Source organism: Lontra canadensis, unplaced genomic scaffold (genome assembly GCF_010015895.1).
Source record: "Lontra canadensis isolate GAN:19392208 unplaced genomic scaffold, GSC_riverotter_1.0 scaffold53, whole genome shotgun sequence".
Taxonomy (NCBI): Eukaryota; Metazoa; Chordata; class Mammalia; order Carnivora; family Mustelidae; genus Lontra; species Lontra canadensis.
The window spans coordinates 11,775,697-11,847,148 of NW_022631047.1; the positions used below are offsets into that span (position 1 = coordinate 11,775,697).

Consider the following 71,452-nt stretch of genomic DNA (forward strand, 5'->3'; position numbering starts at 1 on the left):
CTGCCTCTGTCTCCTCAGAAAGTGTCCCTTCCCACCCTTGGGTATCAGTTTACTCCACAGGCATTGCATTTGCTGTAAGAGCTACATGCATTCTTGTAGGCTATGTGTTTTGTTTCCACACTGAAAGCTCCTTAACCACAGGGCGCAGGTTTTGCCTTCTCGGCTTTTCCTTGAAGGCTCAGCATAGACCCTGCACACACAGGTGTTGGCTGTAGATGCCCAGCTTTTCCTGATAGGCTGAACCTTCCCGGCCACAGACACCAGCCCTTCTGCTGTCATTATTACTAGGAAAGCAGGGGAGAAAAAAATTGGGTGCAATATTCAGTTTTGAATACTCGTTTCATGGCAGTATGTTGAGAATATTATGAAGCCAATTGGAACGTTTTATTTTGGTGTTACCTCTGTGTACGGCATAACAGTTCCAGATCTTGGGAAAGCCTTAAGAGGTATGAGAGTAGTCACTAGAGCAAAGAAGACCTGAGATCTCTAGTTCTTCCCTCCACCACTAACTTCCACTTTCAGAAAGGGCACTTTTGTCTCAGGTTTGAGATTTTCCTAGTGTAGGAAGAGATGGCTCTGACTGAGCATGTGAAGGGGCCCTTAAATTTATCACTAGCCAGCTCTGTGGAATGAAGCACCTGTTTTGTCTCCTCCCTTCCCACCCTTATCCATCCGCAGTTCTGAATGGAAGAAGCCCGTGGTGTTTTGGATGGTATTTGGAGGAAAGAATGGTGTTGTGGTGTTAAGTAACACACAGGCACCGATACTGTATACAGGGCAAACAGTTGGGGGAATGGGGTGGGGGGAGGGACCCAGCTGTACAACAGGTTGTGCAGAAGAAAATTCCAAGGATGGTTAAGAGTGGCAACCTGGGCCCTTGAGGGGGCCTCGCAGGAGGCCTTGCAGACTCTACTAGGCAGAAACCCAAGGGAAAAAAGCTCTCCCTGCTTGTCTTCAAGCATGGTGACTGTCAGTGGGGGATGGAGACAAAGGGAAATTTCTAGGCTCCTTGGAAGATTAGAAATTCTGTTAAGTGGAGTTAGTTCAGAATAACAGGCGACATCTTAATCCGGATTTTCCCAGTGACCAGTATTAATCTTACCGTTGCAATTTAGGTCAGAATTAAACTGGGACACAGCCTCCAGTGGCTTTGAGAGAGGCAGGGAACTATAGAGGGCACGAGCAAGTGTTTATAGCAACATCAAAATGGCTATGAAGTCATCGCCCTTTGCATTACCCATCGCTTTTGTGAAAGAGGCTGGTCTGAGGAGCTGAGGTCCAGGGGCAGCTAGGACCAGGGCTTGGCAATGTATTTGTTTTTTATTTGTCTATTTATAAGCATATAAATATGTATATGTATAAATATGTATATTTAGATGTGCACTCTTCCACCCCCAACCCCCTCCTAGGCTCTGCCTCACCACCCCTCCCCCAAAGGTAGTTATGACCTCACAGGAGAGTTATAGACCAGGTTGGAATCAGGTGAGAGCCTCGAGGTGCTGCAGAATGAGTCAAGACACCTTCAGAAGTGGAGTTCTTCAGAGATCCCCTCAGAGTCTGGAGATGGCGCCCAAGACCTCTGGCACCTCCCAAGGGAGGAGATACTCACAGCAAGAGTGAAGAGCCGGCAATCATCAGAAACCAAGCCCAGTCGCCATAGCAGGGACTTGCCCACCTCAGGAAGGTGGGCTGAAGCTTCTAGTTTATGAGATGCCTCCCCAGGGGGGTACCCAAAAGGGAGAAGAAAAGCCATTAACTACGTGTATTGTAGTAACATGGATACACACGTGGGGTACCTTTCGGGTTAGGATTTGTGTTTTATGCCACTACCACTTGTTGCCAAAAGATTTCCGACAGGAGAAAGACACATTCTGGTCTGAGGGCTGCCGGTCTATAAATAAGTCAAAGCGGCCAGAGAATTTTTAGGTCAAGGTGAGTTTATTGTCCAAATAGCATAACCTAATTGCATCCAAAACCATTTGCAAATCCATCTTTAAGCTGGTCAGAATAACAGGCCATTATTTTTTAAAATCACTTAACACTGAACAGGCAGGACCTCTTCAAAGGCAGCTGACTATACCATGTCACCATCATAACCAATAAAACATTTTTTTCCATACTTCCTAAAAACCTTTTGCTTATACTGATCATGCTACTTTAGCACTTGCTAGCATCCCGACCAAATAAACACCCACACCTCTTATAGAGTATATTGTGAGAGAATAACATTGATTCGATATGGCATCACACTCATTTTAAAGCAAAAAAAAAAAAAAATTATAATAATAATAAAAGAAGTCCAAGACGAGAAACTGTAACTGAGAGAGAAAGAGATCTGAGGTACACGGTACAAGGGTAATGAACATAATGGAAAAAATCCAATGGCCCAATGATTTGCTGGGGACTTAAGAGTTGGCCAACAGTAAGAAACAAAAACCAATTTAAAAAAAACCAAAATGAAACAAAACAAAACAAACAAATTGTTTTTTTGTTTTTTTTTTAAAAAGGACAGGCACCTGTCAAAATACATTGGATACTGTAATGGCTACAGTCAGTAAGGCACTTTTTCCCCCAAAGTAGGCTGCAGGCAAAGGAAGAAATGTTGCAGCGACAGCGTGCATGTGTACATTTGCTGATGGCTTCTTGAAACCTGAGCCAAGAATCGGGTCTGATAGTCCAGCTAAGTCTAAAAGCAGAGACACACAAATGTAGGAGAATAGCTCTGGCCGAAAGGACTGTTCTGGGTTGTTTAGAATCCAGAGTCATGAAAAGCCACGTGATACGAGAAAAGTCATAAACGTCCTCCTGAATCTTCCTGCCCTATTTTGTACAAACGGACGACAGCATGAGTGGCTCTTCGAAACTGCTCCGAGCCCCCACCGATAGAAGCCTGCGCTCACTCTATGTAGCTACAATTTGTCGGCTTAAGGGGACTTTACTGTCTCAGCACTAATTTCCCTTTTAAAGCTATTCTCAGGGTTGGACTGTCTCAAAGATAAACAAAGAGGAATCCTTTTGGCTTAGAAGCCAACTGGCTTACTCAGACTTCCTCCCTGTTCCTACCTCCCATTCCCACACTACCAATATTATCTTCTTGAACTAGAAAATCATTATTTACATGATATAAGGTGCAAGTCTCTTTCTTCTCCCAGCCCTGCCCCCTGTGGCCCATGGAGAGAAAACTTCCCCCGCGCTCTCGTGAGCAAGTCATTCAATCCCGCCTCACGCTGCTCTTCACCTCTGTCCTCGAGGTCCCCGGGGCAGTGTGGAAAGGCCAGACCACGGGAAAGCCACACCTCCCTCTGAAGAGAAGCCCATCCTGCTGGCAGAGGGCTGCTTCCAGCCTCCGGCTGCCTGGGAAAAGCAGCAGACCAAGAGTCTCCTGTACAGAGCGCGTAGACCAAAAGGGTCTGGCTGTTGAGACATGGTAAGCTCTTCAGTGGGGTCCTGGGGCAGTTCCAGAATAAAGCCTTCTCTGAGACAAGCCCCTTCCTCTGAGGTGCCCTCCTCTCAACGTGGGGAGACATTCTAAGGAGGGACCTGTCCCCTGCTCCCACCTGCAGGCTTCTTGGCTGGTAGGAACCTGCATGGAATTGAATAATGCTTAGCATACATTTTTGGCATACTAGGACTTTCCCCCTGGGATTTGGCCAAAATAGGGGAAGGAATAAAATTTGGCAGGCTTAGGGGAACAATTTAGCTCCCACTGATGGAGAAAAACAGTTAACAACAATGACCCAAAAAACCAAAAACCAAAAACAGAGAGGAGGAAGAACAGAGAGAAAGACAACAAAGTAAGAAAGACCAGAATATATCTGGAACCCCATTTGTGGGAGGTGAGAAAGAGAAAAAAAATCCGTGGGAGAGAGCTGAACTCCCTCTCACACAAAAATTCCTACCAAGGAAACCAAGATCTAAGGAGGGGGCATCAGCTACCTAAGAAATCCAAGCTTCCTTCTTTTGTTTGAGGGAGTAGGCAGAAAAGCCAAACAACCTAGCACCTTCCCCACCAGTAACACCACACCTCCCATCACACCAGGCCCCAAGGACAAGAAGGAGAAAAAGATCAGAAGGCCCCAGTGGCACCCAGAGCTCCAGGAAAACTGGGAAGTTACAGACTGCAGGGAGAGCCTGTAAGCCTCTTCCCTTCCTTATTCATCAGGTTCTGTTTGAGCTTAGTTAGAGAAGTCACTGTTGAGTGACTTTGTACCTTGCTTTCTTTAGGCTCCAAGACTCCTAAGGACTTAGGGACCATACCTCCTTCCATTCTGTGTTACTCCTCAAGGGTCTGAAAGAGCGTCCTAGGCAAAGTGAGCTCTTGACAAAACACTGGCTGCTCAGCTTTCCTCTCCAAAACTTCAGAATTCACCACCCACTGTCCTACCCGAAACTCCCTAGAATTTTAGGGTTGTGCTAACTCATCAAATCCTGAACCCTTCCAAACATACTTCGAGAGAGACTGACTCACCCAGAATGGCATCTCTGTAGAGACGCAGCCTCTCCACCTCCCTCCAGCTCCCACTCCCATACTCATCTGACCTATTTTCCCCATCACGCCAGTTCAATACAATGCCCAACCTGAAGACCACTGAGTGCCACTTAGCAGAGGGGCTGGCCGGCTGCGGTCTGAGACAGGTGGGAGGAGGCACCCTTGTGATCCCGCGCACGGCAGATTCATATGCCCACAGATTCAGACCTAGAAAAGCCTCTGAGACGATCCTAAACTGGGGATGGCCATTTCGGGAAAGGGGAAAGAGAGATAAGCGGAAGAAAGCTCTGCTTTAAGAAAGGGCCACAAGATGAGGATCTCCAAGTAGCCTGCTGGAGTTCTTCTGTTTGTCTCCTGATACCTCGTACCTAGTGCAAATTATGACTTCCTAGTTCACTGCACAAATGTTTGTGCTGAACATCTGGCCTGGGGGGGGGGGGGAGGAGGGGAAATCCCTTGGTTCAATTGTATTTTTTCCATCATGATAAGGATACCGGAGTCAAAATGGAAGCCTAATGACCTTCATGACTGAAAAGGTCCCCAGGTGTCAGACCCAAGGGCCAAATCCATCCCACCCTCCACCTGAGAGGGGCTTGTGGCCTCCTCGCTGACCTCTCCTTTCCCCACACTAACGGCTCCCAAGCAGAAACTATGCGGTTGTGAGGTATTATGAAAATAAAAATGTGAATCATTTTCTTTTGTAGCTATTGAGTTTGTCCAGTAAACCTGAGGTAAAGAATGCTCCGTCTTTGAAGAATGTGATGAGAGAGAGAGAGAAAAAACAAAACAAAAAAAAAACCCAAAAACAAAAACAAAAGGAAAAAACAAAACAAAACGGAAAAAAAAAAAAAAACATAATACGCTACCAGAAGAAAAAACTATGGAAGGGCTTTTCCAGTACGAAGAACTCCTATCTCAACCATCTACTTCAGGACTTGGAATTTAAGCAGTAAAATAATATATTATAAAAATGTTTATAAAATAGCAGCACACTCTGTGAAACATTACAGCTAGGTACTGTTAATGTGAATAAGGATGAATGATCTTAGCTTCTTAGCAGCGCAAAAAAAAAAAATAATCATAAAAAACTGAACACAATAAAATGAAAAATAAGAGACCTTAGATTTTTCTCCATCTTCAACCCTCATACTACGAAACAAGGCAGAATCTGTGTATAAAATAATTCTTCAAAGCAGCCCTGTTCTGATTAAAAAGGCAAATATTTTAATAGCTTCATTACCTGTCAATTATAATTGTGCAAAAAAAAAAAAAAAGTTGTTGCTCCAACCTCTTTGCTAACTGAATGCCTCTAAGAAGTGGAGAGGAAAAAAAATTCAAGTACGCTGAATACAACTTTGCAATGAAATTAACGAAAAACGGAAAAGGGAACAAAATGCCACACTCTGCTATTCAGCTGTCTGTCTGCACCAGCGGTAACTTTTCTTTCCATGTCCAAAGGAGAAGTATATAGGTGGGAATTAAGATCCTTCTTTGCCATCGAAATGGTAACAGATCTTTGTAGGCTTTTTGGAGGAATGTTGTGATGGGAATGTCGGTGGAAAGGGGTGTCTCTTGAGTCCCGGTAGGGATACCAGAACTGTGTACCAGAGAATGTCAGATACCAGAAGTGAATAGTCACCCGACTTGGGCAGGAGGGGAGGAGCACAGGAGAAGAAGGGAGGAGTCTATTCAGCATGACTTGCATAAACCATCCCATCTATCCCTCGGGAACAATGTTTCAAAGTGCTTTTCGAATGGAATGGTTTATAACAATGCTAAACTGTGGACCAGACATGCCAATCAGCACCAAAAAAATCAGTTTTTTAATAAAGGATGCCAAGGTCACATTGCCCTCTTGAATACATTAAGAGAAAAGATTCCATTCCAGATCCCACCCTTGGTCTCCATCTGCCTCCAACTCATAGGAGTTTTGGTTCTGGCCCAAAGCTAGATTGCCCCTTTTGATAAAAATATGGTGGTGTCTGCAATGAACCATGTTTGGAAGAAGAAGCAAGATGTCAAAAACGCATGAAACCCAGCATCCAATCACCTGTGTCCAACCGGCAAAATAAAACATCTCTTTTAGGTAGCAGCTACTGTAGACAGCAAGAGTTCGTAACTAGAGTCAGCTATGCTCCAGACTTAGTAACAAACAGGTGGTCGAGAGCAAAGGGGCTTCTACATCCAAAATGGTTCAATCAGGTTGAGAGATTGTTTTGTACTCCCTCCCCATCGTGTCCCTTATTTCTAATTCTTTGAGTTCATTGCTTTGCAATCTAATCATGCCATAAATGGCATACGCAAGTTCCTTGAAATTATCCTACAAGGGGTGTGTACATGCTAGTTCATAACATGAAAAAAAAAAAAAGCCTCGTCTAATTTGTTCCCATATTTGCAGGCGTACATTTTCTCTAGCTACTCTGCAGGTTTTCCTGTAAGCATTTTACTATTACCTTTAACATAATCAAACAATAACTGTTCGCATATACAAAGGGATTCCCTTCTGTTGTACTTCAAATAGGCACCAAATGCTTTTAGTTATTCCGTTTTTATAGGACCTTTTTCTCTCACTTCTAAAAAGATCTTTCAATGCGATCTAGGTGGGGGCAGAATTTTTTTTTTGTTTTTGTTTTTAAAGTTTTATCCTAAAACATAAAGAACAAAACACAACCAGAGAGAAGGAGAGAGCAGATGTGAACGCGTCTCTCCCATTCGGCCCGACCGCGTCCTCACAGGTCAATATCCCGCACGTCCGTAGGGGTGCTGGCCTGGTCCAGCTCATCCTCCGACTTGGACCCCTCCCCCTGGTCCTGACGGAACTGCTGCAGGCTGTTGAGCAGCACCACCTCAATCTGCTCCTGGCAGGCTTTGAGGCAGTCCTAGAAGGAGAAGAGGTCAGATCAGAGCTGTGAGCAAGACCAACGGTGGGCGGCGCACTTAAGAAGAAAACACACACAGCCGAAGCCTTGCGCGCTACGTGCCGGTTTCCCGATAGAAAGATGTGTCTCGGCAGAGCCGTGGGACCACACTGCTCCGAGTGGGGTGCACCGCCGGCAACATCGGCACCCCCTTATCCCGGCCCATTCCAGATCCATCGAAACAGAATCGGGATTTTGGCAGAAGCCCAGTTGAGACCATTGCGCGTGAGAGTCTGGCCAAGATTCTGAGCATTTTACGGACACCCTGCACCCCGTCATCACAGCGCCAACTGGGGGCTTTCTGCTTTGGACCCTGGGAGGTGACGGGGACGAGGCGAAGGCCAGCGCCACAGACAGAGCCGCAGAGCTAGGCTGGTGGTGCACCTGAGGATGGGTAAGAAGGAAATGGACTGAACTGGGCTCAAGAAACCGCCTAAGCTCTTAAAAAGAAAACCTCCTTTTCCCTGCTTCCTTACCGCCCTCAGTTCTCACAGAACTGCAACACGGAATGTTGACAGAACTCTGGACATTGGAGCTGTCCAACTGGGGAATAAGTAAGAATCTGCAGCATTGTTTGATATTAGTCTATATTTGGTAGGGAAAATTCAGAATAAATTTGCCGCAGGCAGAAGCTTCCATTAGTGGGGTGCCATGGAATGTGCCACACTCGGGTGTCACTGGGAGGGGGGCTGACACTTAGCAGCTCAAGGTAGAGAAAATCACTCTTAGCAGATACGTGCCCCCCTCCCCTGGCTCCCTTTCTGAACTCACGGGGCATCTACATGGAAAATAAGTTAAATAGACTCTGTTGGGGTCTTCCCACAGCTTAATCTAGGCTTCCCCTTTTTTCGTTTCACTGTGCAATTTTCACTGTAGCCTAGAGGCTACTGTTTGCCAAGCACAAAAGCATTATCTTTATTTTCCGAAGATCTAAAATAAAGGGACACAGTTTTCATGCCTCCAAATATTCCATTCCTATCTCGTCCATGCCATATTTCAAACTGCAGCTTTCTACGAAACTTAAGATTAGGAACAACAGGGCGCCTGGGTGGCTCACTTGGTTAAAGCCTCTGCCTTTGGCTCAGGTCATGATCCCAGGGTCCTGGGATTAGGCTGCATCGGGCTCTCTGCTCAGTGGGGAGCCTGCTTCCCCCTCTCTCTGCCTGCCTCTCTGCCTACTTGTGATCTCTGTCTGTCAAATAAATAAATAAAATCTTAAAAAAAAAAAAATTAGGAACAACAGCTGCCCGATTGTGAAGGGCGGAGACAGGGTATCACCCAAAATGTGAGACAAATGAAGAAAGGGAGAGTCGTATTTGCGACCCACCCACAGCAGCGGGGTCATTTCACTTCTCGGATCTGTTCCCCAACTTGTAGAATAAGGACAAAACACACTCATAGGGTAAAGGTGACCTCTTGTGCTATAGATAAGGTGCTCAATTCAATAAGTGAATCCCATTTCTTGTGATAACAAACAACAAACCCATCCTGGAGGCTGAAAGAATTATTTCAATTTCTTAGAGATGAGGTATGGATAAGCATTTGCTCCAGATTGCTGAAGGAAGCACGGTGGGTATGGCATTGGGGGTGGCTCATGGGATGAGAGAGACAAAACCCAGGCACAGAGATCTCTGGGCCACTCCAAATAAGTGAGCTGTCAGGGGCTGGCAACATCTCTCAGACTTCTGTGGCGTGTACCGGTCTCATCCTCTACCCTGTCCGACCCCCTAAGTACTGACTGGAAACCTTGCCTGTGGGCCTCCTCCAAAGCCCACACACCCAGGGGCTGGGCTCCCAGGTCACTCCCCACTCGCCCCATGAGCTCATCGTGAAGACAAAAGCCATCACGTTTCTAAGGGCGCATCTATTTCAGTAGATAGTGGAAAACCTAAAAGCCTTACAATCTAAAGAAAATGGATCTTAAATAAAGATAAAGCTGGTGTGGGCCAACAAGGCAAACAACAGCTTGAGGCAAAGGACTCTCCACTTTCCCTGGGAAGGTCCTGCATCACAGGTGGACGGTAGGGCCCACAGTCGGTTTTCCTTCCAAAACTGGAATAGGTGGCTTGCTCTCCATTTGAGCACCGTCTGAAGAAGCCGACGTGTTCTCAGAGGCCATGCTAGGGAGTCTAACACTGTCCTCAAACGCCCCGTCTCAGATCTCAGGTGCTCGCTGCCTTCCCCCATTCCCCTGAACTCCTCACTGAGAAATGAGGGGCTACAGAATTTAAATGAATGTTAATTTCCTCTTTCTTTTTTCTCACAGAGAATAATGAGTTGAATCCGGCCAGTTGTGACAGGATGTCCGTCCGCTCCAGAGGTCTTTCAGGAGCTGGTGAAGGTTAAGTTTATAAGATTTTTTTTCTAGGAGGACAGGGGGTTGGGTCAGAACCCCTCCGTACCATAGGGACGGTAACTGCATGCTTGCCTCCAGGGATGACAAATTCTATCCCAAGCATATGGCAAAAAGAATTTATTTTTCTCCCCCAATGTATAATTAATACATGTGTTCTATTAGTTTCAGGTGTGCCATAAAGGGTTTTACAGAGGGTGGCAGGATTCCCACCTGATTGAGGGATGGTGTGTGTGTAAGTGAGGGACAGACAATAGCTCTGAACAATGAAATTCTGAAAGAAATGCCAGTCAAGTGTCAGCCTCAAGGCCTCTTTAACGAGAGGGTTTCCCATGGCACAGCCATTTGGAGAAGAGTCCCTAAAGTGAAGGAGAAGGTCATGTAGAAGACCCTCCCCCGCGAGAACCCTGGTGCCTCCCACGGATCCTGTCCAGCTTTCCTTCCTCAGAGGCTGTATTTCGGTGCCATGGGAAGGTTATCGGGGACAGCCCACCTTCCACCCCAGAAATACAACCAACTCAGGACTCCATGATTATCACTGCGTTAGCCACATCAGCATCCCTGAGAAAGACGGTCCTTCACATGAGCCAGAGCTCAAGAAAGTGAAAGAACCTGATCTGGGAAATGTGTTAAGAGTCTTCATTCTGGGGTCGCCAACGATTCTGTTTCTGGCATTCAGCCTTCCCTTCCAGCAGCCTGAAACCTCTAAGAATAGTTCTGGAAAAAATCCTACAGGGAAGGCTGGGACACTGGACAGTCACCTCTACGGGACTTTCAGAGCCATGGGACTGAAGATCAAAGGCCTCAAGGGTCACGTTTATGTAAGTTCCAGCCAAGAACATGTGGTACTGGCTTTCCTGAATAAAATGAAGGAAGCTTTCACATAAAACACTCTTCCTCAGCTCTGTTTTCATTCCAATCTAAACCGTGACTGATCATGGCCAGCTCTTGATATGATACCTCCCACTTGAAAAGATAAAGGACTACAGTAGTTACCCCAGAAATGAGGGACCCTGAACCCCAGCCCCTGCTCTCTTCTAGATTCATCTGGGACAGAGCAGGAAGCTAAGCCTCTCTGGGGCCAGTCATGTCCCTCACTCCTGGAAGGTTCTCTGGGGCCTCTGCCTAACCCTCCTTCATGGTCCCCTTCTTCACAGCTTGGCTATCATCAGCTTGAGTTTCAAGTGCAGATCGCACATTCCTAACTGGATAAAAAAACTTTAACGGGTTTTGTCTTGTAAGAACAATGTCAGTCTACTCTGTGATGGTGGTGACAGAGAAATCAGCACCCCACCTTCCTTGAGACAGAACTCACTCCTGGTATTTTAACACCCTCCATTATGAACCATTCTTGGACTTGCAAAGAGCACGAGAATTTTCTATGAGCTGATGGAAAGCGAAGGGAAAGAGAAATGTGTTGGTGGTGTTACTACCTGCTGCCAGATGTGCCCACCCCTCACAGGCCCCCATTCCCGCCCCAGGAGCTCCCACTCTCCCGAGCAGCAGGGCAGGACCATGCACGGGACTGGGGTGGGGGGTAGTGGTGACCTGAAGAGAGGAGGAACCCTGCCTCAACCAGCGGGGCTGCTCGTGCTGGAAGGTCAAGCTGAGAGAAGGAAATAAAAGAGGGGGGACAAGTTCAAAGGCCCGAAAAGAAAAGGAGGCAAAGCTGGAGTAGAGCAGAATCATAGTTATTTCCGAAGGGCAGAATCACAAGACGCCACACGGAGGCAATTACAGGGTCAGGGGACCTGGGGGTCCGAAGGGCTTTGGGAGCTCACACAGCCACACGCCCACATTGTGCAGCTAGAGAACGGAACTGAAGCCCGGTTACGGAACTCGTTCCCGGGTTACGCTGAGATACAGGCTAAGCCTGGCTGTAAACGGGCAAGCCTCCAGCTTCAGAACGCTTTCCCCGGAGACCCTCTGCTTCTTCCCAGCTCTGAGGAAAGACCTACAGGCCAGACAATCTCCAAGAAAGGGAGACGTAGCCCAAGGGGCTGGGGGGCGGGGGGTGGGGGGGGGGGGGGGGGGGGGGGGGGACCACAGCTCCTCCTGTGAAAAGATGCTACGTGCATGCAAAGTGCAGTGGCTCTGGGACCTCTGCTTTCCGGCAGCCTCCGAAAGCACCCGTCATTGTGTTAAGATGCCCCAAATTAAGCTGATTAAAAGGAAAGCCATAATGCTCGTCTGTCAGCCTGGACAGGTGGCACTCCACAGCGCTGGAGGTCGGGCAGACCTCCAACTCCGAGGATGATAGGCTCCCTCCCTGGCCCCTGCCCCCCAGCCCCAGAGCCCTGACAGCCCTGTTTGTGATCTCCAGCTCGTTACACGGGCCTCCGACTTCCTCTGCGCGCTGGCTCGGGCTCCGCGCCCTGCACCCTCCTCGGCCTCCATGAATGGGCTGACGGAACTCCGACCATTAGCCCTCAGTGTAACTGCACCACGCCATTGTCACCACACACGCAGTGCACTCAACGGGGGGACAAAGGGCTGAATGAGCCCCAGACCCGCGGCCAGCTCAGGCAGAGACAACTTAGGAAACTATCTCATTCTTCCTTTCTTCACAGGCTGTTTGGCTTATTTCCTTGCATACCAAATGAAGCCCGCAGAAGAAATAAGGCAGGAAAGGGGAGCCTGAGCCTCCAGTTCTATTCCATCCCCCTCCCCCCGCCCCCAGCCTCCCCTCTGGCCACTCTTCCCAAGGTTCTTGACCACAGGCCCCGTCGGCCCCAGCCATACAGGGGCCCATAGTAAGGGAAGGTGTGTCAGGAGGGGGTCGGTGCTTCTCTCCAAAGAGGACAAAGACGGGGCTGGGGGCCCCAGCCCAGAGCATGCAGTCAAAATCGAGACTTCTTCCCCTGCACAGCGAACAGGTTTTTAACAGCTCACTGACAACCAAGATCCTAACGTGCCAGGATGAGCCCAAGGGAGGGGCATCCTGGAATCTTCCGTGGGTGATATTTAAGAACGGGACAGAAAAGGATGAATATGGTGACCAGGGGACTAGCGTCTGCTTCCGTTGAATTATCTCCCAACAGCTTCACAGCATCGCCATGGCCCAGGAGCGTGACTTCTGCGTTTTTATTAGACGGTTTGTAAAACCGTGGCACGTGAAGGTGATGGGTTTTGCTCAGGACCCTGGCATGTAATGAAGGCTGAGAAATATAGGGCTTTCCAAAGGTCTGGAGAGACCAAAGACTTAGAAACACACTCTAAGCCCATCTGCCTGGCCTTTGTGTCCTCCGTTCCTTCCTTCCTGCTTCCCTCCCTCTCTTCAGCATCATTCCCGAGACTCTGCCAGGGGCTCTGGATAAAGAGCGCAGTAAAAGTTGGGTCCTGTTCCAGAGGCTCTATAGACAAGCGAACAGTGAGATAAACGCTGGCACAAAGCACGAGCCGAGTGCCGAGGGACGGAAGAGGAACCCCGACTCTGCCCGGCAAAGCCGGGAAAGTTTCACCGGGGAACCAGGACGCTCGATCCCTCCTCTCAAACTCACCCTTGGCAACGGAAGCCCCGGTAGAAGTTTCCCCAAAGCCAGCACCGCCTCGCTGGCTGGCGTCTGTTTTTAGCAACACTTATGACTGGAAGGAAAAAGTACTTAAAATATACCACCCTCTGAGACTTTTATTCCCCGTAAAACTGTCAGGCTTCTCACTCAGCTTTCTCTTTGGAATGAAGCGTTCCGGTTTATTTTGGCAACCAGAGGGAGCAACAAAGACCGACTTTCTCAGAGCCGCATGGGTCCCTCCTATCAAAGCTATCTGCCACTGGCCAGCGAGCTAGAGACACTTGTCTGCCCATCTCAAAGGAAATCAAGGGGACCCGCTTTCCCCAGTCCGCCCCTGACAACACGTGGGCAGAGAACACCGTCCGCTTGAGGAGGTCACAAATTACAAGGTGCCCGGGACAGGCACAGAACCATCAGGACTCCAGGTCCTGGTTCGCATCTGTCCTATTCTGCCGCAGCCAGTGTGGCAGAATGTGGCCCTGTGCACCTGACTTCTCCACGGGAGAGCTCGACACCAACCTGTGGGCATTTCAGACTGTGGGTCTGACAGCAGTGTGCGTGTGCGTGTCCATGTTCCAACTGTGGCAAAATAAACCAAACGTGACATTTACCCTCGTCACCATTCTCAGGTGTACGGTGGCCTTCAGTATATTCCTTTTGTCATATAACCATCTCCACCATCCATTTCCAGAACTTTCTCATCCTCCTGAAGCAAAACTCCATACCCATTAAAGAACTCCCTTTTCCTCCCACTCCCGGACCCTAGGAACCCCGATTTAACTTTCTGTCTCCATGAATTCCACTATGTGAGGTATCTCCAGTAAGTGGCCCCATCTGTGTCTTTTGGGATCTGGCTTCTTTCACTGAACGTGTTTCCAAGGCTCATCCATGTTGCAGCGTGTGTCCGGATTTCCCTTCCTCTTTAAGGCGGACTCATAACCCACTGCACATACATACCACGTTCTTGGTTTCTCCATTTCAAGGACATTCCTATTTGCCAAGTGCCCTCTGCCAGGAAGCCTGCATTTCACATTAGGCCTAGTGAGCTCCTTCCTCTGGGTCTGCTTTCCTCCTCCATTTATACTTCTTAACACCTCTGCATTCATTTGCTGATGAGCTTAATTTGCTAGGGTTTTGCATGCTTTACTTGTAATTTGCCTTACAGTCACCCAGTTCCCTGCCCATTTTCCATACATGACCCACCGGTCCGAATTTCTGCCTCCGTGCCTTGCTCATCGTGCAAGTCTTCAACAAGTGAGCCTTTAATAAATCCCTCCAGAAATGAATGGAGAGGAAGTGGTTGCAACACAGTGCTTCTTGACTCATGAAATGGTAAATGGGCTCAGGAAGCAACACTTGCCTCCCCCCAAGATACCGATGCTTTCTGAATTCCAATCCTTTTCTTTTCCTTCACTCTTGAGCCTCAGCACTTCAGAGAACACGGCCTGATGGATGCGAGGAGACCTACAGCTCCTGGAAGTCAGGCACAGGTGGCCAGCCTCACCCGAGATGACTCAAGCCTTTTTACTAAAAACATTGCTGGGGGAGAGTGAGCAAGCCTCTGGGGCCCACAGGTGAGCTTAGAACTCACAGAGGTCTGAGACTGTTGTCTGAAAAAGTTCTCCTTTGCTCATGCTTGGTTGTTAATACTAAAATGCTGACCCGGAGGCCCATGGGTAAGAATGAGGGCCCCATGCATCTCCAGTTCCGCAGCTGGAATGCAGGGGACCTCTAGCGGCTTCTGTACTCATTTAACCCGGTCTGACGGCTGACTGACACCGATACACCAGCTACACAGTATCTCAAAGGGGCAAGTGGTTTCTCCAGTATAAGATGAGAAATTGGTTTGAAGTCTTGAAAAGTGGCCGGAGAGACTCAGTGGCACCTCCAGAGTGACCTCTGTCCATCTGAAGCCAATGAGGGGTGAGAAAGGAATATGTGGGAGAAAGCCAGAGCCTGTGGGGCCACCAGCCAACCAGGGCAAAGTCCATAAAAATCGGAAAGAGGTTACAGTGCTTGGGGGGTCAAACTGCTGTCACTGACGTTTTTGTCTCTGGGGATCGGGGAAGAGCCTGTCTTAAACTGGTTGCTGTTGGGAGTCCTTTTTGTTAGGCAACCTTAATAGGAGATAGTCAGGAAAAGAAAGAAGCTCATCATTTCTATAAACGTTACGTTCTGTCCCAGATTTGCCTCTGGAGGGTTAGGAAAGCACTCTTCACGCAAAGCACACTGGAAGGGGTCTTCTCGAGCTGTGTTTTGGGAACCATGTAGTAGACGGTAGCACAGGCCTCTGTGGAAAGCCTCTGTTTGGGACCTAGAATTTTAAAGGCGTATCTAAGATCTGCTTCAGAATAGGAACCTGGGTTTCCATGAGGCCCTTCACCACCTCCCTGCACCACCTCCTTGAGGTGGTAATAAAGCCCAAAGCAGAATACAGATAGAGAGGAGAGAAAACCAGCAAGCTGCAGCCCTAGGCCCTCGGGGTTGTCAGCCTTCCCATCAGCATCCCCATGTGGCATCAGCCACAGGCCTGTACGCCCCGTTATCTCTTAACTCAATCTAGTCGCACAGCAAGGCATTCCGAATCTCCCTGGAGCATCCAGAGGGGGGACTGTGAAGCTTGTCTGCATCTTGAGCTTCTCCATGGTGACACCCCAGGGTCTCCTGGCTGATAGGATTCTCCAGTTGCCTTCAAAGCAGAGGCTTTTCTCAAACAAAAAGATTCAGGAGCTACGGTTGGTGTGCAACTGTGCAACGTTCCCAGGTTGGTGGGGGGAGTGGGAGCTTCCAGGTTCTAGCCCGGGCTCTACAGCTGACCTCCCCCCTCCCCCAGCCAGTTACCCAGCCCTCTCCAAACCTCCCATGGAAAGCCTCGGCTGGAGGACACAGGAGCGGTCTCTCTGACCTCTCAGAGCCACCCTGGCTTGGACCTGCTAAGGACTGCTGTTTTCTACCAGCTGAATCAGAGCCTCGCTTGACCTTGGTCTCTCAAGACCTTTCTTCTAAGGAGCTGCAAATTCTGGCAAGCAGAGTTAGAGTCTCTGGGCAGTCCACCGGCACAAGAATGGAAAAATCTATAGCTAATAATAGTTCCTTGAATTACTATGGCCCTTTATTCTCTTAGAAGTACTTCTTAATCCATTACCACATTAAACAAAAGGGAAGTGAGAGGCGGGTGGGGTTGAGAGGTGTGTCAAGGCCAGACACCCTGCTGGAGGTGGGGCACCTCTTGGATCCCTATACCACCCACCCCCCAGTGAAGCAGAGCGGGGCTCCAGCCCTCTCTCCACTGGGTCTCCGCCTGAGTGGGTGTAAGCAGAGCCTGAGCCTGACAATGTGGGGGAGAGGCAGTCTGAGGACATGTACATAAATGGAAATGAAGCAACACTTCAGACCCACGGGGAAGCCCACGGAGGAAAATTAGTAAACAGCCCTCCTCCTACCTCGTATCTGTTTGCTAGGTTCTTTTCTCTATTTTATGGCACACTGGCTTTCAAAACCTTAGGAGGAAGTCTCGTCCATGGAATTTTGTACTGGGAGGATGGATCTTGGAAAACAGAAACCACCATCAAAAATAAAAAAATTTAAAAAGTACCTCCAACACACCGTCATCAAGCCAAGTGTCTCTTTCCCTGAGCTGAGAAAAGAGCTATCTGGTTTTAACCAAGAAGATGGCGTCCACCTACCACATCCGTGTTGGTGATCTTGGCCAGCAGATCGACCAGGGCATCGCCAGTGAGCGAGCTCACGTCCTCATCCTGCTGGAGCCCACAGATGGCGGCTCCCACACTTCCAGTTGCGATCATCGATGGCGGGTACATGGCGAACTTAAAGTCTGTGAGAACAAGAGGCAGAGGTTCAAGGCCCAGGAATAATTTGGATCCGGGGGTCCTCAACCTGAAGATACTCAGAAAGAGGATGGTGAGAGGTCAGCTGCACAGGTGATCCCTCACAAACGGACACGTCCTCTCCTGAGTCTTCCTTCCCAAGATACCCTTTATTTATTTGCCATCACTCTGGAAGGTCCCAAACCAAATGGGGAAATGGAGGGAGAGAAGCTGGAGAGCTTATCTGAGTACACACAGGGAATTATCAGAGAGAAGACTCAGGTCCCCACAACCCTGTCTGGGACAAGGGGCAGGAAGGTGAGTGAGATGCATTCCCCTCTGAGGGTCATGGCAGGAGCAGAGCAGGGAGGTCAGAGATGAATCTCTCAGGTGCCATATAAGTGAGACAGACCAAAGGATCTAGATGGTGGAAGGCAGGAAAAGTATACAAGTGAGTACAATTTTATGAAGACCAATAATCCTGATGTTACCTTGCCCTATTATTTTGTGGACAGTCAGCAAGGACTAATACGGCCCAAAACAAAAGATGACTTTATTTAAACAAACAAATGAAAAAAAAAAGGAAGTGAGAGAGGCAGTATTGGAGGGGATGAAGGCCAAGTTTCACACAATTCCCAACTTCTAGCCCCAATGCCAAGGGCCCTTAGAACACGAGGAGAGAAAGCAGGTACCCAGTATGCACCACTGCACCCTAATCAGATGGGTGACTTGGTTTAGATTTTATGGCTCTTGGGCCCAAAGTTCCCATTTTCTGGCTGGAAAAAAAAAAAAAAAGAGTAGTTCGCTAAAGAGAAGTACAAAATGAGGATAAATTTAAGGAGCTCAAACCCTCATCCATTTTCATTTCTCCAAAAGCAAACAGAGGGGATTTTCCTATGCTTGGCTCAGCTTGGGAGACCAAACACCTCCCGTTCCTCTGAGCGCTCCTGCAAAGAAGCCAGGTGACCAAGATCACCTACTTCCCAGTTACCAGGAGGAGAGGACGACACCCCACCTGAGTGCTGTGACTGCTTCTAAGAGCTGCTAATGACCCACGGGCACAGTCCCGTCCGTAAGTCCGTAACCCACGAATGCACCACATAAGCTGCGCACAATTACCCTCACGTGGGGGAGGAGAAGGGGCGGACTTCTGAGGGCTGGAAGGGCCCTTACCTGGGCCTTGTGCTCATATGGGAAGGACGCTACCCTGTCACTGTCTCTGGTCAGTCCTGGAGTGGAGCAAATCCTCCAGTGTGTTACCTCTGCTTCTAGCATTACCCCAGAGTTCACGGCCTCTAGCTGTGCAAGGGGGCAGGCAGGAGGGAGACACAGAAGGGGGACATGGGTCACACTTCCAATTACAGCATCACCACTAGGCTGAACTATTAAAGGAGTGTACCCTAGTATTTCCCCTTCTTCCTGTGCCATGCCTTGTTAAACGACATATTCCATTAAAGCGCTTTAATGGTGACCCCATTGTCCAGCATCAAGTTGGTGGTGTTCTCAGTGACTCTGCCGATCCACTGAACCGTGCCCACACCTCCCATCTTGGCCGGATCCCACGAACAGAGCAAGCCCAGCCGTCTGTCCGTCTGTCTTTCTCCTTGGCTTTCTTTCCTTAGCCCACTCCCCATCTCTGCCTCTTGAGGGATGCGAATCACAGCGTTCTGCCCCACGCCTGCTGTCCACTAACTCCTCCCCTGCCTTCTCTACCCCCATGGTCGGTGCCAAAGGCGGCCTCCCTGCCTCCTGCTCTGCTGTAGGTCTCCTCCACATGGGCTCACAGGAGTGTTTCTCTGCCCAATAACCTCGTTAGCTTCCGCCTGTGACATTCACAGTGCAGATGAGGCAGCCAGCCCATGGCCGTGGGCCCACAAAGGCCCTGGGTGGGAGCATCTGGCAGGGAACGACAGGAGGATATCCCTGGCCCTCCCTTTCCTCTGTCCCAGGCACCGACCAGGAAGCACACCTCACACATGCCTATCTTTTGTTGTCCAACTGCACGCAAAACTGACTCCTAATTTTAGCAAACTAATTAACTTCTGGAAGCCAGGGGGTATATCCGGGTGGTCCTTGGGTGCGGCAGGTGCTAAAGTTGCCAGGACTGGATCTCCCCCCGCCCTTCTCTCCCCACTTTGTGTTTTGCTTAGGAAAACGCTGAGGGGCCTCCTCCTGGGATTACTGTCCTCTGCCTTCCAGAAATGGGGAGCACTGCGTACGAGAAGCTAGCTGCCTCTGGGCAGCTCAGGCTGGGTAGTGCTCCCCCTGCCAGAGAAGAGCTACAGGAGCCGCGCAGCCACTGCGCTGCCCCTCTGCCCCACACCGTGGGAGCAAACCAGGGACTTTCTCAAGCTTCGTGAGCAGCTGCTAGGCTCTCCTCTGGGTAGGTCCAAAGGAGGACACATTAGCACTACAAGCCGAGTCCAGACTGTGGGACCTTGGGTGAGTCATTGCCTCCTCCAGCGCCTGGCATTCCATTTGTCTAATAGAGGGTGGGGTTGGATCTGTGTTTTTCTAACTTCCAGCTGCAACTCACAGTTGGGTCATGAAACCCATTTGTGGGCTGTTTTTGTTGCTGTTTAACCGAACAGAACAGGATAGAAAGTATCAGGAAGTAATCATGTAGTAAGAGTAAATACTGTCTTGAGAAACTTTTGTAGCAGTTTGATGTCCATTTATGTATATCCTGAGTTGTGTTATAAAATGCCTTTCTTTCTTCATGGTTTAGGCCAATAAGTCGGAAGGCTGTGAGCTGGCTAACCCCCCAGGTGCTTTCCAGCTCTATGTTGCTCGTCCTTAAGGATCTAGAATGAGAACCACCCCCAAGAAACGCAACAAGCATCAATAGAAGAGAGCATGGCTTCCACTGGCTGGGGAAGTCACAAGGCATTTCTCTGCAGAGAGCACTGCTAGTTCCACATGGCCTCAGGGGCTGCCCCAGGACCCTACTCAGGGACACCCCCCTGTCGGTAGGGGAAACAGCACAGAGGAAAACACCCAAATAAAATATCTGAAGGGTCGTGTCCTTGTACTAGCTCTAGTTACCTCACTTCTGTACTCACCCGTGGAAAGTTTCACCCAACCCACTCAGCCAGTCCTGGAAACTTTAAACTTTGGCTACGTAACTGGACTGAAGAGGGTTCAAACTTATCCACTTGGCCAGGGGGAGTGGGCAGAAAGTTCAAACATCATGCACGCAAGCTATGACCAAGATGACAACCTTCCAGAAATATATGAATAAAAATACACATGTGCACGTGCAGGTGACAGAAGTAGGAGTCATAGAAAATGTATGTAAACATATGGAAGAAACAGAAGTAATTGTGTAAAACTTCCTCCTAATACTATTTTATTTCAGCAAAAATAAAATACCAACTAATAATCTCTCAGAAATCTCTTACCTCTCTTGGTCAAAAATACCAACAAGCTATATCTTGTTGCAAAAAGCATATCCAGGGGTGAGGGTCTACATCTACCCTCCGTTGCCCACGCGGAATGGTAAGAGGTGACTTCTGAGACCTTCCTTCCTCCGCAGCTGAGTAAAAGGCAATTAACTGACCAGTGATCCATTCCTACAGAGTCATCACAAGTGCTCCTCCCCGTTCCCAGAAGCAAGGATTAATCTCCACCCCGCCCACCCCAGATATAAAAACGTAGTAACAGAACACAGCATACGGGGCATTCTAGATGGCGAGGTGCATACCGCATGGGTAGCTAGTAAAGAAACTTCTCAAAAGAAAGGGGGTGCTTAGGGGAACAGAAGCATGAAGATACTTATAAAGACTATCTGAGGACATGGGAAGAATTTGGGCCAAGCAGCTCGGAGAGCTGGAAGGTGAAGTATGGGAAGGCCGATGTCCTACCACCAGCCCACTGTGTGAAGATGGGCAAGATACTTGACCTCTCTGAGCCTCCATCTTCTCACCAGCATATCAGGAGAATAACTGGACCCACCTCGTAGGGTTGTTCTGAGGATGGGACTAAAATAATCCATGCAAAAACACAGTGCCTGGCCCCTGGTAAGCAAGCAGTGTCCTACCACCGCTATTCTGACCACGGGAACCTTCTATGGGACTGTGAGGGGTAATCCCGACCCCTGGGAGATGTGGTTCAGCATCAGCAGGCCTGAGGAGGAAGGGCCCTGTATCCCGGGGCTCCAGGCGGATGCTGACAGCAGCCCCACCGTGCCGAGACCGCCGGGAAGAATGAGGGCTCTGTGCTGCCTAGAGCATCTTTCACTATCACTTGTGTTCCATCCCAGAAGTGACCTCATCGAGTCCCCGAAGCCTCGCGCTGGTTTGTCAGAAGTGGGAGAAACCGACGGCCCCTATACAATAAATGGAAGACAGAAGTCGGCCACTCCCTTCCCAGTGTCCCCATATTCCCTCAGGTGTGGTTTGCCCAGAGCAAAGGAACAATGCCCACATACTAGAAGCCTCTGACACGACCTCCTCCCTCCTGGGGAGGTGGGGGAGGCAAGGGGCACACCTTAGGGGAATCCCAGCTCTGTTGATTGCTTACTCATCCAAGTAGTAGTGGTGAAGTATTAATAAAAACCAACGTAAAACTCATCAGTTTCGAAACACTTCATTTTACAGGTGAAATCAATGAATTCTTTTTCTTTTTTGGGGGGAAGAGAGAGAGTGTGTGTGTGAGTACAAGTGCCTGGGGGGCTGGTGACTGGAGGGGGCCGAGACAGAGGGAGAGAGAGAATATTAAGCAGACACCATGCCCAGCACGGAGCCTGACACAGGGCTCCGATCTCACAACCTTGCGATCATGACCAGAGCCACGATCAGAAGTCAGGTGCTTTACCAAACGAGCCACCCAGGCTCCCTGAATCTATGAATTCTTGACCCGTCTAATGCCTGACCCTGGGCCTGGGGTTAAGGTGAAGCTTTTGAGCTATGAACCCAGTGCTCTTTAGACCTTAACAGAATGTGAATAGCTCCTTAAGGCCACCTCCCACATCCCACGAAGGAAAACTGGGATATTTTCCTATCAGCAGTGCCAGAAAAGCTCCCCAAAGCAAGCCCTGGTCAGAGATAGGTCCTAGCCGTGGCACCAGCAAGCTGTGTGACCTGCATAGCCCACTTAACTTCCCAAGACCGCCATAGACACTACCAGGGCCCCATTGGGCTCTGTAATCTGGAACAGAGCAGCGAGGGCTTCATAGTCAGACTTGGTATCTGCACGCCCTGGTAAGATTTCACTGAAGAGCTCTGAGCTAAACTGGGTTGAAACCACAGATTAGATGGCCCTGTCTGTAAGTTCAGCACGGATTGTTTTGGCTATAGGAATGGAGACCTTGAAGTCCAAGAGTGACCTCTGTGCTTTGAATCACCACTAGGGGGCGAGAGAGATCTGCTCTGAGGCTGACGAGAACCAGAAGACCTAGTCTCCCATCTCCCCCACCTCTCCCCCACCTCCAACCTGCACCAAGGTGGAATTTAAAAAAGGCCAGGATCCCGGGTGCTCCTTGGCCCAGCGATGATGTGGGTGGCACACACCTCACCCACCACCCCCGGGATGCCTCGCCAAAGGGATGCCAATGTGGCACCTTGGTGGGAGGAGGGAGGGAGGGAAACGGCTGGAGAACAGCAAGCAGCCTGCTCCTCATTCATTTTACGGCCAGATGGGAACTGAGAGAACCCTGTCCCACTGCCTGACCCATGAGGTGCACTTGCCGAAGAACAGCCACTTCCTCTAGTTTCCATGCCCTGTCAGCAGCAGAAAGGGTGCGGGGGCTCTGAGATGGGAAGGTGGTCTAATGTCTCCCCACTTGGCCACCACTAGGGCACACCTCCCTTTTTGGATAAGGGGCTGCATCACCTACCCTCTCCAGGTCCTGGCTATGATTATACCTCAGGATGGAAGGTCATGAATCTTCTTTAGGGAAAGCCAGGAAGACTGGAAACCCAAGGGGTATCATCATCACTAGGGCTCGGGTCTTGGCGTCAGGAATCTTGGGCGGGACTACTCAAGTGCATGGAGCAAAGAGCTTAGCCCAGCACCTTGAGGTGCGGCCCGAGGCACAAAGAGAGACATGTGGGGTGCCCCGGGTCGGGAGGTTAAGCACCTCCACCCCACCTCCACACCAAGTTCAAACTCAAGGTCATCGCCTTTCTAGACTAACTGGAATCATCTGTTGAGCATGATATCATGCATCAAGAATCTTCCAGTGCGAGAGTGCAATCCTGAGTCATCTTCTCTGGTCCTTCTTTCCTCATCTGCAGACCTGGGGGACTCTACCATCAGAGCTACAACCAGGTGGACACTAAGGCTCAGTTCTGCCTCCCCAGGATCAAAAGCTTCAGGAAAGGGGGTGGATGCCAGGGGCTGGCAGTTAGGAAGGTCTGTTTCTCACCTCAGTGCCCCTGTGGACCATGACTGGCTCTGACAGGGACACTGGGCAGTTGGAGGCACTCTGTCCTACCAGAAGCCATTTTGAGCTGAGGAGGGAGGGGGCAGGAGGGCGCCTCTCGGCCTGGCCACCATCTTACCGTCCAGCCTGTGAGGAAAACTGCAGCTTCACTCCCCTTCTCACAGCCCCTCTCTGCTCTCCTGCCCTCTCTCTATTCCCCTTTCACATACACACATGCACTCCCCACACAGACTAGGGAACTGACAGCTCTTTCACAACCAGCTTTCCCATCAACTAGCCACACAGCCTCAGGGCTGGCCATCATCTCCAATGTAGGCCTTGTAGGCCTGCAAACCCAGGCTCCAGGTGCCTCTTCGGCTTTGGGCTGTGAGGCACCTGGCGCAGACAGGACGGTCTCGGTGTCACACCTACCTTTGGTTCTCTGTTACTTGCGCCCACTACTTGCCAGACGGTCTTAGGCAGTCAACCATTTGTCACCCCCGGCCCCCAAATGCAGTATCTCCTCTAAGTGGGAGATGTTTCCTCCAAGAAAAGCAGCCCTTGGCTTTTATACTGTCGAGCCAACTGCTATAAAACTCCACACTGTGAGGTTGCCATGTAACCCGGTCCTTCATACAGACACACGCACAGGTCAAGGAAGAAAAGCCTTGTGAGGCAGACCCATCCTTCCCAGACTCAGGAAACTTCTGAGAACGCCCCTCTGTCTGACCAGTCCACACCTAAAACTTAGTACCTTAGTACCTAAGGCTTGTGGTTTTCATTCGGTTGGAGTTATTCCTTCTATCCTTCCTCACTTCCTGTCCAAGGTTAGCTCAAGTCTCCCAAAAGGCAGTCATTGTGTCTTCCCCTGCCTCTGACAGACCTCTGTCCTCAGGACCTGAGTTCCAGGCTCCTTACTCTGGCAAAAAAGTTGGCAGCCACCCCAAGGATCTAGGCAAGAGCCCAGAAGTGGGGCCCCAATTTTGGAGAACGAGCCTTTACAGAATCTGGAGATCTACCCATGCCTGGATAATTCCACCCATCATCTTTACCCCGAACAGAGATGAGAATGGAGGGATGGGTGGACAGACCCCAAAAGATCTGTCAGTCAAGAGACAAGGTCAAAGCAGAACTCTGGCTAACAGCTGGGCAATGGGGGAGCTTAGGGTCAAGGGGTCAGCTGTCCTAGGGCCAGAGAAAAAAGGACGGGTTGACTCCTCCCCCACAGTGAATCATGACAATGGAGAGGAAGGGCCTGGGAGACAAAATGACAAGTCAATGAGGGACTGACCTCTAGGGCCCCGGGCCAGACAGAAGGAGAAGAGAGGAAGCAGAAGAATGGCTACTGTCCAGGGGGGCTCCAAAGAATGGCCCCTCAGGGCTGCGGGAAGGGCAGCTCACTCTCCCACAAAGGGGCATAGGGCGCACACACACACACACACACACACACACACACACACACACGCCATGGAACCGATGAACGGGTCTGGATCAGGAAGGGCAAGACTGTGGAAAAAACCCATGCTCGGGCTTCCAGTGTGGGTACCTGGGGACACTCCAGCCCACGAAGGCAGAGCAAGGGATCCTGCTGGACTTGGATGAAGTTCTGAGTACGAGATGGGGGTGCTTTCACAAAGAGTGCCACCACACATTGTCTACACATTCCTGGGCTCACAAAGCACCTCCTTGCACCGGCGTCTCCTTCTGATTTTCCTTCTCCTAAATACCCTGAAAAGCCTGTACAGATCACGTACCCACAGACGTGTTTTGCAGATGGAAGCTGAGGTTCAGAGAGGTGAAGCAGCCTGTCCAAGGTCATCCAGGGAGAAGTAGCAAAGCCTGACCTTTTGACTGAGAACACAGCATGCACACTTTGGCCTACTGTGTGATCTGTCTGTACTAACTCATGAATACCATGTAACAAGGTATTGAAAGAAGTTAACCCCCTAACTCCCCCACGAGTCCCAGCTATAAAATTCAACAGCTCTTGGCAAACTGGGGCTGATCTCTCTGCACCCCAGCCCTCCCCACTCACCCACCAACCTCCCACCCCGAAACCAAAGATCTGCCCAGATGGTCAGTTCTTCACCTATAGTGTCTCTCCCCTGGAAGATTAAGTTCCACGATCTCTCTCATGGTCACTACCAGGAAAACAATGGTAGAAACTGGCCAAGGTTCAGTTTCATGAGACAGTGTCAAACCACTGCCTTTAGTTTATTAGGGGAAGTGCAAAGCAAATGGGCCAGTAAGAACTATGTATCAACTGTGGGATCAACAGGGTGGGTGGAAAGCTTTTAATATGAAAAAGCCAGTCGTGATTGCTACGTTAGAGCTTGCAACCAAAATCAAAACACCAGCACTTGAAGCGAAGGCATCAGACCCTAATGCTGAGAACCTGAGTCCCTGCTGAGAGCCAGCAGGGTTTACTCCCCCCGCCAGCAGAGGGAACAGCTACACATATGTGTCCTACAGTAAAAAGAACTCCTTTGGCCTCCCTTATCAGGGCAAGCTTCGTATTTATCTTGACAGTGTTCCTTTAACCTGTATTTGCCCCCAGCCCCCAAATTTCCTCTTGGGCTTATCTCCAAGCCATCCTTTTCCTCAAAAGATTAAAGATTTAAACACAACCAGAGAGCAGTATATATAATCTTCAAAGAGCACTTTAGACATCATAAAGAATTATTTTTACAGGCCGTATTTTTTTTTCCCCTTACCACACCTGTCGTCGTAAACCATTTATGAGTTTAGCAGAGAAAAAAAGAATATACCAGCTCAGATAGTCGGGAAAACACAGCCCGTCTCCTAAGCCCCTCAGGCCCATACCAGGGAGTACCCCCATCCTCCCTACCTCCCTACCTCCTTGACCCCCCCCACAAGGGCATCTTCAGCATGCGTCTGCCCCTCCCAAGGCCCCCTCCAGCTCCAGCCTGCTCCTACCAGTGGCACACAGAGCAATGAAGGTCTGCGCATGCTTGCGGATCAGAGACAACTTCTCACTCGGCTGGGGCAGCTTACGAAGGATGTGCTCGATGAAGTCGTGAGGGGTGACGGCGGCCAGGTTCCACTTCAATTTGCCCAGCACCACCAGCTCCCACTCCTGAGGAAGGGAGGGAGGAAGAAAAGAGTATAAAACCCAAAGGTGGACCTGGTGTCCTGTCTGGGACAGGGGTGGGCGTGGGTGGGGATCCAGATCGGTTTTAAGGATGCTCATGAGGACGCTGCTGGATGGGGAGGTGGGCCCATTTGTCAAGTGTCCCCCAAAGCTTGGTAGTTGTTGACCTCTCTTCTTAGGCTTCCAATGGGAGGCGGGACCGGCAATAGGGAGAACCCAGGTATCTATTGCTAAGACTGTTTTCTCCTATTTCTTATCCTCTTGGCTTCCCCACTCCCGCCAACCTTGACTTACAGGCAGTGCTGATGCTTGCCCACCCAGAAAGCTGAACCTGCGAAAAGATACTGCTAAGGTCATTGTGGCCCTTAGGTAGTCATTTGTTGTCTAGGTCTCTATCGCTGGACTAATAGTTTTTTAAATCCTCACAGGAAAATGATGTACACAGATAAAGGTCAAACTAAGGTTCCTGGGCCCAACTCCTGGGCAACCAATCAGCTGACTTGTAGCTGGTGCCAAAAAGTGCCCTTCTTTTCTGCTTGAAAACTTTCCCCTCCACGCATAATGCGTAAGTCTTGGGGAAAAGACACCCACCCACAGAGTGCCCTTTCACCTAAATGTTTCATAGGCCTTTGTCATCATGACTGAAGGACCCACTGGACAGGCATTAGTAACCCCACGTTGCAGCAGGAGGTGATTGGGGCAAAGTGAAAGTGCTTATGCACGGGCCACGGAATCCCTCCGTTCAATGCCAAGGGGGGACAATGCAACCCCGACTCTCACGGGCAGCCCACCTCGTGAAAAACTTCTTCTCTCCCTTATCGGGATACATTTGGGGACTTGTGCTGAAAGTAAAACAAGCCAAAAAGAAACCCTAAAATTATGTGCCGTCAGAGGGAAAACGGGCCTATCCAATTAATTGCCTTCAGAAGAAAGAGATGCAGAGACCACCCTGCTCCCGCGTTTGCCCTAAAACCCCCCAGGCTCTCTTCCATTTGCTAAGCCAGGAACCAGAGCCCCAGCCCCCTCCTGAAGCACTAAGAGGCTGTGTGGTCTGGGGCGACTCCCTTCCCCTTGCTGGACCCCAGCTTTCTCCAGTGTAAACTAGGACTTCTCCGGATCCCAGCTTCTGGGATAAAGAGATAGGGAATGGAAAACACAGGCAGGGTTTTGTGAAGCAATATTCATTAGCTTGGCTGGTCCTGGAAAAAACTGGGGTGTCCTGAAGAACACCATTGTCCACCATCATGTTGAAATAAACAAACCAAATGGAAGATTCATTTTCCTGGTCTCCCACGAGAAAAACAAACTAATAACGAATTCTAACAATTTCTTTACATGCTTTAAAGTCTGCCTTGGCTTTTTACAGAGGGTTGGGGTGTGGGGGCGGGGGGAGGAAAAAAAGACAAAATTACTAAACAGCCCATGTCTTCTAAGATGGCTTGAAATTCCAGCCTTTTCTTCTCACAGGGGAATGTGAATCTAAAACACTCTTCTTGTACTATTATTAAAGGAAGCAGATCTCCCAGAAGAAAGCACCTTTCTGGGCCTCCCGGACCAAACCAGAAGCAGCTGAAATCTGGCAGCGGTTCAAAGGTGAAGTCATTCATGCCCCCTCTCTCGACATTCCCCGCAATTCCTCCCCCGTCCTTGCACATGTCTGACACTAGATGGCAGCACAGCCCCAGAAAGGGAGGCCTCTCACAAAGAGCTCAGTTCTACCAGCCTGTCCGAGCCCTGTGGACTTTGTGCAGGCCTCGCCAGTGAAGAGGGGGAGGGGCGGTCAGAGGGGTGCCCCTTTTTGCGAACAGTGCAGAGAAAGGTGTGCAAACCAAGGAAGGTGGGCCTGGGAGCCACCCTACCGTTCCACACTGCAGCAACATGGATGCCTGGTGTGAAGCCGCAGGGAAAAAGATTGGGGTGGAAGAGGAGGGGTTTGCTGGCAGAAAACCAGAGTCAAGAGAAGACCCCTGTCATGGGACAGAGGTCACCGCCCCACTGGAGCTAGGAACCCAGGCCTCAGATTCCTCCAATAAAACACCAAATTTGGACTTGGGTCAAAAGTCAATGTGATGATATTTAGTGAACAGCTACTATGTACAGGTATCTTTCGGTATCTTGAGACTTCATAGGACCTTTGAACTCTGGATTCTTAGGAGACACATCACAAAACACTATCATGTGAAGACATTCTTACCATGTGAGAAGTCGAACTATTTCTCAGAATTCTGTGGTTGAAAATTTGGAATTTAATTAAAAGGTTATCACTATGTCCCAAGTCTCCCCTACGCGCGCGCACACACGCACACACGCACGCATGGGCACACAACTGCAAATGAATTTCACCAACACAAATGTCTCGGGGGATCTTATTCATGGATGTAACCGTAGTGCTTAGCACAGTGCCTGGAACACAGTAGGAACAAAAAAAAAATTTCATATTAAAAGCGTTGTCTCCCAAAATGTGAAAATTCCAGCGGTGTGGTAATCTGGGATCCAAAGCATTTGTTTGGGGAGCAGTGGGTAGAAGCTTATCAGGCCTGGAGAGAGCAAAGATGGAAGGACGAAGAGCAAGGGGGGAAGAAAGGAGAGGGTCATTACCAGCAGCTCCTGAGGCTTGATGGAGTTGTCAGTATAAATGCACAACTTCTCTGCCGTCAGAGGGATAGTCTCTTTGAGCTTGGAGGCCAGGAACATGCACACAGCCCCCAGGAGCTGCAGATGGGTCTTAGGAGTTGGGACCCCAGCCAAGAAGCGGTCCAGGTAATTCATGGCCAAAGGGAAGACCTCCTCTTCACACTTCTGTTCCTCGCAGACCTACAATGGGAGCGGGGAAAGGGTTGAGGGGGGTGAAGGGAATAGTACCAGGAAAAGACAAAAAAAAGAAAAAAAGAAAGAAAGAAAGAAAGAAAGAAAGAAAGAAGGAAAGAAAGAAAGAGAGAAAGAAAAGGCATAACCTATGGAAACAAGCAAAAATATTTAATTCTTGAGTGGGGAGGGGGAGGGGAGTAGAATATGTGATAAGAATAAAAACGAGGAAAACGGAGAAAATCTAAAGAGTCCATCCGCCCTGGGGTGTTCCCCAGGAACGTAAAAAAGGAGGTGAATGGAAGATCCGAACCCAGGAGACAAACAAATGCGCAGTAGCCGCCGGCTCGGCGACGCTCCCTTTGGCTACTGACTTCTTTGCTCACTCTAACTCACTCACACTCTCTTTTTTGGATTTCGTCATCTTTTCAAAAAATCAATAAAAATATTCTGAAAGCTCCGGGGGTCTTCTTCTTGGTCTCATTCGGACCCCCAGACCCTGCTCTATCATTCCCGACAATTGGAAAAAATGCCCGGGGGGGTCCCTGCGACCCAGACGCCGCTATTGGGGGGGTGGGTGGGGAGAGCTGGGGAAGAGAGGGGGAGGGAGGAGAGGAGGAAGAGCCGCAGCCTCGGCGGCTGGACTCGGGGCATGGGGAGACGGTTTCAAAAAATAATTAAAAATCGAGGAAATATCCTAGAAAAGCCGTTTTGGCGTGAAAACCCCAAAGAGGATCCAGGCTTCCCGAAACGGAGGTTTCGGGTGCCGGAAAGGTCTGTATCTCGACCCCTAGGGCTTTGGATCCCGAGGGGAAACTTGGAGGGGTGAGCGTCTCGGCGGGAGTGTCCGGCTGCGGCCCACAAGGGCAGAAACTGGGGACCGTGGTGCCGAGCTGGGGGAAAGCCGAGGAACGGGGAGCCGCCGGAGAGAGGCACGGGGGACTCTGACCTCTCCTTTAGGGGTGCCCCGACATCCCCCCCTACACACACCTCCTCCCCCCTCTTCCTACCCCACCCAAATCTCCGCACCGAGGAACCTGGAAAGCCAAACTGTAAGTAACCTTCGTGAGGTGGGGGTTGGGGGAGAGGGCACTATTACAAGTGGGGTGGCCGGGATAACGGGGTGCGGGGAGGGAGGCGGGCGACGTTTTCCAGCCTTTCCAACCGGAGTTTGCAAAGCAACATGGCGAAACCACGGCAGGTCCAGAGCTGTGCATACGTGGGCACACGGCTTGCTCGGCAAAGATTTGGAGCAAGGGTGAAGAAGTGGTTCTTTTGGGTTCCCCTAAAACACACGTTTCTTCATTGCGACTTCCGGGGCTCCTGAATTCTCCGTTTCTCTCCTCCTCCCTCCTCCCCCTCCCTCCCCCCCCCTTAAGTGCCAACGCGGAGTCGCGACCACATGCGGGGACCTGAAGCTAGGGCGAATTTGCTCTGGCCTTTGGGGGGCTGCTTTTTTTTTACGTTGGGGCCCCCGATTTCAACTGCACCGAAAGCAGCCGCGGCTTCGCCAAAGACAGGTCGGGATGGGGGTGGGAAGAAGAGGCAGCCACATGCAGGCACACGCGCGCGGGATGCTCCCCCACCCCCGCCCCAGGACAGCCTCATTTCTCCCAGATTTTCCTCCCCCCTCCCTTTTCCCCCCTCCCCTCCCCCAGTCAGTCTTGCATCCTGCAGGGAACAGAAACGAAGCCACGCGTCTCGCCAAAGGGCGCGGGGTAAACTCGCGCACCGGAGCGGACAGGCTAGCGCGGAGCCTGCCCTCTCCCAGTTTTAGGGTCCCTGCGGGGTGGGGGTGGGGGTGGCCGAGTATTCGGATGGGGACAGACAGAGTCTGTCTGCAGGCTTACCTCCAGCATCCAGGTGGCCACCATCCTGCGCATATAGGGCTGGATGTCCTTCTGCACGCATTTGAAGTAGGAGCACTGGGGAAGGTAGCGCTCCTCGATGGTGAGCAAGTTCTGCAAAACGCGGTCGTCGTATAGCAGGTTGGCGTCTGGCACGGCCCTGCGGACCGGGTCCACCTCGCAGCACAGCAGCTCCATGGCCAGCCGGGTGCCCGCTCGCTGCCCTGCTTTCTCCGGACTGGAAAAGTTGGGGGGTTTTGGGAGGGGGGAGGGGAGAGGGTTCCCCTTACCTCCTTCCTTTGGTTAAATAGGGGCTTTTCGAGAGAAAAGTTATGGGGCAGAGAGAGAGAGAGGCTGGGGGAGAAGAGAGGAAAGGGATGGGCGGTGGGAGAGGAGAGCCTCGGGGGCTGCTAACTCTGCCTGCCCTCCCCTTCAAACTTGTCTCGCTCTCCCCTGCTCGCTCTTCTCTGCTCTGCGAGGCAGTGACGCAAACTGGCTGGGCAGTTAGTTCTCCTCCCTCTCGCCTCGCTCCCCTCTCCGGTTCCTCCTCCCCTTCCCTCCCCTCCCGTTCCTCCCCTCCTCCTTTCAATCTCTCCCTCCCTCCCTCCTTTCCCCTCTTGTTATTAAGGAGAACAGCAGCTGGCCCGACCTAACTTCAAACGCGGTCCCCCGCCCCCCCACCCCTCTCCTTAGCTCTCCGAGGCCCTCTCCCTCTATCCAGCCCTGCATGCCAGGGGCCCCGATAGGGGAACCCACAAAAAAACACACCGATTTCTATTTATTCCCTCTAATTTCGCACATTCTGTGGGTGTATCGTGCCAAAATGCGACCCTCCAACTTTGGCTTTCTCAAAATTGATCTTTCTACTCCTGCCCATGTATGTAGGCTCCGAGAATGAGGGGTAGATCGCTTGAAGATGGGGTAGGCTCAGGCAATTTAGAGACAGACCCCTTAAGTGAAGACTAAGGAAAGCGATTTTAGAAAATAGCAACCTTGGCTATCCAGAGATAAAGGCTCTGTCCGGACGTTTGAGTTCCTGATCACTTCAAGGCTGTTTCAAAAGCTCGATTAAAGGGGCCAGAACAGCGCCCCCCCCCCCGCAACCCCGCATGTGTGTGTGGAGAGGAAGAAGAGGAAGGGGTGGGTGTTAGGAGGGAGGGGGCGGCTTCTCCGACGTGATAGAATGTGACCCTAGAGCAGAAACCCTCCCCTTCTTGGGGGCGCTACAGGCGCCACGGGGAGCTGCGGAGAGGCGCCCAGAGTTGCCGCAGGCCGGGGGGTGGGGGGCAGGGCTACCATCGGTCTTTCCGCGGCCCGCGGCCACGCAGGAAAAACCCGCTTCCTCGCCCCTGCATCTGCTGACAAGCCGCCCGAGGTGTCTGCGCCGAGCGTGGCCACACTGATACAGCTTTCTAGGAAATAGCCCGGGAGGGGGAGGGGATGGGAGGGGGGCGAGGGAGGGATTAGGTTTGGCTCCCCCTCTCTCCCCCTGCACAAACAACACCACCCCTTCCTTTCCCCGGAGGCCCAAGACTTCCACCCTGGGTCCTTCGCTGGCATCCTCGCCGGCCCCTCCGGGTTCACGCCTCACTCGCCAGCCGGGGCTTTCTCCCGGGGAGCGGGATTGCGATGGAGATGCTGCCCGAGCAGTCGGCTCTGACATGTGCTCAAATGCATCCCGGGGTCAAGGCTGCTTTTACAGGGGATATGGTGGCGTTTCCTTACCTCCTTCCTCCCTCCACCCCGCCCCCCAACTTTCAGTGTAATTTCACTTTGGGGGTAAGGGACAGACCCCAGAGACCCCAGCAAGTTGGCCCAGCTGGCACGTGCAGGGAGCATGGCGTGGGTCAGGGCTCGGGACACACCGTGATCGACCGAGCACCTCCTTCACCAAGAAAGGGGGCCCGAACCGGGGCGTGGAGACCGGGGGGGGGGGGCGCTGGGTGAGTTGTACACTCGGTTCCCTGAAAGGGGGGAGAGTGGAATAGAGAAGGCGGGGAGTGAATAAACCAGAGGTGCTAGCGATTAACTCAGGCCCCGAGGCCAGCCCCTTTAAACGAGGGTGGGGCGGAAGGGGTGGGGGGAGTGAAGGGGGGAAATATCGCTTTAAAAGGGTGAGTAAGAGTTTGGGGCGCCGTCTCCCCTCCCTCTATTTGCATAGCCAATAGCTCTGGGGCTCCTGCTACTGCGCGCTGATTGTTACCGGGCAGATTACTTTTTTCTTTTTTTTTTTTTTCTTTTTTTTCTTTCTTTTTTTTTTTTTTTTTTAGTAGGACGCGTTCCCCGCTACATCAAAAGGAAACCAAGGGAGGGCGGAGAGAGAGCGGGGACTGGGGCGGGCGCGGGCTGGGGAGAGGCCGGGGCGCCTGCGACCTTATCAATAGCCCAGGGAATTAGTATCCAATCTACCGTAGGTAAAGAAAGGGGAGGGAAGGGGGAGGACGAGGAAAATGTCTAATTGCTGTGGAAGCCATTAGCTTTCGGGAAGCAAAAAGCTCACTGAGAAACCCAACTTGCAACTCAAAATGAAACAGTCCTACGTAGTGGATGACACTCAGGCTGAGTACAGTGTTCCTCGGAATAGAGTCGGTCCCTAACAATTACCTATTGATTTTAGTCAACTTGGACTTCCCGACTCAAGCTTGAGTCACTCCGGATAAATATATTAACTTACATTTTAAGACCCGACCCCATAGAGGAATTAACTCAGACTTCACCCCAGCCACCTATCAGCGGTTCAAAGAAAGCTGCTGGGCGGGGGGTCGGGTAGGGGGTGAGAGAGGTATTTTTAAAGTATAAATCTAGCCTGACAGGCAAGGACAGAAGTCGGCGAAGGCTTCCAGCCTCTTGACATCACTTGATAACTAACCCAGCACGGTCTTCTCTCCACCTCCCAGCAGGGAAAGCATCCCCAGTCCTGGGTTCCTGAAGTGGGGAGGAGGGGGGGAGGGGAAGAGGCGGGTGGTCGTCCTCCCCGCCTAGCCCACCCTGGGGAGAGAGCCTGGGTGGCGACGTCTCAAATCTCAGAAGCGCGCCGAGGGCCCTCTCGCCCCTTCCCTCCCCTGTACCCCCACCCCTACTCCTGTCTGGCTTCCCTGAGAAATTCCGGCGGGGCGCGGGACTGGGGGAGCTGTAGTCGCGAAGGGGAGGGGCACAGAGGGGCGCGGGCGGATGCCCCCTCTCCCCGTGGCCTCTTCATTCACCTAGACCCACGAGTGCGGACGCTTCCCGCGTGGCAGGCTCGCCTCTTCAAGTTCCCCCATTCACTTCCCCTTCCTATTACGGACTGTTCCCGAACATTAACCTCGCATCGAATCAGTCCCCCAGTCGGGTTTCAGTCTCCAATGCACGGGGTGGGGCATGAGAGGGTGCGGAGGTTGGCAGGAATGTCTCCGGGAGGCTTGGGCTGGAAACTGAGTTTTCCCTTTGGGTTGCCACTCCGACCATGTGTTAAGATCTTAATTTTGCATGTTTAAAAGCACTGCGCCTAGCACGCGGGAACAGGCACGTTGCCTTCTGGGCAAACGTGGGCATTTTCTTTGCGTATATACTCAGGTTTAGAGAAAAACCCAATCTCCTGTGCTCTGACTTTTAAGTCAAAACTGGTCACTGTGGGGGAAAAAAAAATATGTTGGTTCTTCCTTATCCCCTTTTCACCCCCAGGGAAAAAAAAATCCTGTCCTTTATAGAATCAGTGATAAACTTTGGTGAACATAAGTTTTATTGGACTTTTATTCCTTTCTGTGCCGGCTCCCCACCCCCTACTCCCCGCGTTTTGGAGTTTCGGTTGGAAAGTGTACAAAACCCTGTAGGTGTAGGGTGCAGCCGGGTGTTGGGTGTCTATAGGCACATTTCTGCAGGAACCTGCAAACGCTAAGCACACATGCTCCCAAGCTCACCTGGCAGCTGCCGGCGGGCCAGGTGATCACGTTGTCGGCTCAAAGCTATAGAGGCGCGCGAGTTCGAGTCCGGCTGCCTCCCGGCAGGGGCGCTCCGGCCGGGTGGGGGGAGGGGAGTGAGTTCAACCTGGGGAATGGGGACCATCGCCCTCCCCCTAAGTCCTCCAAAGAGTTGGACTGTGTCTGTGGTTCTCCACTGAGGGATGATCTGACAATGAAACCCAAAAACCCGACGGTTAGTTAAAAGTAAGTGGTAAATGTCGTAGTCTCGGCTCCTGGCTCCCGGGACACCAAAAAGAACTAGAGAAAGTACAGAAAGAGAAATGGGGGCTGGGGGTCACAGGAAGGGAGTGAAAGCGAACTGGAAGAACGTGCGAAAGGAAAAGGACAGGTCGGGACGGAGGGCACAAGGGCAAGGAAGGCGCGTAGGGTCGAGCCGATGGGAAGGCTTCCCAACGCCGGAGCCCTGGGACTCCAGGTGTGAATACGTTTCCGGGACCCAGTCGCCGCCCCCCGGTCCCCAGTCGCCTCTCTGGGGCGCTCGGGATCCAGCGGGGGGCAGCGTCGGGCCCGGCCTGTGCATTAACACCGCCCTCTCGATGCGTCTCAGCCCGAAGCGGGGCTGTGTGCCTGAGGCAGCAGATGCGACAGGCGTGGGTCAGGAAGGCTTGCGCCTGCCGTCTGTTCACCCACCTAGCCTCTCAGTCCCCTCCCTTGGGAAAAAAAATAATAATAAATAAAAAGACCCGAACTTCCCCCTCTTCCTGTCTGATTCAGCTGCAGGACACGCCTCACGAGGCCGAAAATAGCTCTGGAAATGCATGAGGTTTATAAAAGTGAGTTTTCCAATAAGATTTGGGGCGGGGGGCGCCTGGCCCGCGGCGTCGGCGGGGCCCGGCCTCGCTGGAGGAAAAGGAACCGGCCGGCTCGGGGCTTAGCCCTCCCCCGGCGCGCCCCGGAGGGGGCCGCTGGGCGGCGGAACCGCGCCTCCGCTCGGGGAGCCACCACGCGGCTTTTTCGCGGAATTTTGACGTCACCCACACGTGGGGGGAAGGGGCTGGGAGAGCGAGAGGAAGCGGCGGGGGAGGGGGCCGCGGGCGGGGGAGCGGCGCGGGGCGGCGGCGGCGTGTCCGGCACCTCGCGGTGGGCGCGCGAGCCGCAGGGCAGGTCCGCGGGCCGCGGCGGGCGCGCGGGGCGGGGCGCGGCGGTGCGGGGCTGCGGGCGGGCCGCGGCGGCGACCCTCCCCCCGCCGCCGGCCACCCCCTCGGAGTTCAGTGTTGGCTCGGAAACCCGAAGCAGCTCGGGGCCGCCGAAAGGGCTCGTGCGGGGGGTCGCGAATATCGGACTGAATATCGCGACTGCCGGTCGCGACGGTCGGCCGCTCAGCTTCCTACCCGGTCTCCAGTGAAGGAGACGGGACCGTGGCTGTCGGTTCCGGTCAGGAGTTCTGCGTTTGCTCTGACACCGGGAGTGTTTTTTCACGCGCGACATATTCCTCCCCGCCCCCCGCCCCATGCACCATTTAACACCGGCTGAGTGGGTTGATGCTCGAATAATTACGTGTAAGCTCCGTCTCCCGAAGATGGCTAGGAGCGATACTGCGTGGATTTTCCCGGGCGAGGACAAATTCCGTCTAGAAATCTGCTTGTCCCAAAGTGTTCCACAAGCAGACGGGCGAAAGTGCAGGGCGACTCCCCTCCCACTCGCTGGGCACCCATGTGGTGTAGGGACTCTCGGAGAACCTTCTAGACTTCAGGAGCTGGAGACTGCAACTGCAGAGAGAGCCCATGCACCTTCAATATCCCCTAAATTTGGGCAAACTCTTTCTAATCTTCCGGTATGGGGGGGGTGATACCTAAAATATGACATTTTCTGAACCCACAGTGACAATTCTGATTACAGGCTGAACTTTACAAGGAGCTGTAGTGAGAATGTTTGGGAGAAAAGGAGTAAAAGGGAATTGGCTTTTCCCTCCATGAGGTGGACTGTTGCAAGAATCAGAGGCAGAAAGCTGGGGGCTTCTTTGAAAATGTGGGTTTGAGGTGTAATTATTTGTTTCAAATGTAGAGGAGAAGCGTTCTGTTCCAATCAGATAGGAGGTGTGGAAGTTTTTCTTTTTTAAGATGACAGAGTTTGATTTTGAGTATTACTTTCTTCATTCGTTTTAGTACATTCCCTCTATTTTTATCTTATTATTTATTTCTTTTTCGTTTAATGGTTGTTGATCTGACCCAAGACATTCTGTTTAGTTTCTTTTAAAGAAGAAGAGTTATAATTGGTGATAATGTCAATACTTGCTGTTGAATCTCACTCTGAGGGAACTGTATATAAGAGGGCTTACTTTTTCGTGCCTGATTTGATGGACACTTGGTTTGTGTATACAAAGGTTAAAAAAAAAAGAAAAAAGAAAAAAAATTATTGAGGAAAAAAAAAAAGGAAAGAGCCAAGGGAAGTATTTTAAAAATGTAAAAGATCAATGTCCTTTAAATTTTGCTCCTGCTTCATTTCAGACACCCAAGTTGTGGGAGGTCAAGTTAAGCACTTTGTAGATCTAAATTCTTGGTAAATTGTCAAGACTACCACCTCCAGAAATTTTTTTCTGAGCAATAGTCATTTTTATTTGTTTTCTAAACACTTCAATTTTGTCCAGGTTCATCCATTCCCCTTTAAAATGTCTACTTTCGGGGCGTGATTGAATATTCTTTTGATTTCATTGTTTTATTCAACTCTGTATCAGTTATAACCAAACTGAAGCGATATAAAGTACTTCTAATAAGTATTTCTTATTTTGTATTTTATTTTGCAATCTTTAAACACAAGGATTGCCAGCATCTGTTAGTACAGTTTGTAACATAATTCTACAACATGCTGAGTTCATATTCTCCAAACTTTTATAACTAATTAATAAAAACCAGAGAAATAATTTTCTTGTTGGGGCTTCTTGGAAATTTTTTTGCTGGTGGTAAATTTCAGGAGGCAGGTTGAAAATTTTTCTAAAATTATTTTCTGGGTGGTCCTTTTGTTGGCATAAAAAGGAATGAGTTTTAAAATGTGAAGCAAGTTGTTTTTAAAATTTTGTAATCTCCAAAATGTGTACCTCTGGAGTGATATATTCTTTCTATTTTAAGGTTGACCTAAAAGCAAGCAGTTTGTATAAGTGTGTTAGACAATCCAACCTAGGTTGGATTTAGACTCAGGAGGAATGCATTTCCTCTTTGCTCAGCCTTAAGTAAGGGCATCTGCTTTTACATGAACTTGAAACAAAGTCTGCGCCTATGCATTATGTAAACAACTGAGAAAAGCACAAATCCAGAGCAGAGGGGCTTATGTGGAAGGTGAAATTAGAGCAGAAAATCCTAATTTCTTTCTGCTGTTAATCATCTCAGATCACACTGTCATTGTGGTCCCATTAACTAGAAATTAAGTACTTCTTTCTTTATGATGTACAGAGGTGAATTCCTTCAAGCCCTATTTATTGATGATAATGATGCTGGTGATTCTTCCATCTCCTTTCAATGTGTGTGAAGCTGCACATTCTTTTTCTTAAAAAATTGTCATCAAATTGTAAGAAAAAAATTATGAAGACTACGTTAAGTTTTTGTCCTGGGAAGTAACACCAAAAGCATTTAATTTTGCACTTTTGAAAATAAAAAGTCACCAAAATTTACTCTACCTATTGCTTAGGGGGAGAGAAAAACACACACAATTAAAAAGGAACAAGAAAATTCTTTCGCCTAACTTCTAAATGCTTTCCTTCATTGTGCCCACATATGTTTCCATTTCTGAGACCAGCCAGGCAGTCCGTCAGGCAAATGCAGAGACCCAGGACCAAAAAACTCTTTCCTGGTGTCAAGGAAGATAATCCTGAAGCAAACAGTTTGGGTTAGTTTACATAAAGTTTCAGATGAAATATCTTACATCTGGCCACCAATTATTTTAGGATCATGAAACATTATTTTAAAATATATATATTTTTTGAGAGAAGGGAGTCTAGACCTGTACAGGCCATTTTGTGTGGGGGTCTTCCTGAAATCATTTAAACTCAGGAAATTTAATTGCATCAAGGACCAGTGCATCAGAGCTCTACTGTGTAATTCCAATAAACTGGGTGAATAGTTTTTCTACCCCCCACTTCTAAATATATATTCTTCTAGTTCTTCTCTTTTTTCAATAAGATGGTATATCTAATTTAAAATTCCCCTAACAAAACACTGAATAAGGCTCAAATTTACTTGCCTTTTTACAAGAGAAGTTCATATAAACATTCTGTAATTACCAGCAATTTCTGGTCATCTAGCAGATGATTTAAGTAAATCAGTAATGGCACTGCAGTGAAATTGGCTACATTGGGGATGAAAATCATACTTAGGTCAAGAAATCCAAGTCTTACCTTCCATTTAAAATATTTAAGACTTTACGGAGGCTGCCTGTATGTTTCACTGAGTGGAAATCTTTCAGCTTTAGGAAAGCCTTGTTTGATATAATAGATTAGATGCAGTCTTGCTTGGAAACAAGGGAATGGACTATAGGACTTCATGACATTTTGTCCAGCCACAGAATATGCCTCTGTGTTTAGGAGTCTGCAACTGAAATTCTATACAGCATCCATGCTGAACGATCACATATGTGTTAAACTGATAACATCACCCATCTGTGCAGATACATCAAAGCAGGTCGGGGTCATGCTTCAGATCTGTAAGGTAGAATTTTAATGGTTTAAATGAGGAGTCAAATTTGCGGAGATTTCTGTGCTTTGGAGAATGCAAACTTTTGTGATGTATTCCTTCATTTTTGAAAAGTAAAAACTGAGTCCTTACCATGTGCCAAACAGTGTGCCAGGCATTGGGAATGTCATGGGCATAAGTGTTAGACACTCAGTGAATGTTTTGGAAGGCGAGCAGGAGGGAAAAAGAGTTGAAGAATACAGTCCCTAACCCTGAAAAGCACATTCTCTAGTGATTAAGCATGAGAAACGAGTGCTTTAAACATAGTAAAACTATAGAACAAAAGGGACAGAAAGAGATGCCATGTTTTGCCCATCTTACACAACCTACCTGAGCCAGGGAAATGGAAATTTATCTTCCCTTTAAAACTTGGTCCAGTCAAGTAGTTGTTACTTGAATTGCGCAGTGTTTTTTGCAATGTTCTTAAATTATTCTCAAATTATGTTCTTAATTTGTTTATACTCTGTTGGGACTAGTTGGTTGGATGTCTGGATTACATGTTTGGGGTTTGGTTAGTCATTTTTAAGTTGCCAGAGATGAAGCTGCTTTCTCGGTCCATCTGAGAGCATTCCTTTCTTTGAGTAGCTGTATTTCCCAGAGCACCTGTTTCTCGTCTGAATGAATCCTCCCTGAATCCGACAGGGTATCGATGAGTGTGTGACTCCTTTGATTAGGAAATGGAGGTCAGAGTAGATCATTTACTTGTCCCAAGTCCCCCAGAAGTTGACAGAGCAGAAGATAGACTCTAATTTGTAGCCTGGATGTCTTCTAAATTGATGCAGGAAATATTGTCCTTCCCACAGAATCATGGTGGTGAAATGGCCCTGGGCTAGAATTTAGAATATTTGCACTCTGGGTCCTACTTGACCACCAAGCAGCACTGTGACCGGCAGATGCCTTCAATGTTTCTAGTTCTGAAGTTCCTCATCTACAAACTTTGCTAGCTGCAGTAACGATCAGTAAATTCCCTTTTGGCTTAATATGTTTGTTATGTCCCCATAACATGGCTTTCTCATCGTCATTATCATCGCCATCATCCATAGGAATTTTGACTTAGAGCGTCTTTTTTTTTTTTTTTTAAAGATTTTATTTATTTATTTGACAGACAGAGATCACAAGTAGGCAGAGAGGCAGGCAGAGAGAGGAAGGGAAGCAGGCTCCCTGCTGAGCAGAGAGCCCGATGCGGGACTCGATCCCAGGACCCCGAGATCATGACCTGAGCCGAACGCAGAGGCTTAACCCACTGAGCCACCCAGGCGTCCCTAGAGCGTCTTTTATATACATTATGTTTTACATAAAAATTCTTAAATTGTGAATTGAGGCACAGTCTCACTCCCTAATTATCTTGGGAGATTTTAAATTCTCCCAGGTCCAAACCTTTTAAATTCAGTTCTCTGGGTGCCTGGGTGGCTCAGTGGGTTAAAGCCTCTGCCTTCGGCTCAGGTCATGATCCCGGAGTCCTGGGATCGAGCCCTGCATCGGGCTCTCTGCTCAGCAGGGAGCCTGCTTTCTCCTCTCTCTCCCTCTGCCTGCCTCTCTGCCTACTTGTAATCTCTGTCTGTCAAATAAATAAATAAAATCTTTAAAAATAAATAAATAAAAATAAATTCAGTTCCCTGTATGGGTGGGTACTTTGAATATGGTGTCAGCCAATAGAGAATGGTGTTTTCATAATCCTAAGTTGATTGAATAGGATGGCAGTCTTTAACAAATATATGGAATGTAGGGGTGCCTGGGTGGCTCTGTTGGTTAAGCAGCTGACTCTTGATCTCAGCTCAGGGCTTGATCTCAGGGTGGTGAGTTCAAGCCCTGCACTGGGCTGCGTGCTGGGTGTGGAGCTAACTTTAAATATATGTGTGTGTGTGTGTGTGTGTGTGTGTGTGTGTGTGTGTGTGTGTATGTATGCATAATGTAAAAATATATGGGGAATGTTAAAATATATGGACTGTATACCTGTTCCAGGGTGCATAAGGAAATCCCAGCACATGGGGCAAACTAACCAAATGTTTTATTCCTGAAACCCAAACACAGCCCCCATTTGAGCACATTTAAACATATAGTTTTGAATGGACCCTAACTTGCATGTCCTTCTTTAGGTGACTAAGTGACAGCTCAGAGCCTTATGGGCACTTTAAATGAAGCATACTGAGCTACATGGAGCTTATGTGTAACAGGTGGCTACTTTGGTGAAAAGGGAGTACAGCAAATTTCCAGAGTTGCCATCTTTACACAGGACATCCCTCCTTGCTTTCTGGCATGTCCTAATAAACTAGGAATCAGCAAATAAAACGTTCTTCTGTGTTCCACTTTTCTTTGTCACTTTTCATTGCTTTGAACATGTGAGAAACTTCATTCATTGGGATCCTTTGTACTCCGATGAAATCTACTTAGACTTAAATTATTTGCTTTATAACATTATGTGTTTATAGACATGTTTCCTTTTTTAAATGTGGCTACTGAGAAAGAGAAACTTGTAATGAATAAACAATTATACTTGGAATAGCTTCTAGACGTGTTCTACATTTTTTGTTGGTTTGTTTGTTTGATGTATGATATATGATGTCATGAAGAAAGCCCTGGAGTTAGGGATGGAAGTGGTGGGTTCTAGTCCCCATTGTGCCACAAACTGTGTAATTTGGGGCAAGATTTAAATGGGATGACAACATTTTAGGTTTGGAAGGGAATTCCATGAGTCTCCCAGTCTACACCCCTTCTATCACAGAGGAGCCTCTTTAGTGTCCCCGCCCAATAAAGATGATGTCTTGATCAAACATTTCTGCTGATGAGAAACACATGTCCTATAAGGTATCCTCATTGTCTGTTATATGGATATACACTGCTTTCTTGGGTTGAACAAAATACTTCCTCGGCATCTAAACTTAGCAGCATTGGTGTCTACTTGCTATTGGTGGGCTTTGAACTAAGTCCTTTGCCATATAAGATCTTCCCAAGAACCATGTGCCATAAGGATCCTGAAAGATGATAGGTTAAATGACTTATTGAAGGTCTCACAGCTAGTTAGGGGCCCAGAACTTTCTGTTTCCTGGCAATTTCTACCCACAAATGTCATCTATGGCTACTGACACAGGAAGGTTGACCGTCTCTGTCATTTAGGCTGACAGCTGGTCAAATGTTTGAGGATGTCATCTCACCCATTCTCCCCTGGGCTAGACTACCCTTTCTCTCCGACTATTCATTGGATGCTAGCCCCTCATTAGCAGACTGTCCTCCTCTGGATCTGAATACTTTGCTGATATCCATCTTTAAGTGTGTTATCTTTCTTAATGTGTGGCTAATGAGAAAGAGCAACCTGGAGAAAATTAAGAAACCTGCAGACCGTTAAAATGCTTACAACAAAACACACTAGGGTCAGGGACTGCCATTTACCTTCTCTCACCCACTTTTCTGTTACCACCTATCTGGCATCCCCAGTGCTGTTGAGGCAGACTAGTCTAGACAGGAAAGAGAAAATTGTCACCCCATCTTCTGGAGGCTGATCTTATTAATGAAACCCAAGATTGCACTCCATTTTCTCATCTATAAATTGGGTGAATTAAACTCCAGATGATCTTATCTTATGTTTTGCAGCCCCAGGGAACAAAACTAGTATCTCTCATAAAACAATAAAAGGAGGAAGAGTTCTGCTCATATAGTGAGCTTTCTCTGCAATCCATTCCAACATGGCAAGGGTTACCTTCAGTGATTAAATAAAGGACCTCGTTAGGGCTGTTACGAGTGGATTGATGAATCACTTATTTGCTCTGAACCTAGGTTTCCTCATCTGTAAGATGGAGATGATAATATCTACCTAGCGGAGTGGTTGTAAAGAGTAAAGGCAGTGGGCTTAGCCCATTACTCTGGCATAGAGTAAGTGCTGACATCAAGTTAAGTGAGGTTGGTTATTATTGTCAAACTGTATCAATTTGTATCATTGCACTCTCCCTAATCTTCTTATTCTTCTTTTATTGTGTTTCCAAAGTTATTCTCTTCTCTAACTGGCCTTAGATACTTACTGTTCATTTTAATTTTTAAGATTTTCCCTGCTTTGAACTTTTGGACTGGGTGCCTTGCTTTTTACCAGACCATAACTACCTGAGACTTTTGCCTCTCCAAGTAGGTTTTTCTTTTATCCTGTCACCTTTTCAAACTTCTCTGCCTTTTTTTAAGGCAGAAAAATGTCGTTATTTGACTTATTGAGCTGTTCTCTGGGAAAGCTCCCGTCTCAGGGTTTGTCACTATTTGACCTGACTCAAAGCTCGCTCTCCGTGAACAGGCTTATTCCCAGCATGTTTGTCCAAAACAATCTGTGGCAGTTGCTTAACATTCCAACCACCTGAGGTTGCAATACCATTGGGGTTAATAAGAGGTTGGCTAAAAAAATTAAAAGGAAGTACTGGAACATGTGCTGTCCATAGGGACTTTGAAAAGCTCTGACATGTCCTTGGGAATCTAGAAGGCCACATTCATGTATATGGCTTTGCGTGTGCCCAGGAAAGACCTGAGAAAGCCCTAATTACTTGCCGCCAGCTGATCTTAAGCCTCTGTGCAAGAGTAGAGTTTTAAACTGCCTGCCAGATTGTTGAAGGTGTGTCCGCACATACACTAGAGTCCCTTGTTAAAGGCTCAGAGACATATTGGTTCAAGCATTTAAGGAAATCTCTGTCTAATCATTATTTGACCATGAAGCAAGCTAAACAGAGACTTCCGTGGTTGGGCATGACCAAGAATACAGATTTTATAGAAGTAGTCCAGGAAAGTCACTAAGTAAACAAACAGCAACAAAAACAATAAACCTAGTAGTGTGTGTGTGAGTGGTGGTGGTGGGGATCTGATTTGCTTATATTACTTGAAATGTCTGGCTTTCAGTAAAAAAATTATGAGACACACAGGAAAATATGGCCAATACACAGGGTAAAAAACAATCAGTAGAAACTATTCCTGAGGCAGCCCAGATACTACACTTATTAGACAAAGATATTAAATCAGTTATTTCAAATGTGAATATGTTCAAACCACTAAAGGAAACCATTTCTAAAGAGTTAAAGTATAAAAATAGAAAATATCAATAAAGAGAAAAATTATTAAAAAGAACCAAATATAAATTCTGGAGTTGAAAAGTATAATAACTAAACTGAAAAATTCAATAGGTGGATTCAACTACAGATTTGAACTAACAGAAGAATGGACTAGTGACCTTGAAGGTAAGTCAATTGAGATTATCCAGTCTGAGAAACAGAAAGAAAAGGAAATGAAGAGAAATGAGCAGTTTCAAAGACCACTCAGTACACCAACATACACATAATGGGAGTCCCAGAAGGATAGGTGAGAAGGGGACAGAAAAAATATTTGAAGAAATAGTGGCTGAGCATTTCCCAATTTATTTTAAAACATTAATCTAGAGACTCCTAAGTGGCTCAGTTGATTAAGTGTCTGCCTTTGGCTCAGGTCATGATCCCAGGGTCCTAGGATCAAGTCCTGCATCAGGGTTCTTGCTTAGCAGGGAGCCTGCTTCTCCCTCTGCTTGCCACTCCCCTTGTTTCTGCTTTCTCTCTCTCTCTCTCTGACAAATAAAATATTTTAAGAAAACAGTAATCTACACATCCAAGAATAATATGATTATTATTATCATATTATTATTATGATAACATGTTCAGGGTGCTAAAAGAAAGACTGTTAATCAAGAATTCTCTACTTGCAAAATTATCTTTCAAAATAAAGGAACAGTCAAGACATTTTTAGATAAACAAGAACTGAGAGAGTTTGTTGCTAGCAGACTTTCTGTACAAGAAATACTAAAGGGAGTTCTTGGGGTTTAAATGAAAAGACTCTAGATAGTAACTCAAATCCACACAAATAAATAAAAAATACTGGTAAATGTAACCACGTAGGTAAATATAAGAAACAATACAGATGTAGTGGGGTTTTTTTGGTAACAACTTTCTTCTAACCTAATTTAAAAGCCAACTGCATAAAGTAATAATTATTAAAATGTGCTGATAGGCTTATAATGTATAAAGATGTGATTTGTATGACAATAATAGAACAAAGGAGAAAAGGGAACATTATTATATTGGAGTAAAACTTTTGTGTACTATTGAAATGAAATTGATATTAATCCAAACCACATTATTTTAAATTAAAATGTTAATTGTATTCCCTAAGACACTCACTAAGAGAAGAATTTTTTTAAAAGGAAATGAAAAAAAAATGAAACAAAAGAATTTAAATAATACACTACATAATACTATTTTACACAAAAGAATACATCAATGGAAAAACAGAACAGAAAAGACAAAATATATATAAAGAACAAAAAGCAAAATGGAAGATATAAATCCTACCTTATCAGTAATTACATTAAATGTAAATGTACTAAACACTCCAATCAAAAGGAAATGATTGGCAGAATAAATAAAGAAACATGATCCAAATATATGCTCTCTATGAGAAACAAACTTTAGCTGCAAAGATAAAAATAAGTTTAAAGTAAAAAGCTGAAAAAATATATAGCAAACACTAACCAAAAGAGAGTTGAAGTGGCTATACTAATACCTGACAATAGAGACTTTAAGACAAAAACTGTTAGTAAACACACACACACACACACACACACACACACACAGAGAACAATTTATAATGATAAAAGGGTCAATTCATCCAAAGACCTAACAATTATAAATATATATGCACCTAACTTAAGAGACCCCAAAATACATGAAAAAAATCTGTTTTGTATTAAGTAGAAACTTGCCCCTATTGCTTTTACTTCTTCATCTTATTTCTGTTCTCTGGAGCCTCACACAAAGCAGATCTAGTCCCCATGTGACTTGAGAGTTTTCCCAGATGTTTGAATCCAACTCTCATGTCTTTTCTCAACTTTGTAATGTGACCTTTTTCATATATATATATATATTTTAATTTTTTTTACAATTTGGTTATATTCTTTAATAAAGAAAGTTACTGCAGTGTTAGGAGTGGAAACAACTTTCTTAGAATTTCAGAGTTGGAAGGAAACTAAGATTATTTTCTCCAAACCTCTAATTTTATAAATGAGTAAATGGGAGCCCAAACTGGTTAGATTGTTAAACTGGTTCATGGCAGACCAACATCCATAATCTTGATTTCCAAACTCCACATCCAGTGCCTATTCCAACATTTTCCTCAAATGATTGTTTTCCCCACTTAGGGTACTAAGAAGGGATGCTGGCTCTGGGTGAGTGAGCAGATAACTACTTTTTTAATTCCCCTTCTTTCAGTGGAATTTGGCATCTTTCATCTCAAATTTGCCGTAGAAGAAAAAAAGCTACACTGGAGATTAAGAGACATGGATGCTCATGTGTTTTTGCTCACTAACCAACTTCTGAGAACTTGGTAAAGTGACTTCAAAAAATAGTAAGAATTATTATCTATCCAACACCTACGATTTGCAAGGCACTGTGCTGGGCACTTTACCCACAAGCCTCTCTCTGTATAAGTATTCAAATGTGCCTCCTATCTTGTCTGTAAAATAAACAGGTTGTATTGCATTTGTCTACTATCTCATCTGGTTCCAGAATTGAGTGATTGTGATGAGGTATCTTTATTAGGATAGTCTTCCAGTTCCCGAGGCTCCACCTTTATCCCCCCTCTTTTCTACTACCTCGCTGGCAGGTCGCTGTTGAATAATTGCTCTAGACTTGTTGCTATGGTGACTCCTTGGATTGTGGCTTCTCACTCTCTGCTTTTCCAAAGGACTTTCTATTTTCCACAGGAATTGGCTTTACTCTCACTGGTCTCTTTCAGGGGTTTCTAGGATTGTAGTCTCTGCCCCCTTCTCTTTTTAGATTCCCCTCAAAGGTCTTTGATTCACTCTGATGGCTTCTTATTTTATCTCTGGGCTCAGAGAAGTCAACTTGGAAAAGGACAACACTCAGCTTCTATATAAGGAGCAAACTTGACAGCTGTATGATATCATTGCCTTTATTATCTCTGCTATGATTCTTGTCTCTAAAAGTTCCTTGATCTAGGGGCACCTGGGTGGCTCAGTCAGTTAAGTGTCCAACTTTTGATTTCAGTTCAGGTCAGGGTCTCAGGGTTGTGAGATAGAGCCCCATGTCATGCCCAACATGGAGCCTGCTTAAGATTCTCTCTTTCCCTCTCCCCTTGCCCTATCCCACCCCCAAATAAATAAATAAAACTTCACTTGATCTAATTTTTTTGCACTTGCTTAAGACCTAACTCAAGCCCTTCTTTTCCATTATTACCTCACAAACTGGTTAAATGTTCTTCCCTCTCAATTTACTTGGCATGTGTTATCTATACCACACAGCAGGGGTCAACTTGGTACTTACGCCTTGAGAGACTCTATGTTTTAGTGGTTATGAAGATGGGTTCTGGAATCAGTGGGCTGAAGTATGAATCTTGGCCTTACTACTTATTAGTTGTACAACCTGGCGAAAATTATTTAACTTCTCTGGACTTCAATTTCCTCAACCACAAACTGGACATGCTGGTAACACCTACCTCATAGGATTCTTGGGCAGAAAAATGTGTGAAGATATGTAGAACAGGTGCCTAAGGCAGGAAAGAAGTACTCAATAAATTGATTCCATTACCAGATCACTGGCTTAAGCCCATGAACATAATCCTGTCTGTCTTGCCAGAGTGATTGAGTTAGAGATGGGTATGTGAACTTGACTAGTCTGGAAGAACTTTCACGACTGTAGTCTGATGATGTGGTCTCAGATTTGAGAGTGGAATTGCTGGGGCCACTTTTTTCTACTAGCAGGAAGCCCTCCTGAGAATAAAGCTGACACACATAGTACAGCAGCACTAAGAAAGTCAAAGAGAACTGGACCCACAGCCCTGGTCAAGTATCTCCTGAAGTGCCTTGAGCTCTGGAATTTTCCATTGCTCCAAGCCATTTAAGAAATTTAGTATTTAGGCTACTTTATTAGTTTTCATTTCATCATTTCAACTAAAAATACCCTAACTGATACTCCATATTATTATTATTATTATTACTTTCCCATATGTATTCAACCCTTTCTCATTAGATTGTAATATCTTTTGCAACAGAAACTAACTTCCTAAGTACTGAATTGTCATGCCACTTAGCACGGTACTGTCATATAGCAAGTTCTCATTCACCTACGGCTGTGCCTCGGTATTTGTTCCCCTTGGTATTTATACACTTTGAGCATCTATATGGCAGAAAGAGAAGGTGGCCAGAGTCCCAGGTAGAGTGATTCCCTGTTGCTTCTTCATCTTCTTACTGCACCATAATAATAAGAAAGTAAAATACTTAATAGATTAGCTAAACCTTGCTAAGATCTAGGTATGGTACCCAAAAAGTGATCTTTTTTCCTCTTGGTCACCTATGGCTACTATTATTATGTCCTGTGTTACAGATATGATGCTTGAGAGGCTTAAGTCATGTAGGTCACACAGCTTGTACATATTGTAAGTTAGGATCCCGCACTCAAATAATAAGTTCTTATTCCAACATACAGCAAACAAAACTAGAATTCATAGATGATGTGTTATGCATGTGGCATACATATAAAAGATGATGTAGAGCTCTGTATCAGACCCATGCTAAAAAAAAGAGGCTTGGGACTGGAGTACCTGGCTGGATCAGTCAGTAGAGATTGCAACTGATCTCAGGGTCGGGAGTTCAAGCCTCATGTTGGGTGAGGAGCCTACTTCCAAAAAAAAACCCAAAAAAAACAAAAAAACGTGAGACTGATATCAAGAGATTGGTAAATAAATGCACATTAAATTCAAAGAAATATTTAGGGGACATATGATTCACTTTTTAATGATTTCTGCCAACATTTTCAGAGAACCCATTACCTGCTCAATCACATCACAGAGATCTTTACTTTTTGGTGGGTTTTTTTGTTTGTTTGTTTTGAGTAAGAGTTTAAAACCTAAATAGTTTCATGCCAAACATACTGTTCAGTAAATTGATTTTTTGAAGTTAACAGTAATCTCTTGGGTCTTTCTATGCCAGTCCATGTAGATCTACTTCATTCATTATAAAGACCTTTTTATTATTATCCATTTGCAAGAGAGAGACAGAAGCAGAGAGAGCACAAGTAAGGTGGGCTGCAGAAGGAGAAGAAGAAGAAGGAAACTCCCTGCTCAGTAGGGAGTCCAATGTGGGGCTCCATCCCAAGCCCTGGAGATCATGACCTGAGCCAAAAGCAGTTGTTTAACCATCTGAGCCACCCGTAGGCCCTAACTGCATTCATTGTAAACGCAGAATGGTTTTCAATTGTGAGAATGTACCATAATGTAAGTACTTTCAGTCAGTAGGGGTTCAGGCACCCTCTCTCACCAATTTTGCCTTTATAAAGAAAGTTCCATCCAGCATCGCTATACATGGCTTCTTTGAACAGTCAGGTGTCCATGGGAAGAGGAAAATCTTGGAGTCTTAATTCTGTAAATTAAGTGGTCTGAGATAGGAAGTGAGCGTCTTGAAGTTCCTCTCTTCAGCAACCTTACAGTCGGCAGGGGATCAGACACATGCACACATAGTTTTCACATTAGTATAAGGGAGAGGGAGTCACCTCAGTGTTACGGGAGTGCAGGAAGAGAGAGAGGAAGGGGTTCGGTTGAGTGGATGAATGACAAGGCTGGATGGAGGATGTGGCACTTGAGTCTAGGCTTGGAGGATGAGAAGGTTCTGACATGTGGTCTGCTGATCTTAGCGTTGCCTGGCAGTGTGCCTGTTATGTGTCTGGACTCTTTGTTAGACCATTTGGTTGGATGAACAGTGGCTGAGATGGAAGGGGAGGATGCTCTGGAGAAAGGAGACAAAGCTCAGGAACAAAAGTGGGAAAATGCAGGGTGTGCTCAGAGGGCTAAGGGCAGGCTGGTGGGGCTAGAACGTCTTGAGAACTGATCACTTCAGGGGAATGAGGGGATGGAGAGATATCAAAGGCACGGACAAAAAAGCACTCAAGAGGGATTTATGTTTGCCTGGAAGAAATATTTCTTCAGGGGTGTGATGAAGGTTGGGTAGAGAATTTAAGGACAGAGCAGACAGCCCTCTGATTGAGATGATAGGAGGCAGATAGACAGATCCACACTGTTCCAGGTAACCCAGCAGCTCAGGATTGCACTGAATCTATTTAGTATGGCAGTCTTCATGCTTCACGTTTGGGGATTGTTTCTGTTTTACACTGAAGTGAAACAGCTATGTGGAAGAAGGACTGCAAAGTTTTAGGAAAAAAAAAAAAAGCCCTACCTACTTTTAGCTGCCACTGTGTCCACATCCATAAAAATGCTCTCTCTGCCCCATGGATTTCAAAATGCACTGTATCTCATTTGTTCCATAAAACATCAGATGCGGCTTTAATGGCCTAACCCCAAAAAGATAACTTGACAGCCCTCACACATTCAGCAGCATTCCAAATAACCTTTTGCTGGAGCCAGCCTTCTCCGGGGCCATGTGGATGTCAGACACACACAACGTGAGTCACGCTGACATAGCTGGGATGCCTGGATTGCGATGGAATCTCAGAGGTACCAATCGCAGGCCAGAGAGACGCCATTGGCTGGAAGAAACAATGCCAGAGTGTTCCCATCTCTACAGAAGGAAGGGTGTTGATGGTGTTGGGAATGATGACTGCAGCCAAGGGAGGACGAAGGCCTGAAGCAGGATGGGCACAGGTTGGTAAGTTTGCCCCGCTGGGCAGATGGGTTCCAGAGGCTCAGGCCATGGTCACAGCCTTTTTCCCTGAACTCTCCCCCCAACCAGAAAAATTAAGAGGGTACAGATTTTCTCTAAAATGATTTCCTGAACAGAATGCCTTGCTGTCTTCTGGGTTTTAGAAATCCAGAGCTGATAAGCATCACCAAAATGTACGAAGCACCCACACCTACCAGTCACTGTGCTAAGGCATCCTGCACATGGCCCATTTAATTCTCACAGCTCCACGCTGAAATAACTTTCCCCCTTCCCATTTTATGAAGGAGGAAACCCAGGTTAGGGAGCGTTAAAAATTTACCCAAATCCCACAGTCAGTAACTGGTGGGCTCAGAACTTGAATGAGTCTTTCAAAAGCCAAAGCCTGGGCTTCTGACCACACCGTTCAAAGCCACGTGGCTGGTCCAAGGGATCTTTGCCACACACAGCAGCTACCTTCCCAGATGGCAGATCTCTGAGTGTGGGGCAAGCAAGAAAAATTCTAAAGGGGATTCTTTTTACTCCCCTGGTTTCCTGGGGGTGGAGTAGATGAGTTTAAGCATACTGTTCATTCTGCACTACGTTGCTTCTGTGACTGAGCTGTGCCAGGAGACTCCGGGCCAGGCACAGCGAGGGAGGGCAAGGCTATCCCAGATTCCAGATGAGGAAGCTCTGGGGAGGGGCTGCAGACTGCAGACGACATAGCAGGCATTCAGTTTGGTTATCATTTTTCTTTTTCTTAAAGATTCTATTTATTTATTTATCTGACACAGAGAGACACAGCAAGAGAGGGAACACAAGCAGGGGGAGTGGGAGAGGGAGAAGCAGGCTCCCTGCTGAACAAAGAGCCCAATGTGGGGCTCGATCCCAAGACCCTGGGATCATGACCTGAGCCGAAGGCAGAGGCTTAACAACTGAGCCACCCCGGTGCCCCATGGTTGTCACTTTTCTAGCCAAGGTCTGTCTGTGTTTGTCTCTTTCTTCAAAAATTTTTTTTTCTTTATGGTGTAAACCTTTTCCCAGCATAATGTGTGCCAAGAACGGGGCAAATTGTTCACATAAAGTCATTCATATGGTCCCACGGCTGTACAATGAACTGGATACTGTTATTATTTCCATTTTCAGAAGATGAAGAAACTGACCTTTACAGACGTTAAGTGATGTCTCTAATGTCATCCTGATTTGGTATTCTGCTCTCTTAACCATGATAACACAATGAGGCTAATAGTGCCTCCTGGGGTGCCTGGGGGGCTCAGTGGGTTAAGCATCTGCCTTTGGCTCAGGTCATGATCCCAGTGCCCTGGGATCAAGCCCCACATTGGACTCCTTGCCCACTGAGGAGTCTACTTCCCTCTGTCCCTCTCCCTGTTCTTTCTCTCTCTCTCTCTCTCTCTCTCTCTCTCAAATAAATAAATAAATAAATAAAATCTTTAAAAAAAATAGGGTCTCGCACTGTACAGGGCACTGTTTCAAGTATTTCGTTTATAGTAACTCATTCGGTCCTCACAACACGATGATAAGGAATCCTATTAATAAATGGGTAAACTGAGGCACAGAACTGTTGTGTCATTTGCCCAGGCTCACCCAGTTGATAAGAGGCAGAGCTGGGATTACATTTGACCACTTACAGTTTGTGATAAAATAGGAAGACATGCCGCAGTTTTTGTTTCGCTTTCCACTTGAACTGGCCTGTGATAACTGGGACCGGGATGGGATGCCAGGGTGCTGAGAATAGAGTCTCTGAGCTGGGCTGGGGGGGGGTGCCAGTGACTGCTGTGTCCCTGTAACTCTGGGATGGGGGCTGTGGAGACGGCAGCCACAGGCTGGCAGCCCTGCCAGGGAAGGCCGCAGGGCCCACTCGTGGGCTGGAACCTCCATGCTGGACAGGGCACAGGGACGAGTCATGGCTTCTAGAAGACCAGGAGAACATGGTCTTTGGGAGAGGTGAAAACCTGAGGGAAGGGCTGGCATGACCTCAGCATTCACATCTGAGAAGGGCTATTCTGTAGGGGTGGGGGTGTAGGTAGCAGCTCTCCCAAGAGCCGGGCGAGAAGAAGTAGCATTCTGTTTAGGTGGCAGCAGGGAGGTTTCAGGGAGAAAGAGGGATACATCCCTGACAGGCCACAGAACCTGTGCCCAGAGGAGGGGCCTGTAGAGCTATGTGACAGGCCACCCTTAAGCTGACCTCTGCATTATGGCTGCCCCTAACCTTCTGAAACCCTATTCATCTTTGGGGCTTTGACTCCTCTGCCACCTCCTCCATGAAGGCTTCCCTGATTGACCATTCCCCACATACCTGTAGAACTCCGTTTCATTCAGTTGCCAGAAAGCCAGGGTATTTGGATGTCTAGGCCAGTGCACATTCATTCGGGGAAGGGGTCCCCTGTGGGCTGAGACTGTTGATTCAGGTGATCGGTACCTCAGACCCTCTGGAATCCAGTCCAGTCGGTCCTGGGAGCTTTCCTTCCCTGTAACCCCATTCTTAGAGCAAATATGCCCTCTCTGCTGTTCATTCATCCTTGGGTGCTGGACGCCTGTCAGCTCTCTGGTATGGTGTCTCCTGGCATTACAGCTCCTTACATACACGTGTTTCTCAGATGCTCACAGCTTACTTACTGAGCACTTTCCATGTGCTGAGCATGACTGATACAGCTTTCTGGGGCGGATCTCATTTAATGCCCCCAATAACCCTATAAGTTAGTGTTACTGTGACAGGGTGTTGCAGAGAAAGAGACAGGAAGTCAGGTCCTCTGTGACTAAGGAGCACGCCAGGACTCAAAGATGATGTCAAAACCTTGGGCATCAAAGTCTGGGATTTGTTTCTGGCTTGTCCTCAACAAAACGAAGTCAGGAAACTTCCTATCTACACCTTTGCGTATCTATCTCTTAGAAGTCCCAGCAAGTGCCTGTACACAGTAGTTGTTCAATAAATATTGGTTTATTGACTGTACAAAGAACTTTATAGTCTGCTTTTTCCGTGATCGATGAGCAGAAGTACTTTTGAGAGGACAAAACAGTGTCAAATCCTTGATAGACAAACTCAGGTACTTCTCAAAGAAGTGAGAGATTTGCAGACAGTGTCCTAGAAAATTTTATTCAAAGTCATTAGGGTAGCTGTGACAGGATAAAGAAAAATAGCTATTTGGTCTTTGTCCCTGGTTCTGACACAGCTCCTAAATCCCTTGGAATTTCCTGTGTGAGAGGAGTGACATGAGCATTCTTTACTCAAATAAGACTACTCTCCATGGTCTCAAATAACTTGAGGATGGGGAACCATCTCCAGAAAGACCCAGGCACGATTAGAGGGTTGGAACTTTGAGTCCCTTCCCCCAGCCTCCTGGAAGGGGAGAGGGGCTGGAGGGTCAGTCAATCGCCAATAGCCTGTGATTTAAGCAGTCATGCCTAGGAGGGGGGAACACCCCAACTCCATGGGGACTGAAACTTCTGCGTTCCGGATTCTTCCAGACCTCACCCTATGGACCTCTTCATCTGGCTGTTTATGCGGACCATTTATAATGAACTGGCCATAGGAAGTAAACTGTTGTTGAGTTCTGTGAGACATTCTAGCAAACAATGAAACCTAAGAAGGGTCTTAAGGGAACCCCTGAATTTACAGCTGGTCACTCAGGAGTACAGTTGGCCACCTCAAGCTTGTGTCTGGCATCAGACATAGGGCAGTCTGGCAGGGCTGAGCCCTTAACCCGTAGCATCTGTGCTAACCCCAGGAATTGAATTTTAGGGCACCCAGTGAGTGGGAGAATTGGCTGGTTTGGGAGAAAAGCCCGCACATTTTGTGTGAGTAAACACAGTTCCTAGTAGCAAACAGAAAAGAGAAAAAACAGTTGGGAGTGAGGGGTATAGGAAGATGACCCCATTTCAGCAAATCAAAACCACTCTATTAACTGCTCTTTCCTCTATGTCTTCCACTTGTAGGAGACTATACAGTAAAACTGGCTCATACCGGGGTTGATGTTGAAAATGCCCGGAGATGCCAAAGCACCAGTATCCACTTGACCAGTGTCCACTTGACTACATCTCCAGTCCTGGATAGTACGACCAGGTGCCCCATGGTGACCTCAAGTCAGAAGAATTCCCTAACTGAGATCACCAAGAAGGTTGCATTCATTTCCTGTGCTTGCCAAAATAGGAAAGTCATCTCTTGGTTTTGAGAGACTTTTTTGTATGAAGCATTGAAACAAAGAGTTGTTTTTTTTGTGTGTGTGGTTTTTTTTAAGTTAACTTCTAGCTCGTAAAAATGATGTTTGGAAGAACTCCTGCAAATGCTACATGCCTTGGTCATTTGACTTTTTACTGTAACAAGCAAATCGGAAGCCATAAATAAATTGGGGAAAAGGGTATACACTTCACCAAAAGATTCGTTGCTTATCTAGACACTTCATCTTGGTACTTCCTTAAATTGTGGGCACTTCTGGTACATTTTCAATGGGTTCATTCACTTGCGAGTGAGCTTTATATATGCCATTCAGAAAATCTGGTGAAGTAACTCACATTTTGAGGAGTGGACATTTCATAAATCACTTTCCTTGATGTAAGATGAAAAAAATGACACCCGCTTGAATGCATTCACTTATTTCCTATATGGTAAGATGCAACATGTGCAAAAAAAAAAAAATGTTTCTGGTCACCACAGAAATGTAAAGAAGCTGGCTATTAAAATCTGTCTTTGCAAGGGTGAAAAAGAAATCTGGTGGAGTGTACTCGATTTTGAAATCCTTAAAAATTGCATCGTGTTAAAGCTGAAAGGGGCATTTGTATCTCTTTTCCTCACTTTAAAGATGAGGAGAGAGCAGCCTGGAAAAAATTAAGTGACTTGGTCACATCGAAAGGCTTTGTCTGTGGCAGGCTGTCCAATTTCAAGTTTTTTCCCATTACCATGCATCTTCTTTGTATCCAAAATATCTGGCAGTCCCTGGTTAGGACTATTTTGTCCTCAGCTGCTGTCATGAATGCTTACTCATTCGTTGATTCCCCTTTTGTATTTTTTTCCTTTTATTATTGAAAAATTTCAAACATAAAGTAGAGAATATAATATAAATAACTCCCATGTGCCCCTCACTCAGCTTCTACAATTATTAACATATGACCAATCTTCTTTTATCTGTACCTATCCTCAGCTCTCCCTCCTGCCCAGATGAATTTAAGGCTAATCCGAACATCATGTAATATAATCTATAAATACCCCATGTGTAACTGTATACGAACCCTCTCATATCTATATCTGTATCTACAGTGATTGCAACTAACAAAAATTAACAATAAGTCCTTGATATCATCAAAATCCTGCAGTTTTCTGTTCACGTTTCTGTGTGTGTGTGTGTGTGTGTGTGTGTGTGTGTGTGTGTGTGTATATCTTTGTCTTTGTCCTTTGCAATTGATTTGTTAGAATCAGGATCTAAACAAAGCTGGAAATCAGGTTTCAGGTATCAGGTGGAATGATCAGCTGATCATTCAAAGTTCTTCCCATGGAATGTTTGCAAACTAGGAGAAATAAATTACATGCTAAGAATACTTTGTAATCATCATGGATCACATTTATATATGCCTTTACACATCATAAGCTGCTTTGAGCCATGGCATTGGTGTCAGATAGGGTAGACAGGTATCATTTGCCTCAGACAGAGGAAACTGAGGCCAAGGGTTTGCCCAGGATCCAATTAATGGTCAAGCCAAGACCACCCAAGTTGTCTGACTAGGCTTTTCTGACTGCAACAAAGTAACATTATAACCAGAGACACTCATTAACCTTCACAGCAACCCTAGGAAATAGGTGCCTTTATTCTCATTCTACGGTTAAAGAATCCCAGGCACAGAGGGGCTGAAACATTTTTCTCAAGGTCACCCAGCATCAGCATTTACACTCAGACCTTTCTGATTCCGGAGCTCAAGCTGGTAATTTCTGTAATATACCAGTGTTGCACTGCAAGGCAACTACATTTCAGTGTTGAAAATTGGCCTATTGACTTTATCTTTCTTCCCTTTCCCAGTTTGGCTTTGATGATGAAAATTACATTCAAAATAATTTCTACTTTTCAGGCATGGCCTAAACGTGGAGGTGATTTTCCTTTATCTGAAGTTCTACACAACTCCCAGCTAAATAATTAAGAGCTGAAAGTAAATCCTAGGCTCTGGACCTGTCTGCCCCAACCTCACACAGCCAATGGCTAGCGACACACAGTCCCCGCCTTGGCCTGGCCCTGCTCACTCTGTCTTGTGCTTTCAGGAGCAATCAAAGCCCTTTTTAGAAAATATTTCCTGGGCTTCTGTGGCCTCGGGTGGACAGAGTTTTCCACTAGACTTTTTTTTTTTTTCCCCCCAGCCACACTGGCCCTTAAGAAGATGTTACTCAAGGCTCCACACCTACTTCAAACATTTTTAGGGGCCCTGGCTGGGGCCTTGTGCAGGACTGCCAGGAACCCTACAGAGAGGAGGAGCCCAGCTTTGGGCCTTGCCTTGGTCACAGTGTTTACCGAGAGCTCCAAAGGCCTGCTGTCAGTGTGGCAATTCTTTTTTCTCACACTTCCCCAGACAGCATATTCTTGTTAGGCAGCTGTGGCTTGCGGGGCCGTCTTTCTACCCCCTGGTTGCTTTTCCCATGTTTGTATCCCTGGTGGGATACCCCCCCTTCCTTTTTTTAAGGGCTTTCTCCCTAAGTCTCTCTGTCGGGGAACAGCTGTGCTCTGATATTAGATAGAATGTTTCCTGTGCTCACCACAAGCTTATGAACAAAAGGGTTTTAAGAACCCTGATAAATGAACAAGGTCTCTGGGAAGATGAAATGTTACCAACATTTCAAACAATCACAATCCTTGTGCATCTCGAAGGCTCTGCCCTTTCAAAGCAGTGCCGGCCTGGTATTTGGTTGTGGAGCCTTGGAGACTGGGACTTTTTTTTTTTTTTTTTTTTTTTTTTTTTAGTCTCCGCATCGACCTGACATGGGAAAGTCGGTGAGAAGATGGCCCTTCACCGGCATCAAAGCCCCACGCTTGCTTTCCCATCGGCTGTGTGTCTCAGAGTTCGGTCAGCGAGGAGAGCATGGCAGGGCTTTCCGGTTTCTGTGACTTTCCAGGTGCTGCTGTGGTTCTAGCCTCATCTGAAGGCACAGACCATGCCGACTTACTATGGTTCGGAGTCATGATTTTTCAGCTTTACGTTGGTGTGAAAACCATCCCCACTTGGTAGAAACTGTACTTCCGATTTTGAATTGTGATCTTTTCCCGGGCTCGAGATACGCAGTGTGATGCTCTCTTAACAATGCTGGGCAGCAGCTCCCAGTCAGTCATGTGATCCCAGGATCGACAACCAATACTCTTAAAATCAATTCTGAACCCAGAGAGCTATTCTGAATTTCGCTTTCAGTATAGTGGTCAATCAATTACATGAGATATTCAACACCTTATTTTAAAAAGGCTTTGTGTTAGATGATCTTGCCCAACTATAAGCTAATGTCAGCGTTCTGAGGACGTTTAAGGCAGGCTAGGTTAAGCTATGACGTTTAGGAGGTGAAGTGTATTAAATGCATTTCAACTTATGTTTTCAGCTTACAGTGGAGTCGCTGGGACGTAGCGCCATTGTAAGCTGAGGAAGATCCGTGCTGGTAGCCGCTCCGCAGGTACTGTGCTGAGCACTGGACATTATCTTCCATCTGCAAAGCGATCCTAGGAAGTTTGTATGTTTCACCTATATCTTTCAAATGAGGATTCCGAGGCTAGAGGAAGTTAAGCGCTTGGACCAAGGTCACTGCAAGCTAGTCGGAGAGTCAGTATTTGAACCCAGATTTTTGGGACTCCAAAGCCTCCGCCTCCTTTGAGAAAAATGGCATCCCTGAGCTTCTGGCTAGGGCTGACTGGACGGGGGTCTCCGAGACTGTTCTGCTGCCCTCCTTGTGTTCAGGACTTCATTCCAAACTGAGGGACTCTCCCATCTTTAAATTCTTCTCCTCACCCCCATCCTATCTCCCATCCATACCCTCTGGAGTGTCTTCCTCGACCCCCCCATTTTTAGTGCTCTTCAGACTGGAGGACACTTGCTTCGATTTACCCACAGCTCATTCCAGGGTCCCAGCTCAGACATTCACTACCCAACTCCAGTTTCTTCCTGGTACTGCTTTACATGGGAACAGAAAGGTCAAGGCTTGAAGTAAAATGACAGATGGAAAGAAAAGCCTCTCCCAGCCCGCGGAGCTCCGTGAAATCCTTCATTATGGGATTTCCCTTGTCAGGGCTGTGAGGAGAAGCCTGAAGGCTCATGGCAAAAATCGACAGCACATAAAGGCACTATATATACAGCCATTGCTCATCACCGTGAAAACATCTGACAAGCAGTCCCAAGGGTGGGGGCAGCGGGGTGATAGGGAGGAGGAGGGGGGAGAGGAGAGGAAAGAAAAGAGGAAAATGACCAGCATCATGATTTCATTTTCTGCCTGTTGGCCCAGTGCCTGCTCTCCTCCACAGAGATCTAAAGAGGTCTTTTCAAAATGCAGCCAGAAGGATTTAAGCTAGACCAAAGAAGAACACCAAAGCCACCTGAGCCTACACCCAGGCATAGATCATCAAGGCAGTCCTTCTCTGGCAGTCTCTAAGACTATGTTCAGACTCATGATTTGGGGGGGTTTAGGGATGGGCTGGCACAGAGGCAGGGGCATGGACTCTACGGTTTTGGTCCTGTGGATTCAGGAATGAATAGTCATGGGTTGCTTTTGGAGGCATTCTCTTCCCAAACTAGAGTAGGGTCAAATCAATAAGTCCACACAAGAAGCTGCCAGGAGGAGGGCACTGATGGGGTTCCAGCTCTAGCCATACGTGGTACATATCTTTTCCTTTTCTGCCCTCATGCCTCCCAGTCTTTTCTAATTTCCTGTATGCTTTGAAGCTTCCCATTACCCCTATGGAAAAACCCAGACAAAGCATAGTTCCTTCTGGAATGTTCACGTTGATAAAGAAAAAAGACTTGCCCAGGACACAAAGTTCATCACAAATCACGTGTCCCCAGCAAGCTTGGGAGAAGCCTCATTTTCATGGGGAGATGCAAGTTGGGGGGTGGGGGTGGGTTCCCAGAGCCTAGATGTGGTAGGGATGCCCAGGAGTGAACTGCTTTCCCTCCACTGCCCCACGTGCCCCTTAAATGGGACCCTCCAGGCTCTTTTATGCAGGAGGAGGTTATGAAATGAGCAAAGTCATTTTCACAACCACCCCAGGGAGTGCGCTGTGCCACCTAGAGAAGATGTGTAGGGTGGGGGTAGCGGGGAGAGGTAGTGGGGCATGGGGAAGGTTCCACGGGTTCCAAGCAAGCTAACGAGCAATGGAACCTTGAACTAATCATTTTACTCTCTCCAGTCTCTGTGTCTCCTTTGGCCAAAAGGGGTTAATCTGAATTATCCTGCTTGGGAAACCATGAAGCTCAAGCGAAATAAAATTTGGGATGTTCTTCGAAAGGTTCAAAGTGACATGTAAGTGATGGTTGTTATTTTGCATGTCAGGGAGCAGAGACATAGGAACCCACGATGGGCCACTCCACCCCTTCTTCCAGAATTTGCCAAGCCTCTATAGTGGCCATGTCCTGCTGGGAGCCGCGGGAGGAGACAGCTCCAGAAGCCAGCAATAGTTGGAACTGGGGCTGACCGAACCACCCTCCTCCCTCCCTCCTTGCCCAGCCTGCTCCAAACCCCAGGAAAGTCAGAGTTTCTTTGGAAACTTAAGCTGTGCCTGCTGGACCAGACTGGGACGGGGGTGGAGGCTGCACTCTGCCAAATGGTGGGCAAGAGTGGCGTGACAGCTGGAGGGAGTGGGGAGCCCTTCTCCTGCCAGCCCGTGATAGGCCTACCACTGCCTGCTCACAGTGTAGGCAAGGCACTGGGGCTCGGAGTGGGGGCAGGGAGAGGCTCAGAGAGCTTGTGTGTGGGATGCTGGAGGGGTCTGGGGCCAGCAGGCAGGGCATACGGAGCACACTGCCCAGAGAAACCAGAAGGAGGATTGGGTCCAGCCTGGCAGTCCCTGTCTGGCTTTTCCTCCACTGAAGGAGGCATCTTTCTTGGCTAGAATCACGTGAAGGACCATGGGCTCACCTGCTGCTCTTGGTGTACAAAGACCCCTCTCTCCTCCCCGCTGACTCTGACTCCCCTTTGCCAACACACATTCCATCCCCCACTTCACAGACACACACACACACACACACACACGCAGTTCCGCCCTCAGGAGGACGCCCAAATGGAGACAACTTTCTTGTTTGCTCCTGTGGCGCATGTGCCTGCTCGCTCTGTCTCCATTCTCCCTCCAGCCTGGCCACCTCGCTGAGCAGGATGGCTCACAGTGCGTGACCAGGGACATGGAATCGACATAGAAATCTGTCCGAGGTGTGACCACTGTCACTCGGTGCACTGTGGTACAGTGATGTCCATCACGACACCTGGGATCCGTTTTTACAGCCTGACCCCTGACTGAGCTGGCCTCTCATAAGACAGTCCACGTTCCCTTCTGCAGGACGTGGCATTTTAAGATCCACTTCGACAGCACATAATAGTTTAAAACACGAAAACGTACAGTTACTTCTACACATGGGAGGTGAAGCGATATCACTGGTGTCACTGACCTAAGGAGTCCCCAGTATTTTTTCACCCCCATCCCCAATGCTGGTCTTGGGACAGTGACTTTGCCTCTCTGGGGCCTTAGCTTTTTCATCCTGGAAAGAAGGGCGACAGCTCAGGTGTCCCCCCAGAAGAACAGCTCAGTAAAAACAGGAGGAATAATTAGGCTAATATTAGTAAAATTATAATATATAGGATATTGTATCATATGTAGGATACCAGGCATCTTTCACTTTTTTTCTTTTCTTTTTTTTTTTTTTAAGATTTTATTTATTTATTTGACAGAGAGAGAGAGATCACAAGTAGGCAGAGAGGGAGGAAGGGAAGCAGGCTCCCTGCCTAGCAGAGAGCCCGATGTGGGGCTCAATCCCAGGACCCTGGGATCATGACCTGAGCCGAAGGCAGAGGTTTTAACCCACTGAGCCACCCAGGCGCCCCCATCACTTTCTTTTTTTTAAAAATCTATACCCCAAAATGTACAATTTTAGTTGGTAAAGACTTCACTCTCAATTCCTCTTCTGTACCTTTCCCCTCATTAAGGTTTTCCCGAACTGCCAGGACTGCCTCCCAACCCCCCAACCTCTGAACCCCTGCTTTTCTGGAATACTGCAGCAGCCTGAAGGGTGCCTCTCTCCACGGCTGCCTCCTCCATCCTCTTGGTTCTTCTGAGACCGACATTCCCCCAGCCTGACACCCCACCGCCTGGCAGACGAGGCCCTGGCTTGTGGAACCTGCGAGACCTGCCTCAGGCTCCCACGTACATACAGTCTACTAAGTCACAAGTGTTCATTATTGGTCGTAGTCGTTCTGGTATCCCACCTTGTTTACAGAGGAGCAAACTGAGGCTTGGAGAGAGAAAGGAATTTGCTCATGCCGTTGGTGATCAGAACTCACTCTTGCTGACTCCAAAGCTGGCGCCCTTTGCTCCCGGCCATGCTTGCTCTCTCTCTGCTGCCTCATTCCCACCTCTCCTCACTTCCCTATACTTACTCATTCCTGGACCTTGGAGGAGTGATGTGTAAATCTTCTGGGTTTCTTTCTACAGGGTGTTCTCTCTGGCTAGTGTGTACTCACATGTCTGTCCAGGAAACTCCTCCTCATGCTCCAGATTCTTGCTCAAACATTTCATCCTTTGTGAAATCTTCCCAGACCCCAAAAGTCGTTCCTTCGTCTGCTTAACATCTTTTCATCCTGTTTTTCATCCTTGTCATCCCATCTTTTTATCCTACTGTCAGTCTATCCTATCACTCAGTTGCCACTGAACGGCCAGTCTGCTTCCTGTAGGGACCTGTGGACACTTCAGGGTGGGACCAGGTTTAATCTGTCTTTGTTCCCCTCACCCCTGATCCCAGTGCCGAGGCTAACAGGAACTGAACAGTTTTTCAAAACGCTAAGCCCTTTACATCGACTATCTTACTTAACCCTCCTATAACTCGCTAAGTTATTATTTTCCCCCTTTTCCAGATGAGCAGATTGAGAAGGAGGGAGGTTATGATTAGGCTCGGGGTGGGGTGCCAGGGGATTTGTTTGGAAGCTGGGTTTCACTATGCATTATTTTTTCTTTACACATAGTGTGTTTGGGGAGAGGGCGGCTATCACAGTTTCATGGACTAAATCCCTCCCTTGGTACCACTTGTGGAGGGAAGAGAAGTCATTTGCCCAAGATCACGTGGGTGGCAAGTAGCAGAGGGGGCACCTGAACTCTGGGTAGTTGCCGGACAAGACCTCGATGGCTGCCAGGAGGCACTTAGTGAGAAGTCGTTAGGTAATGAGTCATGAGCACGGAGTTTACAACAAGAAACCCATAGGACTCATTTTGTTTCTAGCTTACAGGTTCATAGGGGAAACAAGTCATTAAAATGTACATAATGACACATGCAAAAAGGACACACCGGGCAGGTGCATAAAATAGCAATCTTTGGCAGAAATCTCTGTGTTGAGGAGCTGTTTTGTGAAGGGAGCTGGGCAGACAGGGTGGTTCCTGGGTAAAAGGGAATAGGACTCAGAATTGTGCAGAAGAGGAAGAGGTAGGCTGTCACGTTGAGCAGGAGCTACCTACCGTGTGGGTTCCAGGTTCTCCATCGCAGAGTGGGGGCTGGATTTAGCGGTCTCATCATCCCCCTTTCCCCGCTGATACCTCATGACTCTGGTTTTGTTTTCAAACCCGAGGAAATATTAAACTGATACAAGCAGCACTTAGACCCTCTGCAATTCCTGTGATTTTTTAAAAACCTCTCAGAGAATAGCCTCTCAGACGTAATTGTCTGTTTTGACACGTCTGCGGCCGGATCTCATCAGGAATCAGCTTCCCTCCATCCCTGTCCAGGGACTGCGTGGATGTCAACATTCAGTAGCATCAGGAAAGTCAGCTGCAGGGAAGGGGGGAAAAAAAAAAAAGAAATCATCAAGGTCCCCAAAGCCAGACGGAACTGGTTTGAGGTTCTTCGTGCTTTTGCATGATCTGGGCCCACGGTGTGGATAATCCACTACTTTGATCCTGAAGTGGTGGGTAATCCGACAGTGAGAGAGGAAAAGCCCGTGTGTTTCCTGTGTGTTTCCTGGGCAGGTGAGTGGGCCCTTCTCAAGGAGGCATGGAAAGCTCAGTTCTAGGCTGTTTTCTTGCACAGGGTGGTGGGGAGTCTGGTCGCTTCCCAGAAGCCAGCCCACCCCACCCCCTTTGGAGAGTAAGAAGGAGATGAATGTAATGATTTTGGTTCCAAGCCCAACCATGGCTGCATCGGGGCGAAGGTAACCGGTACTCAGAGTCTAGGGGAGTAGCCGCTGCCTGGGAAAACCATGGAGCTGCCAAGCGCCTTCCATCCGAAGATCCCAGCAGCAAGCACTTGGAGGGAAAAAGCGCACGGGGAATGGGGGATGGGGTGGCCCCCAGGGGTTGCTGGATAAAAGGCTGCTGAGGGGAACCATTCCTGCCGAGGCTCTGGGCACAGGCCCTTCTGAGGGGGGAAAGGTAGACTGGTGGGAGATGGTGACCATGGACTTCGTCCCTGAACACCGCCTAATAGGATGGTTGAGGCAACATGAGTCCTCGTGCCTGCTGCGGGCGATCCTTCCATAGAGGAAATAGTTTTAAATGTGAGTTTAACAAGTTGTTCATTTGCGCCAAGTGGAGATGGTTTACAAGGAATGCTAATTTTATATGTTTGGTCCTGGATTTAAAATAAAATCTGGGGTGGTATATTTGGAGCCCATCTTTACGAGGGTGCCGAAGAAGTTTCTAAGAAGGGAGCACGTGCATGCCCATGGTCTCTCCCGCTCTCACTCCTTCCTCTGTCTTTTCTCCCTCCGGCCAGGGAAGGCAGAGCCACGGGTTATGGGAGGAGGGGGGAGCAAAAAGAGGGCCTGGATGGGTTCACGCCATGTCTGGACTTGCTCCCTCTCCTCTTTTAGGTCTACCGAGCCTCCTGGGATTCCATAACTCAGTCTTCTTGCCCATTTGGGGGAGCTGGGTGACCTTTCCCAAGGACTGGGCCAGCCAGTTTCTCCCAGCCCAGACTCCTCCTGAGGCTAGATGCTCCTGCCATTGGACAGGCTAACTCATGTGATCCCTGCTTAATCTCATGGCTCCCAAGGTCCAATATCACCTCCTCACACAGTACTGGCTTCACCGAGCTTACGGGAAAGACAGTCCATTTGGGGTGTTCTGATGCAGACTGTAGACAAAGAAGAAAGCTTTACTTTTTTAACACAGAGAAAATGCTACTGACCACTCCCCTACCCCCCACCATCAGTGTAGGATGTTCCAGGAGTCTTTTCTGGGTTCAGTGCCAGAGATGAGGATGAGAGACACAGAAAACAAAGGGGCAAGCATGCATGCTTCCCATAGCTCATAGTCTCTCACCAGACACAGATGTAAAACTCACAGTATTACAAGGGAGTAAATGCGGCTCCTAGAACATAGAGGATGGGGAATTTTCACATCCTTCCAACAGATGGCCAGAGGAATCAGGAAAGCTTCGAAGAGAATTTCATTTGGAATTCAGAGGACAGGAGGATTTTGGTAAAGAGGGTTGGGAATGGCACTCCCAGGCCTAGAAGTATCTGAGTAAAGGCTTGGGAACAGGAAATGTTGTGTGTAAGGAATGGCACCTCTTACATTGGACCCAGACACAGATGTTTAAGGGAGTGGGTGATTAGAGGTAGGATCCAAGTAAAAGGGTGAAAACTTTGTTGGAGATGCAGGGGGCTCTAGCCAAAATATGGAGGGTCCTAGTTTCACCATATAGATTTTGAATTTTATTCTCTGGGCTCTGTGGACCCACAAGTGTCATGAGTTTGAACAAAATTGTCTGCACTTGTTTGCACCTTCCGATCTACAGAAGATGGTGTAGAACCAGGACCTCAGCCTGGTTAAAGCTACACGGCCCGGGAGAGCAATGACCTTGTGGCTACAACTGTCTTCATTGGCCCCATGCCCTGAAGAGTCCAGTTGGGAGGCCGGCATGGATATACTGGGAGCGGAAGAGCAGGATGGCTGGCAGAGCCAAAAGGTACCCTGAATTTCAGCTAAGCCAAGACCGAGATCCAGAAACAACTCAGTTCAGTGTAGTGAAAAGAAAAGTAGGACCAAATGCTCCTAGTCAGGATAACCAGGCTTCCTCTGGCTCTGCCACTATGAAGGTAAGTATGTTGAGATGGAGAATTCATTCAACACGCATGTATTGAGCACATACCACATGCCAGGCACTGGGCAAGAGCTAGTCCCCATCTGCCAGGATGCTCCCAGTTTAGACAGATAGATAGGTTGTTTCAATACACTGTCATAAATGTCCTGATGTTCCTTCCTCCCATGGCTGTCTGTGACCCCTTGTTCTGTACATTGGTTTCTACAAACCAGACTTAGATGATGGCCAGGTTGCTGGGCCACTGAGGACCACACCCTGGGCTCTCTTCTCTCTGTATGAGAGAAAATGCAGGTGACCCCAGGCACCCAGCTTTCTGAACTCCTTCAATCCAATAAGTACCTTCCCCAAACAGCCTCCAAGCACCTGGCTCTTGTTCCTCGCTGGGAGTCAGAATTTGAACAGAAGCTGTCAGTAAAGGCTGTGCAGTGTACAGTGGAAACATTCCACACACATGCCAGAAAAGGCCTGGATTCCCCCTACAGCTCCTATCCCCTGGCTCGGCCTGGAAAGGGGAGTCTTGCTGTGATTTTTCTCGAAGATGATGGCTGCCTTCCAGATACATGGACTCCCAAGGGTCAAGGAAAATCCCACTGCTTTAATGAGGAGCCAGGAAACACAGACCCCAGCAGAACAGGCAGTGCCTTGGGGTCAGAATACTACAGACAGGCTCTGTAATAAGGAAAGTACCCAAGACGCAGGGCTGCAGTGTCCCACCCAGCCTCCCTGCCTCAGTCTCCCTGTTCACTGCTTCCCAGGCCACATTCCTAATACAAACCAGATTCTACCTCCCTGCTACTTCCTTCTCGCCTTTACTCCTTCCCCTACTTGGGGTCCGCACGAGGGCTAGTCACCACCTTGGAAGTGCCAGACCCTTGTGTCTGTCCCTGTATCTCCCAGCAAAACCCGACTTCCAAGTAGTCTTTGGGACCAATCCTCGGTGATGCCAATCACTCCATTTCTCGGTACCTCCTCAGTACTTACCCTCTTAGGCCTCCCTTCACCTGGAATCGTCTCTCCATGTCTCATTCTGTGCTACGTGACTAGTAGGGAGATTGACACCGCCATCAACTAGGGCAATGGTGTCCTCCTGGGGTACACATAAATGGGGGGTGTGGACAATACATGGGTTTGAGAAGAAGATGGGAAACTCCTATTTATTTAAAAAAAATACCATTGCAAGGTGGGGATTTTCAGTAATAATGTATCAGCATTGGTTCATTAATTGGGACAAATCTACCATACTAAATTAAGACTTAATAATAGGGGAAACTGGATAGGGTTAGGGGTATATGTGATAGGGGGGTATATGTGAACTCTCTGAACTATCTTTACATGTTTTCTATAAATCTAAACTTTTTCTCAAATACAAATTTATTTTAAAAATAAAATGTAAAATAACCCATATTTTCCGTATGTTTTATGATGTACATAATGTTTCCATAAAGGTCCAACATAGTTAGAACATAGGTTCAGCTGCAGGATGGTGGTACTTAACTACAGAAAAGCATCTGGAGCCCAGTGACCCCCCCCTCTGGGGTGAAGTCTCTTCTCCATCAGGCTTTCCAGAGATCCAGGCTCCTTCAGTCCTTTCCCATCACCATTGCTCCATCTTATCCTACTCCATGGAGTCCAAGAAGGACTTACTACCAAGCCCACACTCTAGAGGGCAGCATGGGGGGGGGGGTAGGTGAGGGCAAGGGGCAGGTTCCAGAATTTATACATGGCTTCCCCTGAAATCCCATTGGCCAGAATTTGACCCAAATGGCTATCCCTAGCTGCTCCAGCAATGGGAAGTGTCTTCATTTCGGACGGCCGTGTGTTTAATCCTGTAGAAGAAAAGAAAAGGGATAATAGGAAGCAGCTGGCAGTGTTGCCCACAATTGATAATTTTATTTCACTTACAACTTCAAAATAATTAGATGTGCATATATTGAGGAATAAAAATGTATATGTTTTAAAACCGATAGGGGCATACAATCCAACAAGTTGGGGCTGCCGGTTTAAACACTAGCAAGGGGTCAGGCTGCATTTCTAATTCAGGCTTTCTGGACCCTGATGCATGATTTTTTTAAAGATTGACTTATTTATTTGAGAGGTTGAGGGAGAGAGAGAGAGAATGAGCAAGGGAGGAGCAGAGGGAGAAGGAGGGAGAAAATCTCAAGCAGATTCCCCATTGATCATGAAGCTGATGCTGAGCTCAGTCCCGGGACCCTGAGTGTGAGCCAAAATCAAGAGATGGATGCCTAACTAACTGAACCACCCCGGCGCCCCCACAATCCATGATTTTACTCCAAGGTCCAATCGAGTCTGAATAACACGTGTAAGTTTCTCTGCTGTCAGGTACCAGACACTCCAAGCATCACCTCCTTTGGATCTGTTTCCTAGTTCCCTGGATCAACGTCTCTGTACGCAAGAAGCCTATCTATTTTCTTTGGAGGATCTTTATTTCATTTGGGAGGACTAGGGAGTGAGGAAGAGGGGTGAGGGAGGACAAGGACAGTGTCTGCGAGAGATGGGCAGACAGAGAAAGAAACAATGCCAGATAAAGAAGGAGAGAGATAAAGAGAGAGTGGCTTGACATTGGGCTTGGAGCCCAGGAGAAAAGTCTGCAGAGGTGGAGAGGGGCCAAGCAGAGGGGAGGCCCACAGAGTGAGGCTGGCCCAAAAGGAAGTGGACATTTTTCTGGGGGCCTATGAGACCACTTACCCTCCAATGGTGGGGAAGGCCAGCAGTGCACAGGCTGACCTGGGAGTGCTGCTCCCAGCCGATGACTGCTGACTTACCCAGACAGCTTTGCCAAAGTTATTCTGCCCCAGAGGTCATCTGAGCGGGGAAGAGAGGGAGGGCTACTTCGTAGGGGGGAGGAGAAGATCCAGTCACTTCTCTATATCCTCTGTGCCCACCATCTGCACACATGGGACAGATTTTGAGTAGACCTTGCATTATTTGTATAGGTGAATTTCTTTCTGTGTCTTTCTTGTCCCCCAGGAAACCACTTATGCCCTCAATACTACCCCTTCTCCCCTTGGTGCTTAGGGAAACAGGTTCAAGCCAATTGGAATGGGATCACTTAAGTGCCAGGGAGGATTTCCACCTAGGGGAGAGCAGAGGGCTTCATGGAGGAGGTGTAGTCTTCAAGGACAGGAAGACACTTTAACAAGCTGAGATGGGATGAGGAGGAAGGATGTTCATGGCAGAGGGAATCCGCTGATCAAAGGCAGGAAGCGCAGAGTATACTAAAGGAGCAATGAGGAAGGAAGAAGGAGGGAGGAGAGTACCAGGAAGCTGGGGCTGTTCCCTATACTGGTAACAAAAATGTAACAAAGTGACTTCCCTCAAGTTACAGTTGATAAACAAAACTCTGTGTTTCATGTTCTGTCTACAGAAGATAGGGTCAGGACCAGGTGTCAGGACTCATGGTCTGACAATGGGCAGCATTCTATAAACCCCACTGTCCCAGAAGCCCTGGGCATGTGGCTTTCATATCTGCAGAGGGATGCTTCTTTCTCACCCAAAGGGCCAAAGATTCCCAAGTCCTGGCCCTGGGGTCTTCCCGGCCACCATGGAGTAACTGGTGAGGGGGAGCAGAGCTATTGAATAAGCCATCAAACCTACGGGTAGTCAGTCGGCCAACAAATAATTGTCTTCTCTCCCTCCCCACTGGCTTCTGCACCACTCCCTGTATTTTTTCTAGAACCTCTCATTCTGTTCGATTGCATGACATAGTGTGTTCTAATCATCCTCCTGCCCCAATGGTGCTCTTTCTGTGTCTCCTTTGCTCTTGCTTTTCCTTCGCTCACCTCACGCATGGCCTCCCCCACATTGTTTTCTTCCTCCCTGCACACTCTGTTGAGTTTTATGTACACTCTCATGGCTTTAATGGTCACTCCTGTAATGTAGGTATTTCTCTGCAGATGTTGCGTATTGGCTGAAATTCTTTGGGTGGCGAGCAACAGAGACCTTGACTCCATGGGCTTTAATAAGGAGAACCTTTATTATCACGTGGCAAGGAGTCCTGAGGTCATTTCTGGGGTTGGATAATTTGGTAGATTGATGATATCATCAGAGACCATTTCTTTCCATCTTTCTGGTCTACCATCCCCAGGCTGTGGGTTTTTGCCTTCGGCCTTGTCCCCTCACGGTCTCAGAGGGGCTGCAGCAGTTTCAGACAGTCTACCTCATCGAGCCATATCTAGAGGCAGACAAAAGGAAGATTCTCTTTTCATCTTTTTTTTTTTTTAAAGAGATGAATCTTAAAAATGTGTAGAATTCTCTTTGCAGACATATGTTATTGTCCAGAACTGTACTACATCCCCAAATTTAAATACTGGTAGGGGAATGGAATTATCTGTGACTATGGAACCAATCAAGATTCCCCCATAGTGCTGGGGTCTGAGGCTGGGCTAGGGTCTAATCTCCTCTGGAACTTTGACCACTCTACATGTGAACATGGGGGGGGGCACAGTTACCTAAGAAGAAGTGGGGAATGATTGTTAGGTAATCAACAGTATCTGCCACAGGTGTGACAAGATCTTTGTGTCCCACCCAGAAGTTTCTCCTAAATCCAGTCCTGCAACTTCATATCTTCTGATATTTCCATTTAGATGTTTTAAAGACCTCCAATTTGACCTGCCTCTAGTTGAGCACCTTCCTCAGAGCTACTCCTTCTCCTGACCCCTCTGCAA

At 47.9% G+C, this 71,452-nt stretch overlaps 1 protein-coding gene across 1 annotated transcript; it reads right to left on the bottom strand.

Moving 5' to 3' along the window:
* Positions 1-5,690: 5,690 nt before the first annotated feature.
* On the bottom strand, positions 5,691-31,731 carry CCND2 (cyclin D2). The gene is made up of 5 exons (XM_032874838.1): positions 31,231-31,731; positions 29,174-29,389; positions 26,401-26,560; positions 16,959-17,107; positions 5,691-7,368 (listed from the first exon to the last, which is right to left on the bottom strand). The coding sequence occupies exons 1-5, from the start codon at positions 31,423-31,425 to the stop codon at positions 7,219-7,221; spliced, it is 870 nt and encodes a 289-aa protein (XP_032730729.1). The 5' UTR covers positions 31,426-31,731; the 3' UTR covers positions 5,691-7,218.
* Positions 31,732-71,452: the final 39,721 nt, after the last annotated feature.

Bases quoted from the DNA above. Each gene is read 5' to 3' on its own strand.
- CCND2 (XM_032874838.1), bottom strand. From the start codon at position 31,425: ATGGAGCTGCTGTGCTGCGAGGTGGACCCGGTCCGCAGGGCCGTGCCA. The intron at 26,561-29,173 runs GTAATGACCCTC...TCCCTTCCTCAG, and splicing joins TCAAGCCTCAGGAGCTGCTG to GAGTGGGAGCTGGTGGTGCT. The intron at 17,108-26,400 runs GTAGGAGCAGGC...TTGTTCTCACAG, and splicing joins CATTGCTCTGTGTGCCACTG to ACTTTAAGTTCGCCATGTAC.